Source organism: Nicotiana tomentosiformis, chromosome 7 (genome assembly GCF_000390325.3).
Source record: "Nicotiana tomentosiformis chromosome 7, ASM39032v3, whole genome shotgun sequence".
Taxonomy (NCBI): Eukaryota; Viridiplantae; Streptophyta; class Magnoliopsida; order Solanales; family Solanaceae; genus Nicotiana; species Nicotiana tomentosiformis.
The window spans coordinates 44,372,045-44,444,133 of record NC_090818.1 but is presented as its reverse complement, the minus strand read 5'-3'; the positions used below and the strand labels follow the sequence as shown (position 1 = coordinate 44,444,133).

The 72,089-nt window shown below is 37.9% G+C and overlaps 2 protein-coding genes and 1 non-coding gene across 3 annotated transcripts; 2 read left to right on the top strand and 1 right to left on the bottom strand.

The window, feature by feature from the left end:
• The first annotated feature begins 23,479 nt into the window (after window positions 1-23,479).
• Window positions 23,480-24,718, top strand: LOC138895543 (uncharacterized). Its single transcript, XM_070180243.1, has 2 exons — window positions 23,480-23,741; window positions 24,117-24,718. Exons 1-2 carry the CDS (start codon window positions 23,480-23,482, stop codon window positions 24,716-24,718), a joined length of 864 nt encoding a protein of 287 aa, XP_070036344.1.
• Window positions 24,719-28,087: 3,369 nt separating this feature from the next.
• Window positions 28,088-28,159, top strand: TRNAQ-CUG (transfer RNA glutamine (anticodon CUG)). The gene has a single exon. It is a non-coding gene; the product is annotated as a tRNA-Gln (tRNA).
• A 1,178-nt stretch (window positions 28,160-29,337) lies between these two features.
• Window positions 29,338-45,650, bottom strand: LOC104111308 (trafficking protein particle complex II-specific subunit 130 homolog). The gene is made up of 21 exons (XM_009620981.4): window positions 45,263-45,650; window positions 43,809-44,038; window positions 41,757-41,938; window positions 40,863-41,046; window positions 40,360-40,450; window positions 38,488-38,648; window positions 37,084-37,173; window positions 36,660-36,821; window positions 36,332-36,393; window positions 35,916-36,006; window positions 35,052-35,215; window positions 33,909-34,107; window positions 33,108-33,653; window positions 32,805-33,017; window positions 32,224-32,608; window positions 32,047-32,143; window positions 31,890-31,974; window positions 31,293-31,482; window positions 30,540-30,838; window positions 30,011-30,101; window positions 29,338-29,905 (listed from the first exon to the last, which is right to left on the bottom strand). Exons 1-21 carry the CDS (start codon window positions 45,324-45,326, stop codon window positions 29,730-29,732), a joined length of 3,762 nt encoding a protein of 1,253 aa, XP_009619276.1. The 5' UTR covers window positions 45,327-45,650; the 3' UTR covers window positions 29,338-29,729.
• Between the last annotated feature and the right edge of the window lie 26,439 nt (window positions 45,651-72,089).

Here is a 72,089-nt window from a genome sequence, read left to right as displayed (position 1 = left end):
TTTTAAATTTCTGTATAAAAGGAGAAATAATACTAAAACAAGAAATAGTTAATGGATTAATACATGAACGATATTCATGCTCCTCCGAGCTCTCTTTGTGTTTCTCATTCAATTTTTCTTGTTCCATGACCTCATCACATTGCAGCATATTATTATCATGATAAGAAGAATCAACAAGTTTAAACTCACTCATTAAGGAAGTTCTTTCAATAACACAATCGTTACTATGAAGTTGAAATAAATATCAACAAAGTTATGGCTATTAGTACTTTGAGTGATATCTCCACTTAAGGCATCAATCCCCTCAGAATAAGGTACACATTCAATTTTTCCTCCTTTTTCAAATAGATTATTTACAAGGCCACCCTACATAAGACCATCGGGTTCAGACTCATAGGAGTGATTGTTATCCCGACTATTGAGCTCAACTAGTGAATCATCATAACAAACTTTATGATTTGCAACAACAAGTAAAGATTTACTAGGCTCACAAGAATCACACATAACACAAAAACTTATACGAGAATCAAATTCTCTCAAAGAAAAGGAGTTATGATTAGTCATTATACCTCGAGTTATTCCCAGAAGTTCTTCATTACCTTTATTTCTTACGCTTAATAATGGATCATTATGCTTTAATGTTGTATCCTCTGGCTTTCCCTGACCACTTGAAATAGTGGCATCTTACATGGTTTTCTCTAATTTGCCAAAGGTATCCTTTAAGTCTTGAACATTAGAGAAATACACACTAAACAAAGAAGGTGTTAACAAGTCAGAATGAAGACAAGAAGTATTTTCACTCAAACTTTCTTTTGCAATACTTTTTTCTCCACTTTCACTCGAATTTTTCTCTTTGACATCTCTCTCACATTACTCCTCTCAACCTCTTATTTTGCCTCTATTAAATTGTGAATTGTCGCTCATTTACTCCACTCTTTCTTTTGTCTCGCTTGCTCACTTTTGTTTGTTGCAGATGGAGTTAAACATGAAGAAGAATCTTTCGTTAGAAGATATCCTTTTGGAAGGCTTCCATGCTTTGATGTTCTTGGGTAATCAAAAGAAATAGATTTTCCCTTCCTAGAAGTCTCATTCTTCTTGTGCCCCATATCTTTTAAACTCAAAGGTGCAAACTTGCTTCTCAAATGAAACTTAATTGTATCTCAAGTCTCAATGGATGGACAGGAGGTGCCTTTAAAGGTATTTTAAAAAAGTATTCCCATGAAGTGCTTGAGTAGCCAGCTCCAATCTTTTACTTTTCAAACATGGATAGGCTGCAAAGACATCATTCACCTTGCTTTCCTAATTAAGGTAGGCATTTGGACCATGAATTCCTTCAAAGAATGGTATCGATATCTTATAATTTCTAAGGATCAAACTTACCTCACTACCCTTGTAAATTATTTTTCCATATTTTTCTTTCATGTTCCTTGATTCAACTCCATATTTTCCATGACTAGCATGATGGTTATCATACTTGTTAGTAACATACTTGTATGAATCATAATCATATAAATCATGATAAGGAACATACCATGTTTCGTCATCACTTGAGTTTTCACCCGAATCATGACAAGGAATACACACGTCGTACTTCACATAAGAATTACATGAATTGCTTCCTCCATCATCTTCATCATAGGAATCCCAACAATCGTCATCACTATATTCAACCATTCTTTCACCCCTAAGCCTTTGAATCTTCAGAAGACATGCTTATAGGAGAAATAATTGATTAGTAATAAGAGGATCCCATAACAACACACCTCTTGTAGTTTGATTTAAACAAGCCCATTCAATCTCTTGTGTTTTATCTCACATTTATGAGTTTTTACTTTTCACTCGTGTATAATCTCTATCTCACTCCTTAAAAATTCTCAAAGTTAGAGCTCAACTCACAAATCACCTATCCAAGAATGAGTTTTCTTGAAAGTAATTTAAGAGTGGAGTTTATGTAATCAAGAACATACTTTTAAAAACTAAGGACGGGAGCCAAAAAATTTCTACAAAAATAACAAGAAAAGCCCGAACGAATTGGCACGAAAGAAATAGTCAGCTTAAAATATTAAGAACGATATAATGCTAACTTGCACTAGTTCTTCCTTAACAAGTATCCTCAGTGAATCTTTCTTACCCAAAGTAATCTTCCCCAATAATCAACAAGAACATTTCAATAACTTCTTTTTTGGTTTTTTTTTTTTAAATTCAAGAACAATTATTTATTTTTCCAGCAACTCGACTAGGGTTTAGTCGAAAATAAGAACTATACTTATTTTTTGCCTTTTTTCATTTTTTTTTTTTGCTAATTCAGATCTTGATTTCAAGATTGGAGAACGTGGGTTTGTTAGAACAATACCCGAGCCTTCGCTCCGTTACCAATTGATACGATCCGAGATAAACAAAATAGCAAAATATAAAAATAACCATAATTAAAGAAAAACTAATGATAGGTTTGATTAAGATAATCAAAGTAGTCTGAATAATGAAGTATAGAAGAAAATTTAGACCCTAAGTGAACGTCTCAATAAACAATCGACATACTATTTGATCGCCTCCCAAGAACGGCAAATTAGAAACCCTAGATATAAAGAAAGGAGAAGGAGATTACCCGCAAGAACCCAAGTCTTGAAAACATGTAATTCAAAGTCGAACTCGAACCAAGAGGTTCCAAATCTCTCTTAAGAGCTTTCTTATGTCAAAATATGCTAAGTTGCTAATGGAATAACCCTAGGTTATTATAAATACCTAATGGGTGAAATAGGAAAAGTTTCAAATTTAATTTTCCAAAAATGACTCGCCAGGCCAAACTATAACCTCAACCGTAACCCCAACTGTAACACACAATTGCACCATGTCGAATTCCAGAAGCTTGTTTACTTCAGCCCTTCATACTCCTCTTGAACCGAAACCAATGGTTGGTGAAATCGTGTCACATGGTTTATCTTGGGGTCTTAATTCTTATATTCTCAAGACTTTAAATATGGTATTCTTTGCATGATTCCTCAAAGTGATTCTCCAAACATCTTCTAGTCACTTGTTGAAGATCATGCAGCTCCTTAGCATGCATCCCTTGGATGTTCTTGGACTTGGAGCGGGTCAGCGGTCCACTATATAATTTGGGGTCATTCTCAATGTTCTTTGTTTTGCCCGAACTATCCATGATCATATCACCAGAGCTGCTACTCTCTATGTTAATCTTTGTACTTCCTTTTTACTAGTGAGGACATCTTGTATCTTCGATCTCTTTAATCTGAGTCGGATTTACTTCGATCCCCCCAACCCCTCCCCGAAATAATCTTCTGTTTGTGCCAATTTTACTAGCATGTCATCGATATAGACTTCCATGATTTCCCCCATATATTCTTGGAACATCTTGGTCATCAACCTTTAGTACGTAGCTCCAGTATTCTTCAAACCAAAAGGCATGACTATGTAGCAATAAATCCCTCTGTCTGTAATAAAAGAAGTTTTTTTCTCATCTAGGGCATCAATTTTTATTTGATTATATCCAGAATAAGAATCTAAAAAACTTAAAAGTTCATGACCAGCGGTAGAATCAATTAGTTGATCAATATTGCAGTAAAGGGAATGAATCTTTGGGGCATGCTTTATTTAGATCAGTATAATCTATACATACTCGCCATTTTTTTTTTTTTGCACTACAACAGTATTATCTACAAGTCTGGGTACTTGACCTCTCGAATTGAACCAATTTTCAGAAGTTTTTGCACCTCATCTTGAGTTACCCGATTTTTGAATGCTCCTTGATTTCGTTTCTTTTACTTCATCGGGGGTGTAATGAATATTCATTTAACTTATGATTCATTACCTCCGGTGGATACCTACCATATCTGAGTGTAACCAGGCAAAACAATCAGTATTAGTGCATAAAAATTCAATTAACTTACCTTTCAATTCTTGGCTTAGGTTTGTCCCAACATAGACTTTACTATCGGGCCACTGAACGAATAATACCACAGCTTTGAGTTCTTCCGTAGTTGTTTTAATAATCTTGTTCTCCTCCGATTCTTGGATTACATCGGGCCTCGTATCTATATCTACTTCATTCCTTGCACTCTCAGTTGAGGTAAAAAATAAATTTTCCTCAGATGGACACTGTAATTGCTATTTTTCATCTTTGTCTTTGGATGTTCTGCTTGCCACAGCAACTGTGTTGGTTTCTCGTGCCGCCTGTTGATCTGACGAATTTCTCATTGTGATGAAAATTTGATAACCTGATGTAATGTTAATGGCACCGCATCCATGTTATGGATCCACGACTTTCCTAAAATTATGTTGTAAGTCACGTCTTCATCTACCACTTGGAATTTGGTGTCTTTCATGACACCCTCGACAAATGTTGATAACATAATTTATCCCTTTGTTCTAACATTTAAATTATTGAACCCAGATAAAGATCGAGCCTTGGGGATCACACGATCAGTCGCTTGCATCTCATTGACCACTCTTAATAATATGATATTTACAGAGCTACCTGGATCAATTAAAAGTCGTTTGATATTAGTATCATGAACAAGTAAAGATATTACCAGCGCATCATTATAAGGGATGAGCAAGGCATCTACATCATCATCGTTAAATGTTATGTTGTTTCCTTCCAAGACTTATTGAATCCTCTTTCCGTGGGTCACTAAGATCTTGGTTGTTCTTTTTGCTGCCGTGTATGTAACACCATTAACCTCCTCACCCCCGGTTATTACATTCACCATCCTTTTTTGGCGATGGGGGCTTTGGTGGTTCTTGCATGTTTTTTCATATAAGACTGCTTTCCTTTCTCACTAAAATAGATTAGTGAGATAACCTTTTTTCAGTAAATAATTAACTTCTTCTTATAGGAGCCTGCAATCTAATGTTCTGTGACCATGATCATTATGGAATTCACACCAGAATTTTTGACTTCTTTTGCTGGGATCTGAACTTATCTCTTTAGGCCATCGTACCTTATCACCCATACCTCTTAACACATCTACTAACTCGGAAGTACGGATGTTGAAATTAAAATCTCCTATTTTTGATCGGGATTTTTGATCGTTGCTCCTTGTTATGTCCCGTTACTTTCCAAATCAAGAAGAAGAACTTGCCTCCTTCTGCCTTGATCTATGATCAAACCTTGCCTCTTCTGGTTTTGACCTAAGATATCATCCTGCAGGTCCCATGTAAGATTCGTACCTATTTTTTCCAGATCTTCTTTCTGATTCTGAGCGACTAGGTCTGAATCTATCATCCACCTTCGGTTGGGACAGCGTATCTTCTTCTATTCATAACTTTGTGATGTACCTATTATAAACATCATTCCAAGTAGTTGCAGGAAATTCCAGTAAGATTTTCTTTAATCTTCTCGTAGCTTCTAAACTTCTTTCATTCAAGTTTCTTGCAAATGTCATTGCTGCCCAATTATCAATTACACGAGGTAACATCATTCTTTCTCACATGAATCGATCCACGAATTCTCTGAGCAATTCTGTACTCTCTTGCTTTACCTTGAAGATATCTTTCATTCTTATTTCTACTTTTTGAGCTCCTGAATGTGCTTTAATGAATGAATCTTCAAGCTCAGCAAAAGAGTTAATTGAATTTTCAGGTAAGAGAGAATACCATGTTAATGCCCCTTTCGTAATGGTTTTACCAAATTCTTTCACTAACATTGATTCGATTTTCTGCTTGGTTAAATCGTTGCTCTTGACTCCTATAGTAAATGCAGTGACGTGATCTTGTGGGTCAGTAGTCCTATCATACTTGGGAATATCGGGCATCTTGAACTTTTTCGGTACTGGTCAAGGCGTTGCACTTACCTTTCATGCTTGTTGTGAATACTTGTCAATATCCACTCCTTTAATCACGAGCGGTACTTTCAATATTTGTTCTATCCGCTCGTTTTGTTCCTTTAGTTTTTTCTGTAAGGTCAGAACTAGATTTTATAAATTAGAATTATTTGGCTCACTTGACCCTCCAGCTCCATAATTATTTGATATTTCCCCACTACCTGAGTTTTCAAGTCCTGAATGAGAGTTTTCCACAGTTGTGTTAACTAGTGGTATTGTCACCTGAACAACACTCTGTAAACCACTTGCAAAAGCACGCAAAGCTTCACTAATTTGTTACGTGATAAATTGCTTCAAGTTATCTTACTTGATGAGCATACAAGATATGATAATTGGGGTTTATATAAGAGTGTAATATGTAACTGTTTTTCCCTACTTAATTCTCGTCCCTTACTAATATTTATTATATTAATTACCCGTTACATAGGTAATTTATAACGGATATGATAATAATAGCCAATCGCGCACAATCGGGATTATGTCGATTTCTTTTCATATTCATGGCTATTAATGAACATTCCTTCATCGTAGTCTTTAATTATCCATCTCGCGTCTATCTCTTCTTTTCCAGTTGTCAGGTGCGGTATCTTTGTAAGCAATTCCGTGGGTGTTTTTTCCATGCTTTTCCTAACCTTCATTCTTCTTTATCACTTTGACTTCTATCCCACCTGTCAGCATATCATTATTCATTAGTCCACGTGACGAGTCTATTTTTCTACCAATACACTTAGGATGATTAGCAACTAAATTGAGGTGAAAACAAATTCAGCCTCAATGTTTTGGGTCTCTGTGGCTCAATTTTTGTACATAAGTAGAATAATCGAAAATTGAAATGATGCTAAATCTAGTAAGTATTATCCATCTCCACTCCACAAGCATCATTGTGGAGTGGCGAGCATCATTTCAATTTTCAAAACTTCAAACAAGCTCTGCAATGATTCAACGAGTTGTCTCGCTTGTAGTTAGATTTAAAATTAGTCGTTTACTTTCAGAATATGCTTAAATGCTTGTGACAGAGAACAACTGTGTTGTTTCAATGCAATCTCTATCTAACTCGACAGGTACATTTTTGTCTAAACCCGTATATACCTACAGTAAAGATAGCATTTTCGATCGGTGGTGATTAATTGTACCATTGAGTTCAAGCATAGGCTAGTTTTGTTGTCAATTCTAAACGAAAGAAAAAAAAAACATTTGTCAACAGCATTTGATACAATTTCATTTACTAGGCTAACCATGTGAATGGTGAAAAATGAGCTTGAATAGCATAGTAGTTGGACAAGAGAATTGGGACCATTTTTAAAATATATGGTTAGGTACTTGAATAATTGGATTAAAGTTGAAATAGACGTGGAAGAAGCAATTGAGGTCCTTGTCAAGTCTCCATCCTTGACATATTGGACATTATAAGATACTCTTTTTTAGTTGAAAAGTCTTTTGTGCGTTTACTCCTTTTGTAGAATTGGAATCTGAATGGTAAAGACCATAGACGAACCATAATCGACCCTCAAATTTGGATTTACATAATTAACATCATTATGCAAATTCTTATAAGAAAAAGCTGCAAAGCTATGTAAGTACGATTGCCATTTTAATGTCAGCAAACTAACTAAGGTATAAGCCTCATTTAAGGTGTCTAAAAATTGTTGTCAAATTAAGAATGGTGCCTTCGTATTTTGCCAAATTAAAAGAAAATATTTTAATTGTTTCTACGTCTATAGGTATAAAGGCATGATTAGTTTAACAAATCTCATTATATTGTCCATAATAAACTCTCTCTTTGTATCAAAATAGAGATCTAATTTAAATAATCAGGTACAATATTATAATTATAATTTTATCCATCTTAGAATCACATACAAGGAAGACTAGATTTTCGTTTCGTCTTTATCCTCTATACAAAAATAAAAATAAACAAAAGAAGAAGAAGAAAATAAAACGAAATATCTACCTTTCAACTTCCCCACCTTAATAAATTAAACACGAAATAGAAAACAAAAGAAAGCTTTATAGCAAGTGGGAATTTAAGGCTTTCCCTTCACAAATTAAAAGGCAGAACCTTTAATTTTCTTTGTTTTTGATAAGTGAAGATTTTGACTACTTATTAGCGTCTTTTAACTTTTGTTTTAGTCTAAAAGCATTGAAGTGTGCTCCCGGAACTAATAAAATTGTACAAAATTGCAAGAATGCTGGAAGTTGGGCTCCCGAGATGAAATCCGACTCAAAAAGGAGCAGTCTAAACATAAGGTAATAAAGGGGCACAGAAGCATAAAATGTGCGGTCCGCAGAAGAAATAGCAGACCGCAGAATTCCATCTGCGGCCGCAACCAAAGAGGAAAAAATCTGAAGACAATTGTGCAAATTGCGGACCGCACATGAATTGTGCGGCCGCAAAAGCTGCGCTAGGATTCAAGATCAAAGAGAATGTAAATTTTCAAGTCTAGGACCTCAGTGAATTGCGAACCGCACAATATTTGTGCGGCCGTAACCCTAACATTGCGGACCGCAGAAGATTGTCTTTTGGCCGCAGTTCTAAATTTGCGGACCGCACAAAAGCTGCTTCGCGGCCGCAGTCCAGAATTGTACGGCCGCAGAACTCCTGCTCCTGTTAGATGAAGAAATCTACGAACCGCACATGGAATTGTGCGGCCGCAGAACCTCCCGAAAGGTATTTTTGTCCGAAATTTTTAGCCTTGTATAAATAGACGAGTTTCAGTAATTAGGTCAAGTTTTTTAACATCAGCAATTATTGTAGCCGTTTTTCTTTGCCATTTTTGGAAGTTTACTTTTCTTTGGTGTATTTTACAATAGATTTAATTATTTTAAGCTTTCATTATGAGTTTAATTAGTTTTTCTTCTCTATTTTCTTCAAACCCAAGTATGAGTAGCTAGATTTTTACTAGGATTGTGACCCAACCCTAGTATGTAAACCTCACAGGTATCTAATTTAGTGCTTGTTTATGATTGGGTATTTATTATTTAGATTAGTTCATGCCTAAATTGTTGAATTAATAGTTGAAAACAATAGTTCATGCCTATTTGACCTAGTCTCTTCTTGAGAAAGAGAGACCTAGTCTAGGATAACTTAGCTAACAAGGAATTGGGTCAATTAAGAGATTGATTAACCCAATTAAAGGGTTCAACCTAGAGATAGTAATAACTCGACTTGAGCTTTTATCAACTGTTTTGTGTGATACCCATTTGGTCTTGAGATAACCAAATTGGGCAAAATCACTCTATGACCGAGAGGTATTGAGTGGGTAATTTAGAGTTGATAGTTATAATACACCCTAGTCAACAGAACAAGGATTAAAGTCTTTATAATACACCCTAGGCTTTTTATCAATTTGGAAAAACCCCAAAAATAATTATCTCTAGTCTTTTTTCTTTATTTTGCAATCAATGGAGTAAAATTAGAAATAGAAACCCAATCTTTTGGTGGAAGTGCAATCTAGATAGTTCAATTACGTACATTGAAATATATACCCCTAACACCCATCTTAGCTCCATGTGGATTCGACCCCGACTCTTAGTTGGGTTTATATAATTGCAAACGACCGTTTCATACCTCTTTTGAGGTGTGCATTTGGACGCGATTAATTTTTGGCATTGTTGCCGAGAAGTTAAAAAATAGTGATAGCTATATATTTGGATGTGTTTTTGGAGTATCTTCTTTTTCTTCCGTGCTACTAAATCGTAGGTACAACCATGGCGAACAATGAGCTCAAAAATATTGCTTTAGGAGATGTGGATGTTGAGGATGACCAAGTGGATGAGCTTCCTCTTGAACCTCAAGCCAATAGAAGAGGCCGAGTGCCTAATGACAATGTGCCCGTTCCAACCCCACCTTTACCACGAGCGGCTCCACACCGGGTGTTACCCAATGAAGGATATGCAAGTGCAATAGTCCCTCCCCGTATTAGGGCGGGTAACTTTCAAATTACCAATGTGATGCTCACTTTGTTAGAGCAACGAGGTTTCTTCATCGGTGCTCCAAGTCAAAATGCATACAAACATTTGAAAGAGTTTGTGAACACTTGTTGGGGTAGAAAACAAACAAATGTCTCAGAGGATGCATTGAGGCTAAGGCATTCTCCCTTCTCTCTATGGGGAAAAGCTTTAGATTGGTTGGAACGTTTGCCAAACCATTCCATTCACACTTGGGATAAGCTGGCAGAAAAGTTTATTTCTTAGTTATTCTCTCCGGGGCACATGGCTACACTTCGGGATGAGATTTTGGCATTTAAGCAAGAGCCAAAAGAACCACTACATGAGATATGGGAACGCTATCGAACAATGGTTAAGGAATGTTCCAATAACGATATGACGGAGAACATGATTCAACAAACTTTCTATCGCGGGATCAACACAACCAACATAGTGAATCAATTTGCCGGTGGGAACTTCATGACTATGCCTTATGCAAAGGCGTGTGAGATTTCAGATAAAATGGCAAAAACATCATTGGCATGAAAATCCCGGGCTAATGTTCCGCAAGGTGATCCCAATGTGATCCACCTTCACAAAGAGTTGCATGACCATGGGTAAGCCATTGCCGAATTGACTACCACCATGAATGAACTAGTAAAGGCTCAACTTCAACAAGTGCAACATCCTAAGAAAGTCAATGCCATGGAGGGAGTGAACATGATGATGAACAAAAGAAGAATAAAGGGTCCACAAGTGCAACATCGAGTGGATAATTTTGTGCAAGTGGATAGTAGTTTTGATCAAGATGACTCTTATAATGACCAAGAAGAGGAAGTACAATATGTGAAAAACTTTTGGCACAAAATAATTTCCAAGGCCCAAACCAATAACAATGGCGACCTCAAAACAATCAAGGCAATTGGAATTCTAACAACCAAGAAAATTGGAATGGTGGAAACAACTAAGGAAATTGGCATAACAACAATCAAGGAAATTGGAGGGGGGGTAATAATCAAGGTGGATGGAACAATAATCAAGGCAATCGGGGGTCTTCAAAGTCCTTCGATGTATCAATAACCGAACAACCCGCCTCCTTATCCCTACCATGGTCCTAGTTCTTCAACCAATGAGATGGGGTGTATGTTCAAGTAAATGATGGAAAAGAATGCCGATTAGGATGCCCAACTTGCCTCACACAACACATCGATCCGCAACTTAGAAGTTCAAATGGGGAAAATATCTCAAGCTATAAATTCGCATCCCAAAGGGTGGGAACAACATGGGGTATGCCATAGTCGTTACTACAAGAAGTGGAAGAGGTGGGAACGCACCCACCTCAAGTCAAAGGCAACTTGTAGATGATGAGCAAGTGGTACAAGGAGAAGAGGTCCCGAACAATATGATGCAATCAAATGGTAAAGTTTCGATTGATATTGATGATAATGTAGAAGAGACTCAAGAGGATGTGAACCCGTCTAGGGATCACATTATTGACATACCGAAACCAGTAGTGCAAAAGGCTAAGGCACCATTTCCTAAATCTCTGCCTCTATATCCTCAAAGACTTGCCAAACAAAATGGCGAGAATCAATTCAAAAAGTTCATTCAAAAGGTGAAGAGTCTCTCAATCAATGTGCCATTAGTTTAAGCTTTGGAACAAATGACCGGTTATGCCAAGTTTATGAAGGATCTCGTGACGAAGAAGCGGTCAATGAATTTTGAAACTATCAAAGTCACTCATCAACTGAGTACAATTGTGCATTCAATGGCTCCTAATTTGGAAGATCCCGGTGCTTTCACAATTCCTTGTACAATTGGAAGTGCCGAGTTTTCTAAAGCTCTTTGCGATCTTAGGACAAGTATCAATTTAATGCCCTATTCAGTTTTCAAGACCTTGGGAATTGGGCAACCAGGACCCACCTCTATGAGATTGCAAATGGCTGATCGTACCATGAAGAGACCATTGGGAGTGATTGAAGATGTCTTGGTTCATGTTGATAAATTCATTCTTCTGGCGGATTTTGTAATTCCTGATTGTAAATTTGATTATGAGGTGATGATTATTCTTGGAAGACCTTTCCTTGCTACGGGGAAGGCTCTTTGTGATGTGAAAACCGGAGAACTCACCTTCCGGGTGGGTGATGAAAAAGTGGTATTCCATGTGTGCAAGTCCATGCGGTAACCAAATAGCAATAAGGTGTGCTCTTTTGTGGACTTGGTGACCTTTGTTGATGATACAAGTGCCACAATCAATGATGGTGATATGTTGGAGGTCGTCTTGCTCAACTTTGATGATGACAAGATGGATGGCTTTATGAAATGTGTGAATTCTTTGCAAGGAATGGGATCGTACAATTATGCAGCCCAGAAACTATCTTTGGATCTCGAAAATAGGAAAACTCCTCCCACAAAGCCTTCTATTAAAGATCCTCCTATATTGGAGTTGAATCCATTGCCTCCACATCTTCGGTATGAATTTCTTGGCCCTTGTTCTACTTTACCAGTTATTTTTTCCTCTTGTTTAACTAACGTGCAGGTAGATTCTACATTGGCGGTGCTACAAAAGAGGAAGCGGGCTATTGGGTGGACATTGTCGGATATTCGGGGGATAAGCCCCACATTTTGCATGCATAAGATCAACTTGGATGAAGGTGTTAAACCATCTATTGAACATCAAAGGAGACTCAATGAGGCTATGCAAGAAGTTATCAAAAAGGAGATTATTAAGTGGTTGGATGTCGGGGTTGACCCATTTCTGATAGTTCATGGACTTCTCCGATTCAATGTGTCTCAAAGAAGGGGGGCATGACAGTGGTTACCAATGACAAGAATGAGTTGATTCCTACAAGAACGGTGATCGGTTGGAGAGTGTGTATGGACTATCGCAAGCTCAACAAAGTCACTAGGAAGGATCATTTTCCACTTCCCTTCCTAGACCAAAGGCTTGATAGGTTGGCCGGACGTGATTTCTATTGCTTTCTTGATGGGTATTTGGGATACAACCAAATCCTTATTTCTCCGGAGGATCAAGAAAAAACAACATTTATATGTCCCTATGGTACCTTCGCCTTCAACGGATGTCATTTGGTTTGTGTAATGCACCGACAACTTTTCAAAGGTGTATGATAGATATCTTCATGGACATGGTGGAGGACTACCTTGAAGTTTTCATGGATGACTTCTCGGTAGTTGAGGATTCCTTTGATGATTGTCTTGCAAATCTAGATAAAGTGTTGGAAAGATGTGAATAAACGAATTTGGTGCTCAATTAGGAGAAGTGTCATTTCATGGTCGAGGAAGGCATTGTCCTTGGACATAAGATCTCAAAGAATGGAATTGAAGTTGACAAGGCAAAGATTGAGGTGATTTCTAAACTTCCACCTCCTACTTCGGTGAAAGGTGTGCGGAGTTTCTTAGGCCATACAGAGTTTTACCGGCGATTCATCCAAGATTTCTCTAAGGTGGTGAATCCGTTGTGCAAACTTCTTGAGAAATATGCTAAGTTTAATTTCAATGATGATTGCATAAGAGCTTTTGAATTGTTAAAGTTCAAGTTGACAACCACTCCCATCATCACCGCTCCAAATTGGAGTGTCTCCTTTGAACTCATGTGTGATGCTAGTGACGTTGCGGTTGGGGCTATTTTGGGGCAATGCATCAACAAGATTTTTCATCCGGTATACTATGATAGTAAGACCATGAATGGTGCCTAAGTCAACTATACTGTTACAGAGAAAGAGCTCCTTGCCATTGTGTTTGCAATTGAGAAGTTTCGCCCGTACTTGATGGGTAAGAAAGTCATTGTCCACACGGATCATGCGGCACTTCATTATCTTATGAGCAAGAAAGATTCCAAAGCTCGGTTGATGAGATGGGTTCTTTTGTTGCAAGAGTTTGATATTGACATCCAATATAGAATAGGGAGTAAAAATCAAGTGGCGGACCACTTGTCTTATTTGGAGGAGAAGGGGAGGCCGCATGATGGACGTGAAATTAATGACTCCTTCCCCGATGAGCAACTGGAGGTGCCATGGTTCGCGGATCTAGCAAATTTCCTTGTGTGTGAAATTATCCCGGATGAGTTCTCTTCAAACCAAAGAAAGAATCTCAAACGGTATTGTAAAGGTTATTATTAGGATGAACAATACCTTTTTCGGATTTGCACAGATGGGGTGATTAGAAGATGTGTACCGGAAGAAGAACAAGGTAAAATTATTGGGGCTTGTCATTCTTTGCCATATGGTGGTCACCATGGTGAAGAAAGAACGGCGGCCAAAGGGCTAAGTTACAGTTTTTATTGGCCTACTCTTTACAAGGATGCAAGTAATGTAGTGAAAAGATGTGATGAATGTCAACGGACCGGTGGAATCTCGAAGAACAATGAAATGCCTCTCACTATAATTTTGGAGATTGATATCTTTGATGTGTGGGGTATTGAATTCATGTGAGTTCTTGTGGAAACACCTACATCTTGGTCGCGGTTGATTATGTGTCTAAATGGGTTAAGGCTATTGCTCCACCTAACAATGAGGCGACAAGTGGGTGGAGTTCTTGAAGAAAAATATTTTCACAAGGTTTGGTACTCCACGGGCTATCATAAGTGATGGGGCTCTCATTTTTGCAATAAGATTTTTGACACTTTACTTAGCAAGTATGGTGTTACTCATAAAGTCAAGACTTCCTATCATCCACAAGCTAGCGAACAAGTGGAAGTCTCCAACCTGGAGATAAAGAGTATTTTGTCCAAAACAGCGAATGCTAACCGGACAGATTGGTCCAAGAAGCTTGATAATGTATTATGGGCTTATCGGACGGCTTAAAAAACACCTATCGGAATGTCGCCATACCGATTGGTGTTTGGCAAAGCTTGTCATCTTCTGGTGGAACATGAGCACAAAGACATGTGGGCTCTAAAGAAGTTGAATCTTGATTGGGATGTAGCCGCTAACTTGAGGGTTGTACATTTGAATGAATTGGATGAGTTCCGGTATCATGCTTATGCAAGTTCGTCCTTGTACAAAGAAAAGATGAAATATCTTCAAGAAAAATACATTTGGAACAAAGAGTTCAAGGTGGGCGATCTCGTATTGTTGTTCAACTCGAGGTTGAGGATGTTTCCCGGAAAGCTAAAGTCTAAATGGAGTGGTCCTTTTCAAATTGTGGGTGTGACGTCTTTTGGTGCATTGGACTTGAAGAACAAAAACAATGAGGTATTCCGAGTCAATGGTCGCCGGTTGAAGAACTATTTAGGAAAAGTTGGAGATGGCCACGTCGTGGCTGTGATTCATTTCAACTGATGGTATTCTGCGTCGTGCCCCGCGACGTTAAATCAGGCGCTTCTTGGGAGGCAGCCAATGTTTCTTTCTCTTTTCTTTTCTTCTTTTGTAGTTAGGTGTTATTTTTGTGCTAACTTGATTTGAAGTGCTACAGGGATGAGTGTGCCTTACAGAAATGGTGGATAGAAATCTAGCTAAGTGTGCAAAAATGTGCGGACCACAAATAAATTGTGCGGACCGTACATTTACAATTGCTGCAGCAAAACCAACTCTGTAGTCGTATAATTAACTTGCAGACCGCGGAAATAGAAGGTGGAAAATGCCAAATCTCTGAAGTTTGTCTGTTAGAAAAATGGCCGATCTGCGGCCGCAACAAGGAATCTGCAGCCGCAAACAACATTCTGCGGATCGCAGATGGAAACCTCAATGGAAGCACCAGGTAACAAAGTGCGGTCCACAATTGAGATTCTGCGGCCACACTCGCTCTTCTCTCCCTTCAGAACATGAAACGTATAAATAGAGGGCTAGGGCTACTGTTACCCTTTTCCCTCTCTAAGCATAAAAAAATTCATATCTTTTGAAGTTTCTTGTTGAGTTTACATGTGCATTCATACAACATCTTTGATCAATCAATCATCACACCCTTTCATTTGGTATTCTTCACAATATTGTTAATTTTTTTCTTCTTTAATTTTTAGATTGTTAGTCAAATTTTAAGCCATTTATTAGTAGAATTCAATTGTACAACCATGTGGGGGTAAATATATTGTGGGTTATCTAATACTTGCTTATTGGGGACTGGGCAAATGTGTTTTCATGCTTTTATGTTGTTGCCATGTCAAAAATTTCTAAATAATTTGCAAAACCTAGTTAGTCATACTGGCCTGTTCGTAATTGTTTGAATTTTGCGGCCGCAAGAAATTTGTGCGGTCTGCAAAAGTTGAGTCTAGGGAAACTTAAGTAACGATTGGTCTACGGCCGCAAGGAAAATTATGCGGACCGCAGAATTTCCATTGCGGCCACAAAACAGCTATTTCACCGTCTTCAGAGAAGTGTACATATTTGCGATTCAATGTGCGGCCGCAAGACAAAATGTGCGGACCGTAGAAATCAGATTGTGGTCGCACATCAGCCAATTCTCTGTCATCGGAGAGTTAGCATATTTTTGGTTTACAAGTTGCGGCCGCAATGAAAAATGTGCGGATCGCACTTCACATCTGCGGCCGCAAGAGAGAATTATATGGTCTGCAAGTCCCAATCTGCGACTGCAAGGAAAAATATACGGAATGCAGATACTTATCGTGCAAGCATGTTTCAACTGTGTTCCTCATTGTGTCTTCTGGTGTATCCGTACATATCTCATTGTATGTCTGAATTTGAATTGTACCTAATGATCGCCCTTGCTTGATACAGAAAATGGTTCGATCTAGAGGCAGAGGCGACACTTCGAAAGGAAGGGGTGAACCTTCTTGGGGACGAGGCAAGAGACCCTTACCTAGTGCCCAACAGCATAATATCAAAAAAAAGACAGCATCCTGGAGAGGGATAGGTGCAGATCTCTCCGAGACGAGTTCATACGCCCTATCTAGGGATGTATCAGAGGGCAACCCAACCTCTATTCAGGAACAACCAGCAGTACAGTCCAGGCCATCAGGGAGATTTCAACTGAGGGACGAGTCATCATCATGACACAGTACTTGCAAAGGTTCGAAAACTGCTAGTCAGGCTTCTGAGCCATCTACTACACATATCCCTGAGGCACCAGAGACATCAATTCAGTACATCCCCGATGATGGTAAAGGGGGAGATGCTACAGTTACCGGCCTTAAAAGGACAAAAAAGAAAGAGGTTTGAGAGGATCAGTTTGTCAGTTTGGCTGCCTTCACCAGCTTCCGTCAGTGGTGGCCAGTGAGGTCGCTTACTCTTGAGCGGCAGTTTTAGTTGAAAGATTTGGAGAAATATAACCCCGGCAGTGCTGAGATAGTTCAAGGAACGCAAGGGGTGGATGTGGTTCACCCAGAGTGTGGTGGATGCCAAGGAATATCTTGTCCGAGAATTTTTCGCCAATGTGAAAAGGGGACAAAGGTAACCAAAATGCGTATCCTGAATGTGAGATTTGATCAAGCTGCTCTGAACACGTACTTGGATTTCAAAGATGTTGAGCCGACGGAACATGTAGAGAAGTATGCAATGGGAGATGAGGCCCAACCTTGGTTAGCAGAGATTTTAGCAGCTCCTGGGCCACCACCGCCATGGATCACAGTAGGGGTTCCTATTCATAGGAGCACTTTGAGCTTTGAGGCAAAGGGGTGGCAAACCTTTGTCTGCATCAGACTGGACCCGAGCCAAAATGAGACCTATCTCCCGATCCCTCGCACAGTTCTAGTAACTTCGATCATGACCGGGTACCCTATCAATGTGGGTGTCATGATATCGGCCAACATCTCAGTCATTGCTCAGCAGGATGACTCGCCTTACCCGTATCCCAACACTATTACAGAGTATCTCACGGATGCGAGGGTAGAGCCGAGGGATTATGATACAAAGGTACAACCAAAAGAGCCTTTCTCATTGTACTCACTGATGGATGTAAACAACCCCAAGAGAAAATGTCAGTCGTCTACCACCACATGCTAGTTTGATGAGCCAGCGACGGTAGTTGCGGAGGCAGTTGATGTTCCATCTACTTCGGCTGAGCCTTCCTCTAGTACCGCAGTTATGCCTCCATCATTATCCACAGCCCCTTCTGCAACTCCTGCCACAGTCTCCACTTCGGCTTTGAATTCGGTGCCTATGCATATTGCTCCACTTTCTATGTTGCGAGTCTCCCAGACATTGGCGAGCCTCAACAACTAAATATAGACAGCCACTGTAAAGTTGTTTGACCTATCCAGTATTGTTGCAGCACAGTCTACAGTTCAGGCACCTCAGATTCCCCCGACAGTTGAGGAGACATTGAAGAAGCTCCTACAGAACCAGAACACCATCATGGCTACCTTGGTACAGCACGGGTCAGTGATCGACGAGTTGGGCAAAGAAGTAAAGAAGATGAGAAATTCCCAGGCCAGTAAGAAATCTGTGGACAAGCTCCGAAGGCAGGTTACCAAGCTTTCCGCAGCCGGAGATATTCCTTTTGACAAGCTGATTGACCCACGCCCTTCTGGCCCAGATCCTGCAACACCATCAGCACCGGTAGTACCAGTTGGCCAGTCTGAGGAGCCAGACTCTGCTGCCGACACTGCCAAAGCAGTGCGACAGATGTTCACCAACCCAGTCACACCCAGAGCTGAGGATGATGAGATCCAGTTAGATGATACTGAAGGTAGTGACCTTGCTGTGGACACAAAGATGTCCAAGGAGCCATAGGGAGTTTTCTTCACTCTTTTTCCTCTTTTACTCTTATTTTGTTAAGCATTGGGGACAATGCTTATTTTTTTTTAGATGGGCGGAGTTTATTTGATCTTATTTGGTACATTCTGAGACAATTGGCATGTAATAACTTGATATTATTTTCTTTCTCGTTCTAATTCTGTATATATTCTTTCTTTTTCTCTCATTATGTATATTCAGTAGCTTTTGTTTATTAGCTTCTTTTTTGTTCCATTATTAGTTTGTAGTTTCAATTAGTAGCTTCTTTGTTTGTTTTAGTAGCTTTCTTTTATGTTGTAGTAGATAATAAGCCTTTGGTTTTCTTAATACCACGGTTCTTTCCAAAGGTAGTTTTTGTGTGAACCGGGTGACTCGTCCCAACGATGGATGGCGTGACAACCTTCTTAAGGGAATGAGTCCGTTTTTGGTATTTAGGTAATAATAGTAGTAGTAATAAATAAAAAGACCTAATTAAGTCATGCTCGAAGAGTCAAACATGCTTCATTTGGTACCAACACACATAATTACGTTCTTATGGTTAGAAACAAGGTTTTTGAAAGAAATAGCTCTAGTTAGTGACTTTGTGACTCTTGTGTTGACTTTGGCAACCATAGAGTGGTTTAATTGAACCATAGTGATTTTCAATATTGAATGTGGTCATTGTGGGCCCTCGACTCTATCTTTTTTAACAATCCAGTTGTGTGAGGGGTGAGATACTTTGTTGCTAGTCCAAGTACACGCAAAAGGTCTAGAACTTGCCCTGAATGTATTTCAAGGCAAAATCCTAAGTTTTACTTGGCTTAAGAAGTGATTGTAGGCTTTTCTTGACCCGTTTGAATTTTCTATTGCCTACCAATATTTTTATCCCTAGTCAACCCATTTGAGCCTCGAGCCTTTCTCATTTGATAACCATGTTACAAGCCTTTACCTGTTTTGTCATGACCCTCTCTTGGAACCCAAGCTTTCTTTAACACTCTTGTGAAATAATTGGCTAAAAACGTAAGTTTGGGGGAGAGACGAGGAAATTAAAAAAGGTATCAAGGCACAAAAAGAGAAAAGAAATGATGAGAAGGAAAGGCAAGAAAAGAAAAAAACAAAAAGAAAAATGCAAGAAAAGTGAATAAGTGGAAGGTTTGAAAGAATTCAAAGAGAGGTAATGATCCCAAACATGGTGAAATCAAAGAGGAAGAAAATGAATGTAATGATCAAGAAAGAATGATGTTAAGTCTCTCTAGTTCCCCAAAGAAAAGAAAGTACCTCAAAGAATTGGCAAAGTGTGAGCCGAGAATTTTTTTTAAAAATGGAGTGCTTAAGGAAAGGTGTAACCACTCAACCATATTGTATCCAACCCTAATCCAAAAGCCTTCATTACATCCCTAAAGAAGTCCTATTTTATCTCAAGCCGAGTGAGCATACATTAGTGGCGATCTATATGAGGGGCAAGCCTATGGTACTTGAAATCGTACTTGCGACATTCTCTTGAGAGAGATGAGTGAACCTTTCATAAATCTTTGGATTGAGCGCTAAAATTTTGTAGTGAGCCAGGCAACCGGAAAGTAGAGGAGGAAGAGTTTGGAATCCACCATGACCTACATGATAGAGAAAGAGTCCTTGATGAGTAAAGTTAACTTTTGATGCTCAAATGTCACTCTAGAACTATATGTCCACAAATGATTAACTTGTCGCCTTATTGATAATACATAAGTAGCGTGGGTAATTGTTGGTCTCAACTGATGTGTGTATGGCTCACCTTCGACTCGCTGAAATGACCCTTAACTTTTGGAGGTGGGAACTACATTGTTTGCTTGAAGACAAGCAAAGACTTAAGTTTGGGGGAGTTGATAAGTAGGGATTTTGACTACTTATTAGCGCCTTTTAACTTTTGTTTTAGTCTAAAAGCATTGAATTGTGCTTCTGGAACTAATAAAATTGTACAAAATTGCAGAAATTCTGGAAGTTGGGCTCCCGAGATGAAATCCGACTCAAAAAGGAGCAGTCTAAGCACAAGGCAATAAAGGGGCATAGAAGCATAAAATGTGCGGTCCGCAGAAGGAATTCTGCAGCCGCAACCAAAGAGGGAAAAATCTGCAGACAATTGTGCAAATTGTGGATCGCACATGAATTGTGCGGCCACAAAATCTGGGCTAGGATTCAAGATCAGAGAGTATGCAAATTTTCAAGTCTAGGACCTCAGTGAATTGCGAACCGCACAATATTTGTGCGGCCGCAGAAGATAGCCTTGAGGCCGCAACCCTAACATTTCGGACCGTAGAAGATTGTCTTGCGGCAGCAGTTCTAAATCTGCGGACCGCAGAAAAGCTGCTTCGCAGTCGCAGTCCATAATTGTGTGGCCGCAGAACTTCTGCTTCTATCAGATGAAGAAATCTGCGACCGCACATGGAATTGTGCAGCCGCAGAACCTCTCGAAAGGTATTTTTGTCTGAGATTTTCAGCCTTGTATAAATAGACTAGTTTCACAAATTAGGTCAAGTTTTTGAACATCAACAATTACTATAGCCGTTTTTCTTTGCCATTTTTGGAAGTTTACTTTGCTTTGGTGTATTTTACAATAGATTTAATTATTTTAAGCTTTCATTATGAGTTTAATTAGTCTTTCTTCTCTATTTTTTTCAAACCCAAGTATGAGTAGCTAGATTTTTACTAGGGTTGTGACCCAACCCTAGTGCATAAACCTCATGGGTATCTAATTTAGTGCTTGTTTATGATTGGGTATTTATTATTTAGCTTATTTCATGCCTAAATTGTTGAATTAATGGTTGCAAACATTAGTTCATACCTATTTGACTTAGTCTCTTCTTGAGAAAGAGAGACCTAGTCTAGGATAACTTAGCTAACAAGGAATTGGGTCAATTAAGAGATTGATTAACTCAATTAAAGGGTTCAACCTAGAGATAGTAATAACCCGACTTGAGATTTTATCAATTGTTTTGTGTGATACCTATTTGGTCTTGAGAAAGCCAAATTGGGCAAAATCACTCTCTGACCGAGAGGTATTGAGTGGGTAATTTAGAATTGATAGCTATAATACACCTCAGTCAACAGAACAAACATTAAAATTTTTATCCCATTAGGCAAATACCTAGGCAATGGTCACAACCCTAGGCTTTTTATCAATTTGGAAAAAACCCAAAAACAATTATCTCTATTCTTCTTTCTTTATTTTGCAATCAATAGAGTAAAATTAGAAATAGAAACCCAATCTTTTGGTGGAAGTGCAATCTAGATAGTTCAATCATGTGCATTGAAATATAGACCCCTAACACCCATCTTAGCTCCCTGTGGATTTGACCCCCACTCTTAGCTGGGTTTCTATAATTGCAAACGGTCGTTTCATACCTCTTTTGAGGTGTGCATTTGGACGCGATCAGTTTTCTCCAATTTATAAATTGTAGTGTTATTTATCATGGATAAATTATGGCACAACTTTACTTTTTGAAATTTGGTCTAGAAATGAACGACTAACATGTGAAAGCAAGAGCAACGAATGACGAATTACAGATGCATACCGTTGAAAATTAAACCAAGATTAATTAGTATTCCTAAGTTGCCTAGGATTTGGTAGTTTATATAATTCGTGTCTAGTTAGATTTGTTTACCGAGTTCATATTGGAATAGGTTTTGTTAATTTAGTCAAATTTGGTTTGTAGTATTATAAATAGGGGTGTTGCTACATATTTTAAAGGAAAAATGGCCAAATATTCCCCCTTTACATTGATATATTATTCACATTTACGCTTTGTTATACTATCGGGTCAAATCTACCCTCATCATTAGCAAAGTTTTTAAATTTACCCTCTAATCTAACGGAAAGCCCCAAAATTCCAAATTCCTTCTATTTACTACAATTTTTTCTCACAAATTTATTTATCCCTACGTGTACTCTACCAGAGAAGAAAATATCCTCGACAAGTTGATTTCTTGTTCCACTTGATTATTTAGAGCAGGACGACTTAACAAACTCGGCACCTCCAGGCATGAGAATACTAGTAAATATTCCTTTGAAAGGATGTTCTGAAGCTGGACATAAACTTAAACAGATTATTTAATTTAGGATTTCTCAAACAATACTATAGAATCATATGTCGTAAATTTCATGCAGAAGTGCATGCGCAAGCAAAATTTGCACCAAATGACGTGCTAAATCCAAATCCAAAAGGAAATGCATTTACATTGATACTTACGGCCTTGTTATACCTGTAGTCCATAAAAAATAGTAAATATTAGTAACAACTTCATAAGCGAATGCATTTCGACCACCTGAAGAATCAAATAAATATCTTTTAAATTATCTACGGTATTTCACTCATCCTCATTCCGTTGGAGACATACCCATAAACTGTGAATTCTGCCTTTCATTTATGGTTTGAGCATAACCAAAGACAAGGGGAATAATTATGCTATAACTCCACACTCCTATTTTCTATAATATGGATATTTTTTCTTCTTTGGTGTATCACATGAAGGAGATGACGGATTTGTGAGGAAGAATTACGTTAAATAGAAGGGATTTGGGGATTTCCGTTAGGTTGGAGGGTAAATTTGAAAACTTTGCTAATGGTGAGGGTAGATTTGACCCGATAGTATAACAGAGGGTAAATATGAACAATATATCAAAGTATAGGGGTATATTTGATCATTTTCCCTATTTTTAATCATGGAGAGGTAGTTACGATGTAGAGAGATTCTAGAGTTTATGAGTTGTGAAAAAACCTCCTACCATATTCTCTCCCTAGTTTGATAAATTTCTTCCATATAGCCTTTGTTGAATTTTTTGCTTGTGCCTAAATTATTCTTCGGGATATTTCACTCCTTCAAATTGGTATCAGAGCCTATATGAGATCATGTTTAAGCCGGTAGGAGATCCAAAAAAAATATGGATATTCTATTACCTCATTGTCCCGTTTTTGTGTTTGATGGCAAAAATAATTCTGAAACTTGATATCAACATAAGAAGAATTTCTGTAAAGCTATTGGATTATGGTCCATCATTGACGAAGGATTCATGGAACCCCGGAAGGCACAATACTAACGGCTGAAGAAACTATGCAATTAGAGAAAAATAGACATTTAGATTATAAGGCACGTTACTATCTCGCCATCAAGATCGAATTGCATGTATCTAAAAAAGTTTTGCATGAAAAGTCATCAAAGGAGACTTGGACAATCTTGGTGAAGTCATATCAAAGAGTTGCTGACACGAAGACGGAGAAACTGCAAGAGTTTAAGAGTCAATTTGAGTTGGCTTATATGAGACTAACAGAGTCTGTCAAAGAATGTTTTACAAGAATTGAAGATATAGTCAATGGTCTAAGGATCAATAGAGAAGTATTGGAAGAAGTTAAAATTATTAAAAAAATATTACAGTCTCTCAGTTTAAAGTTTAACAACAAAAAAATTATTCTTCGGGCTATCAAAGATCTTAGCACTCTCAAACTTAATTATTTAGAAAGGAAACTGGTGACATATGAGGCATAGCAAGAAAATGATGATCAACCAAAAGAAAAAGAAAGCACACAAATAATGGCGAAAATAAATCAAGAAGGTCAAAATTCATAAATAGAGGAGAAAAGAAGAGAAAGTACATATAACTTTTTGTTGTAATAGATATTCCATTGAAAGCGAAGAGAAGTCAAATAATATTCAAATTGATCTGTCAAAAATTTCTGCGCTTGTTAAAAAGGACGATTTGGTTGCAAGGGATGCCCGTCCAAAAGTGGTTGGTGTTTCACAGAAAAATTATTTGATGGTATTGAAGATGAACCTAGTAATGAAAGAAGCAAGATAGTTCATCAAGAGAAAGTTTCTAACAATCTACCTAAGATTGAGGCAGAAATAGCTTGCGATCTAGAACCAGAACACATGATTATAGATATTGAAGATACAATCAATTTCGTGCCATTGTTCGAGATTGCATGTTTCAAGGAGCATGACGAAATGTCCATTGGTGGCATTACCCTACAACCTATAGAATGGCAAATTGGAGTTGAATGGTTGTACAAGTCCAACTGCAAGGCAACTGGAGAAGTAGATGATTTCAAAGTAAAGGAAAATTATATTGATGATATTTTGAAGGGATTTACCATGAGTAAAGACAAATTATATATGAGCAATATTCAAGATAAATTGAAGTTGACTAAAGATGGCACTCGTGATTTTGTTGATGCTACATATTTTAGGAAATTGATGAAGAGTCTAAGGTACTTGACTTCTATAAGGCTTGATGTTATTCATGGCACGCTCAAGTTTGAAGATCTTGGTTTAAGGGAGGCTGTTGAAAATTAAACCAAGATTAATTAGTATTCCTAAGTTATCTTGGATTTGGTAGTTTATATAATTTGTGTCTAGTTAGATTTGTTTACTAATTTTATATTGGAATAAGTTTTGTTAGTTTAGTCAAATTTGATTTGTAGTATTATAAATAGGGGTGTTGCTACATATTTTTAATCATGTAGAGAGATTCAAGAGTTTATGAGTTGTCAAAAAGCCTCCTACCACGTTCTCTCCCTAATTTGATAAATTTCTTCTATATAACCTTTGTTGAATTTTTTGCTTTGTGCCTAAATTATTCTTCGGGATATTTCAATCCTTCACATACACATAGGTCCTACAGCAATAAAAGAATAAAACTGACCCTATATCTTTTCCTCCAAAAAAAAAAAATAACAAAGTAATGATTTTGAATAGGGGATATTTGGGCATAAAAGATAAGTTCAATACTTATTACTCCTATTGCTTTCTTTAGTAGCCTCTTTTCATTTGTACGTATGTGTCTTGTGTTGGTTATCCTTATCCATCAAAGAAAATAAGCAGCTTGTTATATCCAATTAAATTGTAATTAGTGATAGAAAAAAATAGATATAAAGTAAATCTGTTTATTTTTACAATATGAATAAACTGATTGGTGTGTTAGAAAACAAATCATTAATCATGAAGCTTTCCTTTTCTTCGAGGTACTCCTGGAAGGTGATATATTAAAATCGTGAGTTTTCGTTTGTGACAAACTAAAACAACACTGATGTTGATTGTAATTGTAGGTTTGGTAGGGTGAAAAGGATTTACTAACAAATATTCTCATGAATTTAAAGGCGGATCCAGCAACTTGAATTTCTGAGTTTTAGTGTGAATTTAGGTGAATCCCACGTCGACAAAACACGGAAAAAATATTAGGTATATAAGTAAACAGATCTTAGACTCTAGCGACGCATTTTAAACCCGTGAAGGCCTAAGCCCAGAACACACAATATTACTAACGAGTTGGACTGTTACATTTAAATTCTAGAAAAGATAACTTTTCTAGAATAAGAGCATTTTGGCCAAAGTTATTGAATTATGCCAGCCCGTAATTAAAGCTCTAGCTGCATTTCAGAGCATGACAACTTTTGTGCTTGTCAAATTAATGATGTTTCAGCTATCATATATAAACAGCAATGGTTTATATAACCTGGGAATTTTTTCGTTCCTATACATTAATTGAAATTTTATTATTAAAAATGTCCATGTTTAGTTAATTATCTGACCTAAACAAGTTTTATCTACAAAATATATACATTCTACCTTAAAAGGCTCTCAATCCATTATTAGTGCCTTCAATCAAGGGATTTAGTTACACCATTTTCCTTTTTTTCTCCTCTTCTCTTTCTTCTCTCCGGAATATTGGTACGGGATCCCTCCTGCGACTGCTTTGAACCCTTGGGATCCATGAACAAATGTGTCTACTCAATAAACTATTCAAAGTTATTTTCTTGTTACAAATTAATATTAGAAAAAGTGAACAAATATTTATTTATTATAGAAGAAGATGACCTCACAAACATGAAAAAAAATCAAAGAATAATCACAAGAGGTTTCAGTGTTTGGTCAATTGCTCTGAACTTGTTACATTTACTGTAGTAGTATTCTTTACCTGTGAAAACCGTTTGAAATTTTGGCAAAAGTTCTGATGTTGATAGTCCTGCTCCTTCGCCTTTTGAGGCAGAGAAAAAGGTTCACATTGAAACAAGGACGAAATTGAAAACCAAACGGTCAAATCCCGTGACTGAGCTTAGTGTAGGTAATAGAAAGTCATTAATCGAACAACTCAAAGTTAGAAAATTTATTTTAGTTTAACTCAAATTTATTTTTCTAATATCAATGTGAACCTTTTTCATACAACTAATTATATATTATACAACTTATCTACAATTTATTTACAACTTTCGCACATTATTTCTACCCCGTTATATACAACTACAATATCATACCACTTAAATATAATTTTTATACAAATTTTATACAATATGTCTTTTGTATATTTTGTATCTGATTTATACATAGTAAAAACAAAATTTTATATAACTAATTATATATTATACAACTTATCTACAACTTTCATACATTATTTCTACCCAATTATATACAACTACAATATCATACAACTTAAATATAAATTTTATGCAATATTGTTCAACTTTCATACAATATTTAAATTATATATATATAAACAACAGAATATAATTTACCTACAACTTTACTACAATTTCGTAAGTATAATATATATCATGTCTTCTTCTTCTTCTTCTAGTTTCAATCTGAAATTCAATCAAAATCAAGTCTAATCTTCACCAAAACACCCTCAAAATTGAGATATAAACTCTAAACAATATTTCAATTGTTTGCAACAACACCCAATCCAAACAAATAATGATTTTTGAAAATTCAAATTCGAATTCAAAGCTTCAAAACTTTTTAATGACTGTCAATGGTGGAATTGTTGCTCTCTTTTTCTTTGCTCTATATTATTGGAATTAGGGATTGAGAGATAGAGAGAGACGTAGAGAGAATTTCCAATTGTTTGCAACAATACTCAATAGAGAGAGAGAGAGAGAGAGAGAGAGAGAGAGCACGCAGGAGGGAGAGAGAATAAGGATGAAAAATAATTGATTCCTAATTAAAGGGATGCTCATTTAATTCCTAAAGTGTATATAATTGGTAAATTTGTATATAGGATGTAATTAAATTGAAACTTGAATTGGGAGGGTAATAAAGTTTCAAATAGTATATAGGAATGTAAAAATTCCATTTAGGGATTCATTACAATAAATACAACAAAAGGAAGGAAAAAAATAGGAGGGATTCAAATGTCATTTTTTAAATCCAAAAGTTTAAACACTCTAATCTTGCAATTGAATAGGCATAACTCCAAAATAACCTTTATCATCCTCATATTCTTATGTGATTAGTAACGCAGTAGGAGCGTGGGCTTTTCTGGAATCCCATAACAAAAAAAGTTATTACATATATATATATATGTATATGTATGTATGTATGTATCACGACGTTTCAACTATCAATATAGGCTCATCAATAACTTTAACACGTGGAAATTAGAGTGTTAGAGGCCACAAAGAGTTGATAGAGACCAAACAACTACATTCCTTCTCTCCTGATTTTGTGTTTTACATTACAACCTACCGGAATATTCGGGTCCTCAAAATAGGCCCTAATCCAAAGGGTAATGTTGAATTGATAAACCTCCCTCCTTTTTATCTTTCCCTTGTTTCCTTCAAGAAGAAAATAATGAACTATTACGATATCATCGATTTAAGATATTTTATAACTTCTTGGTAATAAATTACCTGTGAAATTAGTTTTATTTAAGGGAAAGATCAGCAAGGTCCCATGGTCTAGTGGTCAGGACATTGGACTCTGAATCCAGTAACCCGAGTTCAAATCTCGGTGGGACCTTTCCGTTTTGCTTCTTTTTACCTTTTTGAAGCCTCATTCCGTTATCCTCTATTTCCTGCTACTCCATTCCTCCTTTCTGGTATATGTAGTTCTTTATTACTGATAACAAAAGTAAAAAAAGGATAGCTCGTTCATGATATTTGACATTCCGTGGCACTCAGTTGATAACCTAATAGTCAACTACTCATAAGTAATTCTTGAACATATATGCTTCAGTATAATAATAGTCAACTCTTGTAGTTTCTTATGAACTCCTACCTATAGAAAACCAACTAGACGTCAATTGATAAAGTAATGTTAGAACGCTAATGGAAGTCATCTTCAGATTCGGGAGAAACGATCAGAAAATACATTGTGCTCAATGATGACTCCTAAAAGTAGTTTTTAGTTCGTTACCTCATATGTTTAAACTTCATTCTATAAACACAAACAATGGTAGTATTACTGAGATGTTCGCAATCTACTCCCTCTATAAGTGTTTCACTTATCATTTCTTCATATTGAAACTTAACTTGCCTTAGCTAGGACCTCAAAGTCTATTCCATCACTTTCTCGCATTGCTTCTGACTTTTGAAACTTCAACTTAAAATTAATATCGAATGATTTAGTTGTGAAATTAGTTTAATAACTTTAATTTATCTTCCATAAGCGATAAGTGTCAAAATAAAGGAAAGAGAGGAGTGTACACACATGACGAAGACTGAAAGATGATATAGCTCAACCAAAAAGTTCGATGACAGAACACCTTGAAAACGGCAGCTAAGTGAATCACCGGAAATAAGAAATGAGCAATAGAAGTAAACTGATTGTATTGATTACTCAATATGTTAACAAGATTGCAGTACATTAATTCACATGCACCCCATACAAAGCCTCGCATACCCATGGAGAAATGATATCACTGCTAATTACATTTAACTGGATCGCCTTAATAAATGATATATGTTTGAGTCTGAGTTATGTGCACTAATGGTCAGATCAAAAGGTAATTGCAGGTAACTTTATTTAAGAGACTTAGCATTGGTTGATAATCTTTATCTTTATAACAGGTCAAATAACATTATCACTGTTAATGCATATAACTTAAATGCAATGTATATAATCCATACGAGCTCCAATGACGTCTGGTCAACGTCCATTTCCAACAGCAACCAAAAGTGCAAGGCATACAACGCATATTACTATATCACATCGAACATTTTCATAAGAACAAGAGCAGTTTGTCAGAGCATGCACATTGTATTGTAGAAAACCAATCTCTTTACCTATTAATTTCATCCTTCTCCTGACAACTGTTCCGTGTACAAGGAAATCATCTCTCAGCATCTCCTCTATTGTACAAGCAAAAATGTTCTCTGTACATGAGTATATGATACAGCAGTAAGTCTACACCTTTAACGTGCAAAAGCTCACATTCTCTATTGTTGCAACTTGGAAAAAGAATACATATTGTACAAACACTGGCAGACTTGAAGTTTTCCAGTTAAATCGTCCACTTGATGCTCATGTCTTTTTAAATGAGAAAGGACGATCAATCCAATTGTAAAGGTCAGAATGATGACCAAAGTCTTCAGGCCGGTATGCAGAAAGAAGAACTCAAAGCTGGAGGGAAGACGCACACCAAATGTGGACTAGGAGGATTGCAACAAATATTTGCCTTGTCAACATTTGGCAAGCCCAACTGAGGAGGACGAACATATCCAGCAACCAGTGGCAAGCATAATATTGAAATAGTTATTCTCGATCCTGTCAGAGTACAAAACAAGCATGAGTACACCAGAGTACAGAAGCACTTGAGATACAAGTTGAAAGTCAAAAATCATAAGAAAAAAATTAACATCTTGAAGAAACCTTGTTTTGTGGACAGACAGACATGTCCCCTTTTCCTCCCAGCAATCATCCAGTGATCTGAATTTGTGTGGACCTCGTATAGGACATCATCCTTGCATGAGCATATAAAAAACATGCACTTGTCATCTAGAGGAAGCTTCTTGAATGTTTCCATTATGATATTTACAGAATTACAAGTTAATTTTTACAAGATGCAAGAAATTTACAAGACTAACTAGATTAAAAAGATATACATGTGCATCAGCAGCCAGGGCTCCATTTTGAATTTTACATCACTTTCTATTATTTCAAAAATTTGGTAGAAAAAGAATAAGCTTTCTCGTAAATTCAAAGTAGATGTCAGGAAAACACAACAGAGTTATCCAGTAAATCACCCAAATGATTGATTAAAAGGAGAAAGGAAAAATTACAACAGTAAAACAGCTTAACATTACTGAAAGGTTGAGCAATTTGTATGGACAGGCAGGATTAACATTGAAATTGCCAATCTCCCCAAAGAGGATAGCAGATTATCAGGTGAAATACTTACATTGTTTTCAGAAGCTGCACATTTCTCCAGACTCTTTAACCTTTCAACTCTCCATCTCATGCTAACAAGCTGTCCAACCTGAAGACCAGTTGAAGAAAGAGGCAGAAAACCGACTGCAAAGCAAGGGTCAAGCACGGGTCTCTGTAAAAGAAGGGAGCTCTTGAAAATCAGACTCTGAGTCGATCCATCAGGTCCTATAGGTTCCTCAGCATTGAGGTCATGCGCGCCAGCAGCTCTATTTCCCAAAATACCAAATCTAATATTTAAAATGCTCTCAGGATACAGGATCTCAGCTCCTTCTAAACAAACCAAAAAAAAAGAAAAGGTGAAGAGTGAAAACTAAGATCATAAAGGATCATTAGATGCTTCTTAAAATGGTTCATATGTGTTTCAAAAATTGGAAAAAAACTTGCATGCACTTTCCTCCTTCACACAATTCAAATTAACCCCTATCAACTGTCCATAAAGGAATAATCCCTAGTAGACTCCAGTAGATATTTTATCTTCTTTTCTGCTTTTGGTCTATGGCTAATCAGAAGCTTGCAGGGAAAAATGCCGTCCAAGATTTCCCCAGTATTGCAGAAACTGTAGTGGATGATATGCCATAATTAGGTGCTTAGTGGATGATATGCCATAATTAGGTGCTTAGTGGATGATATGCCATAATTAGGTGCTTTAGTATCAGCCTCAGACCCTCCATACATAAAGGACAAACAATAATGACTGTGAAAGTGAAAAAATAACAGAGCATGCCTTCTACTGGTGCAGTCCCCAGGCATATACTGAAGAGAATTCCAGCTCTAGATTTGGGAGAGATCACTAGGGGGAAGAAGCCGGAGATTGGCCTTTTATCACCATTTCCAGTGTGAGCAAAGCCTTCTTGAAGATCAAGCCAAGAGTCGTAGATGGTCAATGTAGCTTGTACTTGTGATTGCAGTATCACCTAGACAAAAGCAGGAAAAAATAACAACCATGAGTAAGTTGGCATTCATGCAGGTCATGCAATTTCCTGAATCTGAAATGACAATTCCGTAAAACACAACTGCAGACAACAGAGACAAGCACCTGCATTTCCAGGTAGTGTAACCCAAGGGAAAACTGACTATAAAAACTGGAAATATTCCTCCTAACACAAAGGATGCAAACTCAGAGGGCTTCTTGCATCCTCTACGTCTTTTCTTCTCTTGAAGCCCATTATTTTTATTCTCTATTTCTATTACATAATTCAGGCGTCCAAAATAATTATAAAGAAACACCGTTTGACAGAAAGAATGACTACTCTAGCCTGAAACTGAAACACCCCCCCCCCCCCCCAAAACTCCGCGAAACAAAGGAGACATGAAAGATTACCTGCAAAAGCAGTTTACCATCAGTGCTTTTGTCCGTAACTCGTGTACTTACAGAGAAGGGGTCAGTGAAGTGCACCGCAATTGTCCTGCAAAGAGATAGATTCCAGATTAGTTTCACTAACAAGAATACACATATGAAATGAAAAAGTGAAGCTAACCTTTCAAATATTTGGTTCCGCGACACCCCAAATTCAAGTTTCAAAGCTATTGTTCTTAATCCCTCCACTAGGTTCTGTCTCTGGGGAACAACTGCACCTGATAGGTAAAGCAGGTGTTTAGGCAGTGGGAAAAAACAGATTTATGGAGCCATGATTATGCTGGCTATTAATCATCACCTGCAGGAGCGCCTTTAGGAAGTCCCTCACTGGTAGCACATACAGGGATCCACAAAACAGAAGTTATGTTGCTTGCCCAATCAGGCAGCTGAATAATTCCATCGTGAAGAGACATTTGCTTTACTTCTGGAGCAGCTGGAGAACTGTCATCTTTAGAACCTTCAGAATGATCTGAATCATCTGTGTGCCCATTCGTGTGACCCTCAATTTCAATCTTATGCGAATTTTCAATAGTCAACCCAGGACCAGTGTCTATGTGCAGAATTGCACCCTTAAGAGAGTAACTAATTGGCTTCACAATTATTCCAACCCACTGAGGTTCATTCATCAATAAAGCAGATGAAATAGCAGCAGTAAGATCGACCAGAGACCTCGGCTTGAATACCTTTCAAAAAAGTTCAAGAAATATTGAAGGCCTTTCAGATGATCATTCTGTATAATTGTAGATCATTTGCATACAAAAGAATCACTAAGAATATTTGAGGATAGAAGCGAAGGATGATTCTCTATCCTGTTGGAATACACATCACAACCTTCAGAATTCATTTTTTTCTCTCCCATTTATATGGCAGATAAATTACCTTTAAGATTGGCCTTGTTGGCTTCTCATAACTCATAAAATCATCACTGTCTGCAGGAGCACCCTTTGAAAAGCTGTGAGATCTAAAACTGAGTAGGCCGATTTTCCCTGTAAGAACCCCCAAAACATAAGAACCGGGTCTTTGCGGAGGTAAATTGACCATGATTATATTCCTTCCCGGCTTTAATATCGTAGCACCGGATCTTTTTATTGCCTGAGGATAAAAATTCAGAGACTTATTACACTAGAATACCACTTTCTAAGAACTACTAGAGAAAAAGCAACAGTGAGTTGAACAGATTACCTTAACACCCTCATCGGTATTAGTTGTGGCTGTGAGAGTGAGACTAAGTGATTCAAGAGTAATGTCATCAGGAAATCCACTCCATACAGTGACAGAGAGGGTACCAGGATCGCCATCACAAAGCTGCAGTGCTGGTCCAGGATTGCCAGAAAATGTTATCAGTGAGGACACATCTAGAGGCACAGTATGCTCCATCTCACTATGAGCAAGACGAACAACTTCAGACTGAAATGCTTGACGTTCCTTGCTGGAGAACAATCCTTTATCCAATGAGAGCAATCTCACACATGAAGATAGATAGCCAGCTTGATCACCGAGTTCCTTTTGGCAGTCAGCTAAATTGGGAAGGACCTCAGCCAAAAGATTTTGCCATCCTTCACCAGAATAAAGAGCACAAACCTTTTCATACAATTTTGCAGCAAGATCATAATTTCCGTTCTTATGGAAGACAGCTGCAATTTCACCATCAAGTACAACTCCATGCCTCTTCCACCATGAACGATGATAATTGTTGGCAGCACCTTTTGACAGCTCCAGGTATTTTTCCTAAGATTAAAACTGATTAGAATTGCAATAAGGAATGAGGAAGATTTAAAAAAATATGATGCTACATTAGACGCGAAATCAATTTGCTGCTGAATAACGCATGTCAAGGTCTCCAATTTACGCGCAATCAAAAAAGATTTATGCAGAACTCAAACTTGAAGCATCATACCTGCTAACAAGTAGTATACATAACTCTATTTCAAAGTACCATTCCTATTCACAGGTACATATATAGTCCTTAGAGAAGATAGGTACCTCAAATTCCTGGACAGAAGACAATGATTTCCACAGTTCTGTGTCAGAAATTGTACTCCGCAAAGCATGCTCAGCAGCAACACAAATTTCTGAAAGCCTCAAAGGTCGGCCGATTGAGCTCTCAAAGTTTCCAGGCGAAGAATTAGTTCTTGACATTGATATCAACTGTGCTTTTGCTGGTGAGGACATTGAACCTGAGCTGTCGGCAGATGACGACAAGGTTAGAGCTCAGCCTTTGAGGTTCAGAATAAAACATCTCCCTCCATTTCAAAAAGGAAACCTAGTTGACCGGGCACAGAGTTTAAGAAAGAATGGAAGACTTTTGAAACTTGTGGTCAAACAATCCATAGATATTTATGTGGAGATAGATCATCTCATTATGGGTAAAATGGAAAGTTTGAAGTTACATTGTTTCCAAATTTAGAAAGGGGTCATTCTTCTTAAACGGACTAAAAATGAAATAAGTTCGTTCTTTTTTAATGGAGGGAGTATGAAAATTTGAAGCCTCTGAGAGAAACTAACACCAATGTTCTAATTTAATTTTCGTTTTTTTACGATACGGTCTCAGGAAAACATCCTTAGTTAAAAGACCAGAAAAGAAATCCATGAAAACGATATAGGCCAGTCATCCCTTTCTATGTGCCCTGCTGTCTGTTAATGATGTTCTCACGAAATAATTCTTGGATTAATCAAACATACTTACACTCTTACATAAACCATAATCTTTGTCCATGCATCCATATAATTACACCCAAAAATCAGCTAAAATAGTCTACTTAAGTTTTATATCCTCCATTAGTACTTAGTGATTCCCTCAAAATCAGCACATGTGGTTGATAGCAGTGTTTATTCACCTTACTGATTGTTCAATATGTTGCTGTTTTTTAAAAGGTTTCAACTGCACAACAGTGATGAGTAAAAGCAGAAATGCATTAAGAGTCAAGAAGTCAAAGTGGTTCCATAAGCTTGTTGCTTCCTAAGCAAGCAATATAGCAAAAGTATCAAACTTCTAAAGTTTTCAAATCATGGGAACTGATAATCTCAAAACAGCCTATCACCCACCAACATTTACCTTGTTAAGTATACAAATGCACTTGAACAAAAAGTACACATAAAGAATTCATCTTAATCAATCTCCATTACCCATCAATTGCATTTGGATGTCCATCAAACATTTCAAACACATTCCCAGCAGAAAGAGAAGCTCTTCTGCGATTTGCTTCCCGCAAAAGTACGGATGGTTCTAGAGGCAAAGGCTTCCTCTGAATACCAAAATGCTTAACCCGCTGACTTTCTTGAAATATCATCTGCAAAGAAATAGTGGCCAAGGGTATCAGAAGGCATCTCAACTGAAAACATAAATGCAAATGATCAAAAAGTGATATTGGACCCATTATTGCTGGCTAAGCAGACCTTTGAAAATTTGAAATGCGCCACGGAACAATATGATTACCAGGGGAATGCAGGTACCCCAGAGAAAACTCAAATATTCATGTCAGTCTATTATAAAAGTGTTCACCCTGCCAATGGCACCATGAACTTAGATCGAAGGTCAGAACATGAAAATTTTATCTCATCTACTTACAACTCAAGTAATATTAGCTATAAATTTTATCTCATCTACTTACAACTCAAGTAATATTAGCTATTTGTGTACAACAATGATTCGGCAAACCTCTAGCTTTTTTAGTTGCTTATTTTTTAGTTCATATATGTCAGTAGGTTGCCTATATGCAACATATTCATTCCTAAGCTTATCTTTAACCCTACAGGATGAGTCCTAACTGCTCTTTCAACGTCTGACAGTTGATGAGAAGGGAGGATTTTAACTTTACAAGCCAGACACCTTTTTCTGCATATCACTATTCTAAAATTTTCTTGTAGGCAATAGCTATAGAAGAAAACCAGTTCTCCTCATGCATTCTCCACACACCAAAAGAATGGTATGCTTTCAAATGGGCATGCCGTTTTGACTTCTCTTCCATAATACCGTGAGTAAAAACGCACCTTTTCTTTCACAAGAACCTCGGATGAAGCATCGGGTGGAAGAGAAGGCCAAACTGCTGGCTTAGGCCAAGGCAGCATGCTAAGTGAAGCACTGCTCAAAAGAATGAAAATATACATAAGCTATCATCAAAAAAAATGATAAGGTAAAGTACTATTAATGAAAAGTGTATCAAGAGGGTACACAAGAGTACAAAACAGAGCAGACAGCACCTACAAAGAGCACCTTATTACATCTTTACCAACAGATCCAAAAATTCCAGATACTGATCCAAAAATTCCAGATAATGACAAAAGTTTTTCATTAAATTAATCAGCCTTTATTGTATGACTAGGATTATCCTCCTGTAGGATGGTTGGTTCAAAAAACTGCACCAATACAAGAAAAAGGTGCTGTCTAGAGCAAACAGCATGATTACCTGTTCACAGGACTTCTTTCAATATGTAATCCATAACCAATTAAATATGCCAGCCGCATGAACTGCCACAACCATTACAAGCTTTCAGTGGAAGGCAGATAGTAATCTGTTATATGTAAAGCTAAAGGAACAGCAACTGAATCAAGAATCAAAATTATTGGAAAATTTGAGCAAAATGGCAGCCCTACAAAGCTGCATACACGTGACGAGCATTTCAAAAATCATCAGACAATAACTTGCATAGGATGGTCAGGATTAAAGTTAGTCTTCAGTAGATACATTTGACCTCAACAGATGATACCTCTCTCTTAGGCATAGCTTAGTTTACCTTAGTACGGCATAAAGAATAAAGGTCCCCCTGAACACGGTAAAACTCTTTCTCAATGTCAGCCGCCACTTGTCCATCTTTGTATTCAGAAGCAGTTGCAGTGATTAAAGCCAAGGAACCGGTTATAACCCACACCTCGCGCATGCAGAAGGGCAATATACTCTGGAACAAAGAGAAGCGCATATGAAATATCAATTAATCAGCTACACCTCAATCCCGATATAAATGGAGCTATATGAATCATTTATATATGTTCCACTCTATTCAGACCCATTTCATTATAATACTGGTAATTAAGTTGTCTTTTAACGCAAAAGGATTGAAATGAAAAATAAAAAGAGGATTTGAAGTTTTAAAAAAAAAAGAATTCAATCCTCTCAGGTAATAGAAATGATGAAGCAGGTAGAAGAGAATGTCTCATTACCTCATGAAGGGCCAACGCCTTTGAGAAGCTAATAATAAATGAATGCCCCCTCGATGCTACTTCAAATGGTCGACTCAGCTTAAAGAGAAGCTGCAGGTATTAATGGAAAAATAAATCTTGATTAAACATCATCAGACAGATGCTTAAGATAATACAGGCGCTAGGAAAAGTGATGTCAGCTCCTTCTATCTTCTTACTTCTTTTTTTCTTTAATCGTTTATTGGGTTCCAGGGGGTTGAACTTATGAGCATGATACAATCTTTCATATTGCAGTATCTTTCTATCCCAATTAGTGTTTTGAACATATAAACGGCAGAACAGTAGTAGCCAAAAAGGTATTTCAATAGCTGCAAAGAATAAATAATAAATGTGACACGCGAAACCCAACCAAACAATTAAACTGGAGAGAATTCATACCTTTAAATGCTAATCGCTTCCTAAAACTAACAAACACATTTCTCAAAGTTGAGCACCGGTGAGAATTATTTAGCACTAAATGCTCTTCATAAAGGTGCAGATGAAAAATGAGGAACATATTCAGAACTTATCCTCCCTCAGTAGATATCTGATAAGTTTTATATTTTTTCGAGCTACAAGAATTTACTAGAGTATTATCAGGATCATGGAATTATGCTAAACATGAAAGTAGAACGAGGCAACTACTGCAATTGGAAACAACCCGTATACTACAAAATGAGAAAGTATGGTTCACATAGAATTTCCATTATCTTTTTCAACCACAAAGAATCTGAATCTCTTCAGCTATAGCAAGTTAGCAACAACATACACGTAGACTCTAGAAAACACAAATTTCTAGAAATTTGGGGGAAAAAACTGTTGTACTCATCCAGTTAAAGCCATGAGGAATCCTCATCATTGTGAGAGTGCTCATACATGAGGGCATCCATCATATGGCTAATACAATATTGTTGCGTCGCTGATCCATTGACAGCTTTATCATGTTGCGGGACCATGGAGAAGTACAAGGAAGACTGAAGAAATGTCAAAAGATCTTGTAACAGATACTAATCCACCCAAAATTGAAGTCATAAAAATCCCTAGCAGGTTAATCAGCTGAACTTCCTCTTCTAATTTTTATAATCCTCTTTCAAAATGCACGTGATGGATTAGGAATGACCAAATTGATTTCACTTGCTAGGGTTGCAAGTCTTGGAGCAACTATGTCAGTGCCAAAAATTTACATATTGGAGCATTACTAGAAATTGTACTTGAGTTCCTTTCATCTTTTTGTTGGGGCAACATTTTTGGCATGTCCCAACAGAGAGAAGGACGATGAAAGCAAGAGAACAGTGCAGTATGTATCTTTCCTCCAACTGAATAATAAAAGACATTTACCTTGTGCAGAAACTAGCCCATTTTAATCATAGGTCTTTCCATACTCACCTTTGATTGGCAGGCAAATAGATACTGCCTGAAGTCAAATTCCCTAAAAGAATCATCCTGAACAATCTGGTTAAGTGCTTTTTTTCCTGGGTTGAGCAATGCAGCCTGATCATCTTTGCTGTCCATTCCTCCAAAGTCCCTCTGTTTCCCAGTCATATTCACTATTCAATATGAGAGATGAAGATCGGGTCAGTTATCAGCTTTACCAATTTTCATAACCAGAAACCATCGGATTATTAGAGCAAATCAAGTTAGCCTAAATAGTACACTGCAAAGCATAACAGAAATCAGCAGACTATCACAGTGGTTTCTCATTGTACAGACCTCAGGGATGAGAAAGAAAGGACACTGATGATCTTATGTCATCAAATTAAATTGATTTAGTAGGCGTTTGGACATAAGAATTGTAAAATTCGAAAAAATGGTGAAAACTTTTTTCAAGTGAAAATGGTATTTGAAATTTAGAGTTGTGTTTGGACATAAATTTCAGTTTGGGTTGTTTTTGAAGTTTTGTGAGTGATTTGAGCGAAAATTTTGAAAAACAGTTTTTTGCAGTTTTTCAAATTTTCGAAAATTTCCAAAATGCATCTTCAAGTGAAAATTGGAAATTTTATGAACAAACGCTGATTTCGAAAAAAAGTGACATTTTTTTGGAAAAATCTTCCATCAAATTTTATGTCCAAACGGGCTCTTAGCATTTCTTTCACGCCAACCTTCATTGTTACGAAATACTAGTATAAATCAGAATGCTCATGAACTAAAAAAGCATCTACTGTCAAAAGAACTACTGGACTGGAACCGATCGTAATATAGTAAGGATTGTCTGCAAGCATCTTTGGTTCTATAACTTATGAAGAGCACTGACATTGTAGGACATAATGCAAATTCACATATACATAGGTTTGACAAACTCCGTAGAGAAACATAGAGAACCTTTTAGGGTCAACAGAGATGAGGATTTCTCAATTAGGATATTTCTTAAGGAAAAAGAATCTTTTGATCGAGGCAATCTATTTCAGACTTTGCTTGACAGACAGACACTATACAGACTATGCACATGGTGGAGATAAGCTTCTCTGTTGATAAAGTTGTATTTCATTGAGAACTAAGGTCACCTACTAAAAAGTAGGAACAAAATTAGCAATTAAGCACAAAAGCTCTTCAATTACACCAATCACTAGACACTCCTCGGCTACAGAATAGAACAATGTCAACTAACGAACAATCATCAAATGGAAAAAAGTAAAACTTGCCAGCAATCCTTGTAACCTGTGCCAAAAGGACCTCTTTCTTCTAGATAACATTGAGATGTTTTAAAGCTACACATGGAAACAAGTAGACTATGCTTTTTGACAAGGTAATGGATTTCAATAAAAAGGCATCAAGAAGATGCAAAATTTACAGAGCAAGGAAAAGAAAAAAGACAATGTTATCTCTATTACTAAAGGCCTAGTCTAAAGTCAAGGAGCTAACAAAGTCCAAAAGAGTTTCAGGGGAACTGACAGTAGAAAGATATGTTTATGCTAACGCAAATATATTTTCACACGGCCCATCCTTTTGTCTTGGACAAGTAATTGAAATTGTCAGTCAGAATTCCTCAATCTACTCAATTTTGAACAACAAAAAAAATAACTAATAGAGGAAGAAAGTTAGTTGAAATAGAAATGCTCTTACCTGATTAAAAAAAGAGAAATTGAAACAGAAATGCTGCTTCCTTTAAAATCCGATGGCATAATAAGAAAGGAGGTAGACTTGTAAAGATGGCTAAGTAAAGAGGTTAAAATCAAACGAGAAGGAGGACTATGTTTTAGCAGTGAATTTAAACAATTAGCATTGATCCATCTTGAAGATTAAGAGTCAACCATTAAGCACCTGTTTCCAAGTAGCAGAGTTCTAGTTCATCATATTCACGTAATGCATCTTCATGGAGATGAGCAATCTCAAACATAAAAGCCAGGCTTTCCTGTTAAATGAGAGAAAATTGTTACTGAAAAATCTAGAACATGGATCCTCCCGACACAAATCTAATGCTGAGCAAACAATGCAATAGTTTGAGGCAACTCCACATAAGCATAATATAATCACTTACTATCCAAAGCTAACCTACTAAACTTAGATTATCTAGACCTAACCTACTAACTGTTATAAAGCATAAAACTAACTCATTACTAACTGTTATAATCAGCAACAGAAGATATATTGCACTAAAATGCTTTCCAAACAGGCCATCTTTGAAATCATGTATAGATTGCTAAAAGATGAAACTTCTCTATATTTGTAAAACCAGGTACTAACATATGACAATCCTACTAAAGATGAAGAACAATTTTAACCATTTCGTTAAGGAAGGAAGGTATATTTTTCAACATTATTACCTTCAAAATGAAGAAGTTACAGAAGTTCCACACAGGCATGAAGCGCTGTTCACTGAGCTTCCTTATTTCCTCTTCATAAAACTGAACGCGTCTATCAAGTGTATTTCTGATGCATTCCATTATCTTAGCTTCCAAGTCATCCCAGAAATTTGTATCAGGTCCATGAAAATCTAGTTTGCAACATCTATACAACATATCCAAATAGGTTTGAGAGAGAATTTATTTTGGCTGTTGAAAAATTATTCAAAAAGAAACAAAAATAATAGTTGGGTAAACTTCGGTCTACATCTTTCTGATTTCACGTAATTTCAATATGTCATTTAACTCGATGCTTTAACTGGATGAGTATCATAGAGATCTGAAGAAAATAGTATTAACTCAAGGCAGATAATGGAATAGACCACATGCAGTGAAAGTTAGCAGTATGACAACCTGTCAAATGAAAAGGTAGCTTAATGCCAAAATCCATAAGAGGAAGAATGATAACTATTCAAATTAGCCTTCTTATTAGAACCGCAACGTAACCTTCCTTGGTGATGATATCCAGAAAGAAGATGCACTAATGGTTTCTATTGACAGGAAGAAGTAAGAATTAAGATGGAGATCAGGGGTACGATCCCTGTACCTCTTGCAAGTTGCTCTAATGGTCAATTTTGCTGGTTTTTATTATTAATATAAAGCTTTACCGATAAAAAATTGCTCCAATGCTCAATAAAATATTCTTTAAAATTTCCCATTCAGTCGATTTCTTCTGGAAAGAGAGAGAAGTCGGGACATTGAATAACAACCCAACAGACTATCCTTTGTAAAACAATTTGAGATGCATGAGTGGCAATCAATCAGCACACTTATTAATTGCAAAATCAGTACTCATATAATTAGCAGCAGAGGCACCTTTCTCTCTTCTTGGAGCTAAAATCAACTTCAAGTTTTGCATATACTTTTTTCGCCATCTTGGTAGCCTGATCATTGTGAGATGGCGCTTTAGATACGAAGATGATGAACCACTCCCTTTCATCATTTTGAACTATTAACTTTAGGCGTGGCTTGAGAATAGTCTTAAACTCATCAAGATCCTAGCAAGGGAAAAAAGAAGCTGTCAATCTTTACTGTATACAAACAAGAAACTATCTTCACAACAAAAGAAGCAGAAGTAGAGTAAACGCCGGGTGTTAAGTAAGCAGTTTAAGCTAGAAAATGCTGTCAAGAAAACTAAACAACTTGACTGATTAAAAAAAACAACTCAAAGGACCATCACAACTTAGAAACTCAAAGGTGAAAGAACTTCAGGGTTTTCCTTAACTGCCAATTTTATCCCTCACTAAGAGGGCAATGATTTTTTTGTGCATAACTAGAACTTCTTGTCCAATTCAATTCCTTCTAAGAAGGATGAATGCTAATTTATAAGCAGTTTTCTTAATAAAAGATCATGCAGTCCGCCACTAGGAAAAACCAACTTCCAACATGAAAATCCAAGAAAATGAGTTTGAGTGGGCCATTTCGCTGAATCAATCATGCGTATAACCAGCTACTTTTCTCAATCTTATAAACTAGGCATATAACTTGCCCTATTCTACAATTACCCACCTTCAAAAAATTCTCACCCGCTTTGCCCATCCACCTTTTTTTCTCTATACAGACACTACTTGGAATAAGATTCCTCCATGTCTCGTGTGTGATGCCAGAAACCGTGAAAGATGTCATGTTCAGCTGGAATCGTGGTAGAAAGAAGAGCAGATATAGGGCTTGAAAAGTGGCTCCTTTGGCACTTAAGCGGGATACTTGGAGAGAAAAAATAGGAGAGCTTTTGAAGGGATAGAAATGAATTTTATACAATTGAAAAGTAGTCTTTTATCTCTTATTTCTTTTTGGTGCACCCATGAAGTTCCTCTTCGTAAAGAAGATTGGGTGTAATTCATAGAGATTAGAGAATCATATTTTTATGTAGGACTCTACTTTTTTTGGTGTACCTCTTGTATGCGGGTTTTACGCCCAAAATTTGTCAATAAAATTTATTACCTTATAAAAAAAAGGATTTCTCCATTTCAGCCACCAATCATTATGAGCTTAGTGCCTTAGTCCTATCCAAACAGGAATATAAGCTAATAACGCTGGCTCCACTTACCTTCTCTTTTATTTTTAACCATAATATTCCTCGACTCAACCACCAGCACTATATTAGCATAGTCCTCCCAAGACAGGAGCTGAATTTATAAGCTAACAAGTCTAAATCTGTTCTCCCCCTACCCCATTCCTTCTCTATAACCCTGAACCACCACTAACTTCTTGCGACATGAACGTTTATGTGAATGGTCCATATACTTGAGCTACCTCAACACGGCCAGGTCATTGCCCTCTAATCCAGGGGCGGGTGTATGTGGAGGGGGGTGGGGTACATGCACCCATGCTCCCCTCCCTCTTATGTATAAACAGTACTAATTTTTCAGATTATGTACCTAAATATATTTGTGGCCACCCATGCTCAAGTGACTACTCTAGTGCACTAGTGACTAAGTGCCCCTTTTGTCCCTCAAGTCAGGGAGTTCGGTCCCTATAGTTCTTTTTAATTAATTCTTTCTATAACTTATAAATAAACAAATTCCTAATTCCCCATGCCCTTTTTAATTAACATAATGGTGCACCCTATTATTAAAATACTAGATACGCCTCTGCTCTAATCATCTAAAGTTTTGAAGAGTGAACCATCAGCTTATGACATTGGGACAAATAAGGAAAAACATGCTCCATAAATTACTTAGAGCTAGAACAAAAAGATGAAGAAAGAAATTTTCTTCGTTACAGTCCCTTATTTAATGGTTCATTCCCGCGATACTCTATCACTACCTCCTTCAAACGCTTTTACAAACTCATTCAAAGCCTCTATGTCTATTGAATAATGAACCAAGATAGAATAGTCAAATTTAAGAAGTTAAATATGCTTCCTACCTCACAAGAGACAAGAACCACAGTGGCGTACGGCTCTCGGAACCAAAATAAGGATTGCTCTTGAGGAAATCGGCTACGAAGTCTTGAGTCTGTTGTCAATATGTATTCAGCTGGCAGTTCATCCACAAGCACAGGATTACGGGTCTTGTTATTCAGAAAAGCTCTCTTGAATGGCAAATGGTCTTCAAACCCCTTCTTTACAAGGGGCCATAAATCACTTACATCTTCAACTGCAGAGTAATTTATTGGAAAATGAAGTTGAGCTACTGGCCCGTACAAGATAATGTACAAAAGTAAAAAGTTACAAGAAGAACTAATCATTCTACAGCTCTCAGTTTATGTGTTTATATGTCTGATGCCGGCACTGTGCAGCTCATAAAGCTCCAGATTAAGGTTTCTAAACTAGAAGTATTAGTAGAGCCAGAAATGGGAACAGGAAACTAGTAGTAGTATATCTTCCCTTCAAAAGAAAAGGAGGGAGGTTACTTGTTCAAGTACATTTACCAAAAATTGGAGAGAGTACATAGGAGTAGCACATTTATAGATTACGCTCCAGGCAGGATGCCCACACATGAGCCTGAAGTATAGAAGCCAAGAAAATGCACTAACTACCAAAAGCTTCCCCCTAGTAAACAAACATGTTTTACCTTTCCAATATTCAAGGTGAGCATAACTTCAGTAATGCGGCAAATATACTGGACACACAACAGACTTACGAGCCACAGTTGTACAACGTAATTCACACGTATATCGAAGTTACAGTAAAATAATGTATATACCAACCAACTACTACTGAATCACAAACTTGGTTCTGCTATATAATTTCTCTAAATCCACTTAGCCATTTTCCTTTCAATACTAAATAATTTGTTGTTTAAAGTAAACTAGGAGTTCTCTAAAACTACATAGTCCCAAAATTTCATTCATCTCTATATAAGATACAAGTCACCTGACAAATACTGGACGTAATAATAAGTGCAACAACAACAACAACTGAGCCTTAATCCAACTAGTCAATATCACCTATATGCATCCCTCTTCTTTTTTCTTTTTTTTGAGAAGGTATAACCTATATGCATCCTTTGCATCCATTATGTTCTGCTATTAGGTAACTGTATATTGATTCCGACAGATTACAATGAAATCGTTAATTTTTAAGAAAAAATAGCATAGTTTTAATCAAGTTCTGCATTTTCGTCTTAAATTGCCTCTCTATATCTGAAGTAGTCCTCGTAACATTTCTAAGTGATCTAAACTAGGAGACATTGATCCATCACGTTGCTAATATAGTTGAAGCGGCAGTGGCCGGCGTTAACGCTAGACATTGGAACTATAACTCAATTTAAACTACTAACAACTAAACACATGAAAAAAGTAATTGAGAAGAGCGCAAATGAAGCTAGGGTTTGTATAAAATGAGTAGAGAAATTGAAGTGAGAGGTGAGATTTGTTACCGGCAATGACGACGTGATCGCAAGTATTTTTAATACTTTGAAACTGAGCTAAGAAGTTCGCCATTACCGATCTGCACAAACCATATGTGTGTTGTACTAAGATCGGCAATTTTCCATAGACGAACTAAGAAGCGGACGAAGATCCTTTTTACGATTCGCGTCTGATATGTCCTTTTAAGTAATCTTTATTTAGTGATTGATTCAGACGGACTTTGGGAGGATGTGCCGCTGAAGTTTTTTTACCTGCTCACTGAACACTGATTTCCGCTACTCAGTAGATTTGCTCCTCCTTTCCGTTTCTGTTTTTACCCTCTTTGGTTAATTTGGCCGTTGTTTCTTTTTTTTTCCTTTCTTTTTTTTTTTTTTTTTTACAGAGAATTAAAGTTCACACACATACATTTTTTTAAGGAGGTGACCTATATATAACTTTGCAAAGCTATAACCAAACAATAATAGGCCAAAATTTAATATCCAACTCAAAATATGTTTTTGATATCATTATTCAATTTTTTTTAAAAAAATCTCAAGCTTCTAACCCACTCTTTGCATCAATAAATGTGACTCAAACACTAGTGCAACAAAGCAAATCTATTTGGGTGGAGAAAATTAAACTTTTAAGGTAATCCATCATTGTTGAACAAGTTTAGATAAGTGGACTTAGATTTAGAATTCGATTTTGTGAGAATTTTAGAGTGGGTATTGTTTAGACTTGTTAGAAATAGTTTAAGAAGGTTGTTTATGAAATTTGAAGTCATTTAATGAAGATTTGGACCGGTTTTTAATAAGAATTACACTTTTATACAAGGTAGATACATTATGTGTATATGTGTATAATAGTATATAAGAGGTGTTTGTACACTCATGTACACTTATTATACATTAGTATACAAAAAAATTAGTTTCGTCTTCTTCCTTGAGTCTCTTTTGAAATTTAATTCAAATTTAGCTCAAATTACTTCAAATTTAAGTTTTAAACTGCTCTTAATATTTTCAATCGATTAGAACAACACCTAATCCAAATTACTAATAAAGTCGAAAACTCAATTTCTAAAATTGAAGCTTCGAACGACCTTCAATGGTAGAGTAAAATTGAAGTAACTATGGCATATTTGATTTTTTTTTGGGGTTGATTACGGTCGTTAATGGCAACAATGCATGGTGTAAATGTCACCCAACATTATATATCATGAATCACCATATTAAGCAATTTGTTTTCCTTTTCACTCTCCATCTCTCTATACATAGAGAATGTGTGTTTTTAATGTGAGAAATATGTGTTAGAACGATAAAACTGTAACGATTTATTTTAGTGAATGGTTATTTATAAGGAGAAGTAAATTTTTTCGATGGGAGCGAGGCTGCCCAGCATAATGGCACTTGCTTTTTTGAAAATTTACAAGAAATTTGGGAAGGAAAAGAAAGAAAGAAGAAAAGCAAAAAAATAAATAAAGACAGAATGGCTTTCTAGCCATTTAAACTTGACGGGGTTTTAAAAGCCGATATATAAACTTTCAACTTTTTCATTTGAACACTCGAACTCATTTTTCCGTAACTAATAAACACATTTGGCCCTTGACCATGCCCATGTGGCGTCAGTTGGTCCTAATCAGCAGGCCGTGTGAGGAACACGACGCACAGGAGCGTGAAAGCCCCCTTCCCAGTGCCCAACAGTACAAAATGGGTTGTATTTAATTGTCTTCTTATTCATTCCTTCTAAAATACCCTCTTCCTCCATTTTTTAAAATCTGAAGCTCCATTCCTCCTTCTTGTAAAATCTGAAGCTCCATTTTTAATTTATTTTTCTTTTTTTCAGACCGTAAAAATGATGGAAAGTCGTATATTTTGTCATTGTGCAGTTGAAGTTAAGTTTTGCATCACTTGGACCAAACGAAGCCCGATCAGAACAAGATTAACAGATAATAAACGAAAACAAAAAAATGGGTGAGTGATTATGATGGATTTTGGAAGGGGTGAGTGATTATGATCAATTTTGGAAGTTCATCCAGTACCGCTGACCTCATGCCATATCCACCACCATAATTTGAACAGATTTATAGGATCTTTTTTCTTTTTTTCCTTTTTTTTTTTTGTGAATTACACTAGGCTATGGCATTTGGAGCTATAGTTTAGGTCGGATAATTTGCAGAGCTTGCGTGAACAAAGGAACATGGAGAACCGGGAATGAACAGGGGAGAGGGTTTGGTCAGAGAGATTAAAATGAGGGGAGGGGGCGGTTTATGGAATGAAAGAGGGGACCTTGATATGTTGGGTTAAGGTTTTCACGCCCTTTACGTGTAAGACATCCATTGGTCATTTGCTGATTGGATGGGCAAGTATGTGTATGTGTAATACACGCACGCATGATCTCTTGTTAGATGTGTTTATTAGTTACGGGAAAAATGAGTTCTAGTGTTCAAATGAGAAAGTAGAAAGCTTATGTATCAGCCTTTAAAAATCCGATAAGTTTAAGTGGCCAGGAAATCATTATGCCTAAAATAATAGAAGCGAATCTTTAATATTGGCTAAGGGATAGGAAAAAATCAAAATCTATATAAAGCGAACCAAACTAGGTAAGAATATGAAATATGAGCCAATTTTGGTAGCATTGTTGTCCCAACAAATAAAGTGAGTGACTTTTCTTTTTCTTTTTTTCTTCGATTGGGGGCTCCCAGTGAAGGGTTCGTCGTTCCAAATTTTAGTATTTTAATTTGAATTAGAAAATTTATTCCAAAGTCGGTTGAATGAACTATTTAATTCTTTTAGTATCCATGCGATTTGTCAAAGTATAGTCAAATCTCTCTATAATAATCTCGTTTATTTCGATATTTTTCGGCTGCTATAATGAAGTGTTGTTGTAGAGGATATATATTATAACATAATATAAAAATTGGTTCCGAGAAAAACTTGGCTTCTATAATGAATAGATGTTATATAGAGATGTTGTTATAGATAAATCTGACTGTAACTCTTTTGTATTACCAAAAAAAAAAATTCTTTTGTTTTTATTTTCTTGCAGAACCATTGCAAAAGAAACACCACAAAATTATACTTGTGAATAAGTATAACTATTTGTAAGTCACATATACAATTTAATATTCATTATGTTGGTATACACGATAAATTTGGATATTATAATACAATGAAGGATTATAGAGAGGGTTATTATACATTATTAATATATGCTTCATTTGAGGAAAATTAAACTCCCGTGTGGATATGGATTTTGGTTACTTTTTTAAAAAAAAATATTTATTTGTTTATGGAATTTGATCAGTTTTGAAAAAAAAAATTCAAGTTCCAAAAACTAGGTTGGGCTAGTTTTTGGGTGAAAATTTTTTCCACTCACAAAATTTTAATATTTTTGCAAATAAAATACATGTCCAAACACAACTTCAATTTTCAAAAACTAATTTTCAACACAACTTCAAAAATTTTTGTCAAGTTTCAATCAAATCTATGCCCAAACGTTAGCTAAAGGTGGCACTAGATTTGTAACAAAAACAACTTTTGCATAAATGTATAATATAATCTATAATAATTACTTACATGAATATAAGATACTAAATAAATTAATGAGTATGTGCAAAAACAATAAGATAAATTCATATAAAGGTCTGATATACAAGTAAATAGCTGTAAATATTTTTTAAAAATATTGTTTAAGCAAATTATAAATAATTAAGGTATAATAGCCTAATAAATACCTCTACTTGTCCTGATTTATCATCTCGGCCCCTATACTCCACAAGATTTCATCAAGACACTCGTATTTGTTAAAAACACACTACTTTAAACCCCTCCGTGTTCTTTAAATGCACAATGTGGATGACACGTCGTCCTCCACATCATATTTTTTATGACACGTTATTTATTTTTTTATTTTAATTTCAAAAATAATAATTTCCTTTTTCTTTTTCACTCGACTTCTTCCCACGCTTGACCATCTCTTTTCATTTTTCATAGCAGAAAGTAAGAAACAACACTCCGACTTTCTGGCTTTACCAGCAACCACATCTCCCTTACAAAGATTGTTGTCCAACGCCGCCACTCACTACTTCAATCCACCCATGTGAACTACCTTGAACTCCTTCCTCCATTGACGCCAATGCACCACCAGTAAAATTTTCAATATACTTATATGTTCACATAATTTTACGATGTACATCCCACTTAATTCTGCAAAGATTTTCGTCAACCACACCCTCCAAAATCACCGCATCTCCGGCATCTCACCATAAACTGTAAAAAAAAAAATCAGCTTCTCTCCATCAAATAAATTCACCATTAAATATCAACTCCGCAACCTGAAAATCATAGTCCAAAAATGATCCTTATCATTCAACACTGTAATAGCCATAAATCTAATTCATCTCAAAAACACTAATGATGATTGCTCTTCAGAAAAGGATTTTTAATAAATTTTTCTCAAAATATTCAAGATTCGTGAAAATGGGAAGGATGAAGAACGGGAAAGGAAAAAGGGAGAAAGAGAAAAGAAATGGAGGGGGGTGGCAGGGAAAAGGGATAGGGGAACTGTAGAAAGAGAAAAAGTAATGGGGGAGCCGTGGGGGAAGGAGGATATTTTGTTTTGTTTTTTAAATTTTTTATCTTTTACTTTTTGTTTTTATTTATTCTTCTTATTTTAATTATTTTAGTCTAACTTTTTATATTCACGCTCCTTATATGTGTGAAATTTACGTATTTTGTCTAACTCGGTTATCAAATTACCACATATGCTTTATCAACGGTAAGAGAAATTTAAAATAGTGCGTTTTAATAATTACGGGTGTTTGGATGAAACCTTGGGATAAGTAAAAATATGTATTACGCTATTCTGCCAATAATCAATAATAGTAAGAGATATGAGTAAAAATGAGTGAACATATAAAGGGAGACCGTAAACAAAATAACCTTTATGTTGTTAGATGATTCATGATTGTATATTTGTTTCTATTGATTCGTTTTTCTTTTCCCTAACTCCATTCTAGATCTCATAAACCAGACAACTCCGAATGTTAAACTATTGCTTCATTTGTCTTTTGTTTTTTCTATCACTTGTTTCATATACAACAACAATAATAACATATTCAATATTATCTCACATTGTAAGATCTGAGAAAGGTAGTGTGTACGCAAACTTTACCCTTATCTTGTGAGGATAGAGAAGTTGTTTTCAATAAACCCTCGGCTCAGGAAAGTATAAGCACCACATTAATAAAAATATAGACAAGAAGGGACAATACCAAAAACCATATAAAAACATAATAAAAACAACAAGATAGTAAGGTGATCAACAATGTAAGAAAACAACAGTTAGTCATAAAAACCTGCTACCAACAGAAAGCGAAAATGCGTGCCAATACTGCTGTTATGAGCACTCTAGACTACCTACTCTACTATCTTAATCCTCGACCTCCATACCTTCCTATCAAGGGTCATGTCCCCGGTTAGCTGAAGTTGCGCCATGTCTTGCCTAAAAACCTCTCCTCACCTCTTCTTTGGCCTACCTCTACCTCTCTGTATGCCCTCCACTGTCAACCTCTCACACCTCCTCACAGGAGCGTCTGTGCTCCTCCTCCTCACATGACCAAACCACTTAAGCCCTGCTTTTCGCATCTTATCCTTAATAGGGGTCATACCCACCTTGTCGCGAATAACCTCATTTCTAATCTTATCTAACCTGATAAATTAGAACTTTTAATTTATAGTCAGTGAAAATAAATTAGAACTTTTAATTCATTATGATCCGTCTGTAAGTTGAAAGAACACTTGTTTCTTCCATTTAGAATTTTTTTTTTTTCGAACTATATTGCTAAAGTTACAAGTACAATTGAGAGAAAAAAAAAAACTAAACATGAATATTTCATTTTAAGAATATTTATACTCACTGCAATAGAGTTTTCATTGATCCAGCAATAACTTATGAATTAATAGAGGTAGAGACTCTTTATCCAGTAGTAATTATTGAACATCGGTGAAATATCATGTTGTAGTGCCTTAAACTTTACGATAATTTTGTTATTATATTGTTGATATTACAATTGGAAAGCCACCGTGAAATTGCAATTGATGTAATTATTAAGGTAATAATTACACAACCTAGTAATAATATAGTATTATAATTAGGACGACATGTTTGTTTGTCATAATATAATTACATGTGTACTGTATAGTTACACAAGTATAATTACACAGTTTGATTAAATTTTTAATATAAAATTAATTATCAAAAATTAAAAGTTAAAATTTAACAAATATATGCTTTTATAATTTATAGTATTAAATTTGACATTTAAGACGCATATTGTTTCTTAAAAATATATTAATTACGAATCATATACCTGCAACTAATATTATAAAAATAATTGACATATATTTTACAAATTAATAATCTTTTACTTTAATTAATTATTAAAACTAAAACTACATATTTTGTAAGAACAATATGGACTACATGCTTGATAAAAAGATTAATATTTATAATATTTGCCATAACATTGCTCAAATATTTTATGAAAAAATAATCTATCAATTCTAACGTAAAAATAAACGGTATGCAATCTAAATTAATAAGTCAATACTACTAAAGCAAAGAAAAATAACATAAATTCAAAATTCAAGAAAATAAATAACATAATACTCTTATGTAAAATTACAACATAATATAAAATAAGTTTCAAGATAATATAAGTAAATGTAATTCAAAATAAATGGAAAACATAAGTCTATAACTTCATTCAACAATGATGTAACGACTCGGCCGGTCGTTTTGAGAGTTAGAGCCCCGATCCCCTAATAACTATTTTTTTCACGTTTGTTTCCGCTATTGGGACTTGACAGAGTGATTGGTTATGGAATTCAAAGAGTTTTGGGATACTTAGTCCCTAGTTGTGAGTTTAAGCCTTAGAGTTTGAACTGTAGTCGAAACTGTATGAAGACGGATCCGGAATGGAATTCCGTCGACTCTGTTAGCTTTGTTGAGTGATTTTGGAGTTAGGAGCGTGTCCGAAATATGTTTTGGAGTTCTGTAGTAGATTTAGGCTTGAATTGGAGAAAGTTAGTTTTTCGGCGATTTCGGTCGATAGTGAAAATTTTGATATCAAGCTCAGAATGGAATTCCAAAAGTAGTTGTAGGTTCGTAGTGTCATTTGTGATCTATGTGTAAAATTTGAGGTCATTCGGACTAGATTTGATGTGGTTCGGCGTCGTTTGTAGAATTTAGAAAATTTTAAATTCTTAGGCTTGAATCCGTGCTTAATTCATGATTTTGGTGTTGTTTGAAGGCTCGACTAAGTTCGTATGGTGTTATAGGATTGTTTGGTAGGTTTGGTTGAGGTCCCGGGAGCCTCAGGTGTGTTTCGTATGCTTAACGGAATGAAATTAGACATGGAAAAAATCTGGTGCCTTTGCTGGTTCTGGTGTTTCGCACCTGCGGAAGGGAGGCTGCAGGTGCGGAAGGAGTGCGCAAATACGGAACTGGTGGGGCTGGTGATGGAGCGCATGTGCGCATGGGAAGCTCACAGATGCGGAAATGGGATTGTCAAGCTAGGCTCCCAGGTGCAGCTGGTTGTCCGCAGATGCGGCCTAGGGGTCGCAGGTGCGGACCCAGCCCAAGTAAGTGAACTTCGCACCTGTGATGGATTTATCCGCAGTTGCGTGACCGCAGGTGCAGGCCTAGGTCCGCAGGTGTGGAAATCGCTGGGTTGAAGAGGCAGATTCGAGGGTTCATTCCTTATTTTCACCAATTCGAATTTTAGCTCGGGAGAAGGCAATTTTGCAAGGGTTTTGAAGAGGAAATCAGTGGGTAACAATTCTTAACTCTAATTCGTGTATATTTCATTAATCTATTATTGTTTTCCCTCATCTAATTAAGGAATTTGAGGGTAGAAGTTTGAAAATGGGGGAAAAGGTTCCCCAATTGAAAATCTGAGATTTGAATGGGAATTTGATGTCGGATTTAGATGATTTTGTTCGAGTGAACTCGTGAGTGAATGGGTGTTCATAATTGGTAATTTTTACCCGATTTCGAGACGTGAGCCCGGGGAGACTTTTAGGCGTTTTTTTCTAATTTCACGCTTTAGCTTCGAATTAATTAGTTAAATTAGTTACTTGTAGTTATATTTATATTATGCAATTAATTTGAATAGATTCGGGCCATTTGGAGGCAGATACTAGTGGCAAGAACGTGATATCAAGTTGATTTTAGCGGTCAAGGTAAGTGGCTTGCCTAACCTTGTGTTGGGGACTTTTCCCTTAGGATGTTTGATATTAATTGATGTGTGGACGCCGTGTACGTGAGGTGACGAGTACGTACACGGGCTATTATTGCAAAAATCCCGTTTTTCCTTTCTAAATCATAAATTGTTTTTTCTTTATTAAATTGCACTAATACGTTTAATTGTTTAACTTAGATTAGAGAAGCATGCTTACGTATTTTAACTGCCTATTTGACATTTTGTGCACCATGCTTAGTTAAGTCCCTACCTTCCTTATCTGTGTTCAGTGTAAACTGTATAACTCGATACTATACCTGTCATTTTATCTTGCGTTGCATATTTAAATTGGGACTACAGACGGATTCTGGGAGATCCCCCTGTCTTGCATATTTAAATTGGGACTACGGACGTATTTCGGGAGATCCCCCTATATTGCATATTTAAATTGGGACTACAGACGTATTCCGGGAGATCCCCATGTCTTTCATATTTATTTTGGGACTACAGACGTATTTCGGGAGATCCCCCTATACTGCATATTCATTCAGAACTATGGGATGGTATCCCGGGAGTTTTCACATTGTGTTTACCTTGTTCTGAGCCGAGGGTTCCCTTAACTATTAAATTTTCGAGAATTTCCTTAACTGTGTTACCATAAACTTTACTTATATCTTTTACTGTTTAATTTATTATGTTTACTCCGGTAGGGCCTTGACCTGACCTCGTCACTACTCGACTGAGGTTAGGCTTGGCACTTACTAGGTACCATTGTGGTGTACTCATGCTACTCTCTGCACATGTTTTTCGTGTGCAGATCCAGGTGCACCTTAACAGCCGTACTATTAGTGAATCGGGACAGCTTTGGAGACTTTAAGGTATATATGTCGCGTCCGCAGACCTCGAAGTCCCCTTCTACTCTTTCTCATGTCCATTATCTTTTGTATTTTTCCTTGTTAGACTCTGATGTATAGAGATACTAGATCTTTCCTTCCACAGTTTGTGATTCACGATGTTTCGGGTTTTGGGATTTGTTGTGTATTTTTTAATAGTCGATTAAATTTATATTTATATTTTATTATTCCGTAAAATATTAGGCTTATCTAGTTGTAGAGACTAGGTGCTGTCACGACGTCACACGGAGGGGAAATTGGGTCGTGATAAGTTGGTATCAGAGATCTAGGTTCATAGGTGTCGTGAGTCACAAACCGGTTTAGTAGAGTCTCGCGGATCGGTACGAAGACGTCTGTACTTATCTTCGGGAGGCTATGTAACTGTTAGGAACAACCATATTCCTTTGATTTCCTTGTCGTGCGAGTTATTGACATCAAAATTCTAAAACTCTATTATATTCTTTCTCACAGATGGTGAGGACCCGTACCGGGAGGACCGATGATCAGGAACCCAAGCCCCCCTGTCAGAGCCGCCAGAGGCCGAGGTCGGGGTAGAGGATGACCACGCGGTGCAGCCCGAGTACCTGCGAGAGCTGCGTCAGAGAAGCCCCCAGTAGCTCCAACTGGAGAGCTAGCACCGAAGATCCCTATTGCTACTCTAGCCCTCCAGGAGACTTTAGCTCAGTTCATGAGCATGTTCAGCACTCTGGCTCAGGCTGGACTATTTCCGATAGCTCCCGCTACATCTCAGGCCGGGGGAGGGGCACAGACTCCCGCAGCCCGCAGTCATGAGCAGAGGGTCCTGGTTGATCAGGCCCCAGAGTATACTCCTATTCCCCCAGTGGCTCTGGTTCAACATGATACCAGGGTAGCTACTTCTGAGGCAGAGCAACTCAGACTTGAGAGTTACAAGAAGTACCACCCACCTACTTTCAGGGGACTAGCTTCAGATGATGCTCTGGATTTTCTTGAGGAGTGTCATCGTATTCTCCACACTATGGGCATTGTGGAGACGAGTGGGGTTTCTTTCACCGCTTTCCAGCTGAGAGGAGCGGCATATCAGTGGTGGCGTGCCTATGAGCTGAGTAGTCCGGACGAGGCTGCCTCACTCACTTGGGCTCAATTTTCAGAGATGTTCTTGCGGGAGTGTGTTCCTCAGAGCCTCAGGGATGCTAGGCGTGCAGAGTTTGAGCAGCTGCGTCAGGGTGCTATGACTGTGTCGGAGTATGTAATCCATTTCAGTGAGTTAGCTCGCCATGCACCAGATCTGGTTACTACAGTCAGAGAGAGAGTTCGTAGCTTCATTGAGGGACTCTACCCCATTATTCGGACCAGTATGGCCAGGGAGTTGGAGATGGACATCACTTATCAGCATGCAGTGAGCATTGCCAGGAGAGTGGAGGGCATGTTCGCCCGGGATAGAGAGGAGAGAGAGGCCAAGAGGTCTCGAGAGACCGATCATTATTCAGGAGCTCGTGTACCAGCAGCACGCTATGGTAGGGGGTTTGTGAGTCGCCTTGTTCATTCAGCTCTTCCTGCAGCCAGCGGTGTTCCAGCTCCTCCTAGACCTCAGGATCCCTATTATGCACCGCCATCCAGTATGCCTCCTGTTCGAGGTGCTATTACCGGCCAGTCCAGCAGGCCAGGTCCGAGTTAGTCTCAGCCGCCGTGTCCTCCGAGGGGTTGTTTTGAGTGTGATGACACTCGTCACATGGTTAGATTTTGCCCAGAGCTAGGAGGGGTGCACCTTCACAGACTTATCATCCTCCACGTGCTCCACCGGGTCCTCCGACCATTCTTCCAGCCCCAGCTGCCACCCCACCTCCTCAGCCAGCTCGAGGTGGAGGTCGGAGAGGTCGAGGTCGCCCTAGAGGGGGAGGCCAGGCCAGGTACTATGCCCTTCCAGTCCGTTCAAAGTTCATTGCTTCAGATTCAGTCATCACAGGTATCGTCCATGTCTGTCATAGGGATACATCAGTATTATTTGACCCAGGCTCTACGTATTCATATATGTCTTCTCATTTTGCTCCATATTTGGGGATATCTCAGGATTCTTTGAGTTCCCCTGTTTATGTATCTACTCCCGTGGGAGATTCTCTCGTTGTGGACCGCGTATATTGGTCGTGTTTGATTGATCTTAGTGGTTTTGAGACCAGAGCTGATTTGTTATTACTCAGTATGGTAGATTTTGATATTATCTTGGGCATGGACTGGTTTTCGCCCCATTATGCTATTCTTGATTGTCACGCTAAGACCGTGACGCTGGCTATGCCAGGCTTGCCGAGATTAGAGTGGAGAGGTACCTTAGAGAATACTCCCCGCAGGGTCATTTTGTTTCTTAAGGCTCAGCGAATGGTTGATAAGGGGTGTGATGCGTATTTGGCCTATGTGAGAGATGTCAGTATTGATACCCCTACAGTTGAGTCAGTTCCAGTAGTGAGGGATTTCCCTGATGTGTTTCCAGATGATCTTCCTGGTATGCCGCTCGATAGAGATATTGATTTCGGCATTGATTTATTACCGGGCACTCGGCCCATTTCTATTCCTCCCTACCGTATGGCTCCTCCTGAGTTGAAGGAGCAGTAGCAGGAATTGCTTGATAAGGGTTTTATCAGGCCCAATGTATCACCTTGGGGTGCTCTGGTCTTATTTGTGAAGAAGAAGGATAGTTCTATGCGTATGTGTATTGATTATCGGCAGTTAAACAAGGTTACAGGGAAGAACATGTATCCTTTGCCTCGCATCGATGATTTATTTGATTAGTCACAGGGTGCCAGGGTATTTTCCAAGATTGACTTGCGTTCTGGCTATCATTAGTTGAAGATTCGGAAGCCAGATATCACGAAGACTGCTTTCAGGACCAGATATGGTCACTATGAGTTTCTTGTCATGTCATTTGGGCTGACCAATGCCCCAACAGCCTGTATGCATTTGATGCATAGTGTGTTCCAGCTATACCTATTAATCGGGCCGGGTTGACCCATTTACAACTCGGTTCAGCCTGGGTCAGCCCGGTACTGTAGCATCGGGGGCGGGCTGGGACGGGTTGGGCGGGGAGCGGGTTTCAAACAAATAATTTTTTCATACCGGTGCACCGGAACCTGCTAAGCCCGCTAACCCGTTAACGGTTTTTTAACGAGCTACAATCCGGTATCAAGGAGATAATAGAAGTGCTAGATTAAATGCATTTAAATAAAAACATGTACACTATGGACTAATACCAAGACTCATGCCTGAAGAAATAGTTATTAGGTGGAATTATACTTATTTATTCTTAAAATGTTGTTATAAATATAGAATGCCTATAACTGAAGTTGCTAATTCTCATTATACCGATCCTAGCTGTTTGTTAACATCTAGAACTTGGGATGTCATTGAAGATGTTGTAAAATTTTTACAAAAAATTTATGTGGCTACACTTGAGTTTTCTGGAGCTTATTATCCTACTATTGCAAATGGTTTAGTTCATATTGCTGAAATTTCTCTTTTACTATATAATTTGAATAAGAAAGAAGGATATACTTCTGTTGTTGAATCTATGCTAGATAAGTTTAAAAAATATTTCTACCCAATTCCCCTATTTACCTAATTGGTACTATTTTAAACCCTTCTATCAAAATGGCCACTTGTCGCCAATTAATCAGTGCTTTATATTCTTATATGGATATTGGACCAACTGAAACTCCTAATATTGACACTTGTATTTCTAATCTACACAAACATTTAGAAACATTATATAATTATTATGCTAACATTGTTGATGCTTCTTCTGTTGTAGATGCAAATATTCCTTTAAGTTTAGTTTCTGATGTACTATTTCTTATTTTTTATAATTGTTGTAAACTTTTAATTTGCAAGTTCAAAAATAAAAAAATAAAAAAAGAACTTGCAACTTAATTTGAAGTATTATATATTATTCAATAAAAATATTAAATGAAAGCCTTCGGAGCTTGATCCTTACATATTGCCTATTGGTCTTATTAAATAATTTTTTGTAGCTACTTACTTTCAAATTTCAATTTTAAAATTTTAAAATTCAAATTTTAAATTTAAAACTTTAAACTTCAAAATTTAATTCTAAGCCTTAAAAGTTTGCAAACACTTAAGTATCAATAACATTGAATAAGAAAAACAAAATTTACTTTTTAAAAAAAATAGCCCGGCCCGGTCCAGCCCGCTAAGCCCGAACCCGGACGGACAAAAAAAACCCGAAAAAGTACAACCCGCTAACAGCTCGGAACGTTAAACGGATGGGCTGGTTTTTTTGTGTACAGTCCATCCCAACCTTCCCGTTAAACACCTCTAGTTCTGGCCTTATCTTGATTCCTTCGTCATTGTGTTTATTAACGACATCCTGGTATATTCCCGGTCTCGGGAAGATCATGAGCAGCACCTGAGGACCGTGCTTCAGATTTTGAGGGAGAAGAGGTTGTATGCAAAATTTTCTAAGTGTGAATTCTAGCTTGATTCAATAGCATTCTTGGGCCACATAGTGTCTTGTGATGGGATCAAGGTAGATCCGAAGAAGGTGGAGGCAGTGCAGAGTTGGCCTAGACCGTCATCAGCTACGGAGATCAGCAGTTTTCTTGGTTTGGCGGGGTATTACCGTCGCTTTGTGGAGGAATTTTCATCCATTGCAGCACCTATGACCAGGCTGACCCAGAAAGGTGCTCCGTTCAGGTGGACCGAGGAGTGTGAGGAGAGCTTTCAGAAGCTCAAGACAGCTTTGACCACAGCCCTAGTATTAGTATTGCCTACAGGTTCGGGGTCCTACGCTGTCTATTGTGATGCCTTAAGGATTAGCCTTGGAGCGGTATTGATGCAGGACGGTAGGGTGATTGCCTACGCGTCTTGACAATTGAAGGTGCATGAGGAGAATTATCCGGTCCATGATCTCGAGTTAGCAGCTATTGTTCATGCCCTGAAGATCTTGCATCATTATTTGTATGGTGTTCCTTGTGATATCTACACTGATCACCGGAGTTTTCAGCACTTGTTCATGCAGAAGGACCTTAATTTTCGTCAGCGGAGTGATTAGAGCTACTTAAAGACTATGATATCACTATATTGTACCACCCGGGGAAGGCCAATGTAGTGGCCGACGCCTTGAGTCGCCGGGCAGAGAATTTGGGGAGTTTGGCATATCTTCCGGCAGCTGAGAGGCCCTTAGCCTTGGATGTTCAGGCCTTAGCCAGCCAGTTCGTGAGATTGGATATTTCAGAGCCTAGACGGGTATTAGTTTGTGTGGTTGCTCGGTCTTCTCTTTATGACTATATTAGGGAGCGCCAGTATGATGATCCTCATCTTTTAGTTCTTCAGGACAGGGTTCGGTGAGGTGATGCTAGAGATGTGACTATCGGTGATGATGGTGTGATGAGGATGATGGGCCGGATCTGTGTGCCCAATATAGATGGGCTTCGGGAGTTGATTCTCGAGGAGGCCCATAGCTCGCGATACTCCATTCATCCTGGTGCCGCGAAGATGTACCAGGATTTAAGACAGCACTACTGGTGGAGGAGGATAAAGAAGGATATAGTTGGGTTTGTGGCCAAGTGTCTCAACTGTCAGCAGGTCAAATATGAGCACCAGAAGACGGGTGGATTACTTCAGAGGTTAGAGATCCCAGAGTGGAAGTGGGAGCGGATCACCATGGACTTTGTAATTGGACTTCCACGGACTTTGAGAAAGTTCGATGCTATTTGGGTGATCGTGGATCGGCTGACTAAGTCAGCTTATTTTATTCTAGTGTTGACCACTTATTCTTCTGAGAGGTTGGCTGAGATTTATATCAGGGAGATTGTCCGCCTTCATGGTATTCTAGTATCCATCATTTCAGACAGAGGTACACAGTTCACATCATGGTTTTGGAGAGCCGTACAACAGGAGTTGGGTACTAGGGTGGAGCTGAGCACAACCTTTCACCCTCAAATGGACGGGCAGTCCGAGCGCACGATTCAGATTCTTGAGGATATGCTCTGTGCATGTGTGATGGAGTTCGGAGGGTCATGGGACCAATACTTGCCACTTGCAGAGTTTGCTTACAACAATAGTTACCAGTCCAACATTCAAATGGCACCGTATGAGGCTTTGTATGGTAGGCGGTGCCGATCCCCAGTGGGATGATTTGAGCCGGCCGAGGCCCGATTGTTGGGTACAGATTTGGTCCAGGATGCCCTGGATAAGGTGAAGTTGATTCAGGAGAGACTTCGCACAGTCCAGTCTAGGTAGAAGAGTTATGCGGACCGGAAGGTTCGTGATTTGGCGTTTATGGTTGCTGAGCGGGTCTTGCTGCAGGTATCGCCTATGAAGGGCGTCATGAGGTTCAGGAAGAAGGGTAAGCTGAGCCCGAGGTTCATTGGCCCTTTTGAGATATTGCGGCGAGTTGGGGAGGTTGCTTATGAGCTTGCCTTGCCTCCCAGCCTAGCAGGAGTTCACCCAGTATTCCACGTGTCTATGCTCCAGAAGTATCACGGTGATCCAACTCATGTATTGCATTTCAGCTCAGTCCAATTGGACAAGGATCTATCTTATGTTGAGGATCCAGTAGCCATTTTGGACAGGCATGTCAGAAAGCTCAGGTCAAAGAATATTGCTTCAGTAAAGGTCTAGTGGAGGGTTCAGCCGGTCGAGGAGGCGACTTGGGAGACCGAGCAGGTAATGCGCAACCAGTACCCTCATCTTTTCACAATTTCAGGTATGTATTTATACTCGTTCGAGGACGAACGATTGTTTTAAGAGGGGGAGGATATAACGACCCGGCCGGCCGTTTTAAGAGTTAGAGCCCCGATCCCCTAGTAACTATTTTTCCCATGTTTGTTTCCGTTATTGGGACTTTCCGGAGTGATTAGTTATGGAATTCGGAGAGTTTTGGGACACTTAGTCCCTAGTTGTGAGTTTAAGCCTTAGAATTTGGACAGTAGTCAGAACTGTATGAAGACAGATCCGGAATGGAATTCTGTCGACTCCGTTAGCTCCGTTGAGTGATTTTGGGGTTAGGAGCATGTCCGGAATGTGGTTTGGAAGTCTGTAGTAGATTTAGGCTTGAATTGGCGAAAGTTAGTTTTTCGGCGATTTCGGCCGATGGTGGAAATTTTGATATCAAGTTCGGAATGGAATTCCGAAAGTGGGTGTAGGTTCGTAATGTCATTTGTGACATGTGTGTAAAATTTGAGGTCATTCGGACTAGATTTGATGTAGTTCGGCGTCGTTTGTAAAATTTGGAAAATTCTAAATTCTTAGGCTTGAATCCGTGCTTAATTCATGATTTTGGTGTTGTTCGATGTGGTTTGAAGGCTCGACTAAGTTTGTATAGTGTTATAGGATTGGTTGGTAGGTTTGGTTGAGGTACCGGGGGGCCTCGGGTATGTTTCGGATGCTTAATAGAATGGAATTGGACTTGGGAAAAATATGGTGCCTTTGCTGGCTTGGTGTTTCACACCTGCGAAAGGGAGGACGGAGGTGCGAGAGCCGCATGTGCGGAGGGAGTGCGCAGATGTGGAATTGGTGGGGCTGGTTGTCCGCAGAAGCGGAACCGCAGATGCGGCCCAGGGGTCCTAGCCCAAGTAAGTGGACTTCGCACCTGCGATGGATTTGTCCGCAGGTGCGTGACCGCAGGTGCGGAAATCGCTGGGTTGAAGAGGCAAATTTGAGGGTTCATTCCTCATTTTCACCAATTCGAATTTTAGCTCAGGAGAAGGCGATTTTGCAAGGGTTTTGAAGAGGAAATCAATGGGTAGCAATTCTTAACTCTAATTCGTGTATATTTCATTAATCTATTGTTGTTTTCCCTTGTCTAATTAAGGAATTTGAGGGTAGAAGTTTGAAAATGGGGGAAAAGGTTCCCCAATTGAAAATCTGAGATTTGAATGGGAATTTGACGTCGGATTTAGATGATTTTGTTCGAGTGAACTCCTGAGTGAATGGGTGTTCATAATTTGTAATTTTTACCCAATTTTGAGACATGGGCCCGGGGAGACTTTTTGGACGTTTTTTTCTAATTTCACGCTTTAGCTTCTAATTAATTAGTTAAATTAGTTACATATAGTTATATTTACATTATGCAATTAATTTGAATAGATTCGGGCCATTTGGAGGCGGATACTCGTGGAAAGAACGTGATATCAAGCTGATTTGAGCGGTCAAGGTAAATGGCTTGCCCAACCTTGTATTGGGAATTTTTTCCTTAGGATGTTTGATATTAATTGATGTGTGGGTGCCGTGTACATGAGGTGACGAGTACATACACGGGCTATTATTGCAAAAATCCCGTTTTTCCTTTCTAAATCATAAACTGTTTTTTCTTTATTAAATTGCACTAATACGTTTAATTGTTTAGCTTAGATTAGAGAAGCATGCTTACATGTTTTAATTGCCTATTTGACATTTTGTGCGTCATGCTTAGTTAAGTCCATACCTTCCTTATCTGTGTTCAATGTAAATTGTATAACTCGATGCCATACCTGTCATTTCATCTTGCGTTGCATATTTAAATTGGGATTACGGACGTATTCCGGGAGATCCCCCTGTCTTGCATATTTAAATTGGGACTACGAACGTATTCTGGGAGATTCCCCTGTATTGCATATTTAAATTGGGACTACGGACATATTCCGGGAGATCCCTTGTCTTGCATATTTATTTTGGGACTACGGACGTATTCCGGGAGATCCTCTAGTATTGTATATTTACTTTGGGACTACGAACATATTCCGGAGATCCCCCTGTACTGCATATTCATTCAGAACTACGGGACGGTATCCCGGGAGTTTTCACATTGTGTTTACCTTGTTCTGAGCCGAGGGCTCCCTTAACTGTTAAATTTTTGAGAATTTCTTTAATTGTGTTACTGTAAACTTTACTTATATCTTTTACTGTTTAATTTATTATGTTTACTCCGGTAGGGCCTTGACCTGACTCCGTCACTACTCGACCGAGATTAGACTTGGCACTTACTGGGTACCATTGTGGTGTACTCATGCTACTCTCTACACATGTTTTTCGTGTGCAGATCCAGGTGCACCTTATCAGCCACACTATCAGTGAGTCGGGACAGCTTTGGAGACTTCAAGGTATATCTGTCGCGTCCGCAGACCTCTGAGTCCCCTTCTACTCTTTCTCATGTCACAAGTGCACGAGCATTTACTAGGAGATAAAATGAAATACAATAACTGTCTAGAATACAAATTTGGACAGAAAAGAAAATACAAATACTCTGAAGAAGACTTTGCTGGCTGCGAATCATCTCACAAAATACAGCTCACCTAAGTCCCTATATCAGCCACGCTGCTGCGCCCATAAGGCCAGTAATATATATGTGCCTGCACAACAAAATATGCAGCAAGTATAGTATGAGTGCGTAATTCAACGCGTACCCAGTAAGTATCCCGCCTAACCCCGAAGAAGTAATGACGAGGGGTCGACTTCGATACTTACTAGTGGTCCAATAATATATAATACAGTAAAGAAGTGAATGAATACGAGACAGAGTAAATATATGAAACAAACAAGTATAAAATACGTGGTACAATTTTTCTCTTTACGATTTACTCAAGCTTTCAACTAGCAAGTTCCCTCCGTAACTGGAGCATATATATAGGTATAGTGGATTTCATCAAAGAGGTTGTCATAATCCAAATCAGGAAAAAACCTCAGATACACCGACTTCTTGCAAAATGTTACGCATGATTCCATGAGGATAATATATATATATAAGAAATTGTCGAGGTGTACGACCCGATCCAACATAAAAGTAAATTGTGCACTGCCGAGGGTCGAACGGCACAAACCATAGATGCATCTATTAACTTGCCGAGGCGAACGACCCGCTCCCATGAGAGTGTGGTACATAAATCTTGCCGAGGCGAACGACCCTATCCCATAAGAGTAGTAGAAGGAAATACCCCGCTCGCGAATCATACGTGCGGCGTGGTTAAATATAAATTTAAGGAATCTCCCCGCTCGTGGATCATACTTGCGACACGGTCAAATATAAATTTAACATTTAAAAATCATGTCTCTTTCTTGATTCTTTTCAAAATAAGGGAAATTCAGCTTGTAGCTTTTTAAGGAAATTACCCCGCTCGCAAAACATACATGCGACGCAGTTACACATAGATTTCCTAAGTTATTATAGCATTTCTCAATCCTTTTAGAAGTTTCGAAGTTCAAATGAAATCTTTTAAATCTCAAGTTCTTCAATTTCAACTCCTTTCAAAATATTTAATAAGCAAACTCAATCTCGCTCCCTCTCGAGTCAAACAATAAACATAAATCAATAACAATATCAACAAGGCAAGATGTGAGCCTAAAACTATCCGAACATAGGCATAGCCAGCAGCTACGTACGGACTCTCATCACCTCGTGCATACGTAGCCCCCCACAAATAGAAGCACACAATAACTTGGTTCACCTATGGGGTTAATTCTCTCCTACAAGGTTAGAAAGGAGACTTACCTCGCTCCGAAATTCTATAACCAGCTCCAAATCCGCTCCAACAATTCAAATTGAAGTCCGTTGCTCCAAAACTAGCCAAATATGATGCAACCAAATCAAAATATACTCTAATACTCATAATTAATCATTTTATAACAATTTCCAACTCCGTTTGAAAAGTTGATGAAATCACCCTCGGGCCCACGTGCCCGGATTCCGAAAATGTTCGAAGATAAACTTTGCCCATGACATCACGGACTCAAATATATAATTTATTCTCAATTCCATGCCCAAATTCGTGGTAAAAATCCAAAATACTAAATTCTAAGTTTTCTACCAAAACCCCACAATTTTTACTAATTTCCATGTTCCAATTCATGTATAATTCATGTATTTAACTCACAAATGGAAGGAAATCACTTACCTAGTGATGGGTAACGAAGAAGCTCCTCCAAAATCGCCCTAAGCTCGGCTCCCATGAAAGATTTTGAGGTAAAATGAGCCAAAACTCGTTTTTAAAACAACCCACTGCCCAGCACTGCCTTTCTTCGCGAACGCAGCAACCCCTTCGCATTCGCGAAGCTCAGCCAACCCAGTCCCAGAAAACCTCCTTCGCGTTCGCGTTCCTCGTGACACGTTCGCGAAGATTTCCGCCCTCACTGCTTCACGTTCGCATACCCAGCCTCGCGTTCGCGTAGGCCAAACATCCTCAGGCCCAGTCCTCATTTCCTTCTACGCGTTCGCGACTCCACCCTCGCGTTCGCGTAGTTTTCTCAAGTTCTTCACCGCGTTCGCGTCTTACCCTTCGCGTTCACGAAGGCCAATCTCAACAGCCCCACAATTTTCTTCTTCGCGAACGCGGGACTTCCTTCGCGTTCGCGAAGAAGGACACCAGACACCAGCAACAACAGTTCCAAAACAACCCGAAATGATCCAAAATCACCCCGAAACACACCCGAGGCACCGTCCAATCATACCAACCGGTCCCATAACATAACACAAACTTGCTCGAGACCTCAAATCATATCAAACAATATCAAAATCATGAATCACACCCCCATTTCAAACTTAATGAACTTTGAAACTTCAACTTCTACAATCGATGTCAAAACCTATCAAATCACGTCCGATTGTCCTTAAATTTTGCATATAAGTTATATTTGACATTACGGACCTACTCCAACTTCCAGAATCGGATTCCGACCCCGATATCAAAAAGTCCACTTCCGGTCAAACTTCTCAAAAATTTCCAAATTTCTAGCTTTAGCCAAATGACTTCAAAATAACATACGGAAATCCGATTCCACTTCCGGACGCGCTCCCAATACCAGAATTACCATACAGAGCTATTCCCAGACTCGGGATCCCAAATAGACATTGATAACATTGAAATACACTTCGACCCAAATTTTTGAAATTCTTCCAAAATGCCAACTTCCACAATAGGCACCGGAACGCTCCCGGGTCACCCACAACTCGATCCAGACATACGCCCAAGTTCAAATTCATCATACGAACCTTTTGGAACCTTCAAATCCCAATTCTGAGATCGTTTACTCAAAAATCCAACCTTAGTCAATCCTTCCAACTTAAAGCTTCCGAAATGAGAATTTGCTTTCCAAATCAACTCTAAACTTCCGAAACTTCAATTCCGACCACGCGTACAAGTCATAATACCTGAAGTGAAGTTGCTCATGACCTCAAGATGCTGAACGATGCGCTAGAGCTCAAAACAACCGTTCGGGTCGTTACAGTTATGATAAGAACAAACTCTTTCTGACCAATCAAATTGAAGTGTGACAAGGCCGCATTTGATTGGCTAGAACATGTCACCTACACACGTGGCACGATTTCATTGGCCTTTTGATGTGACTTGGCATGCCTTGTCATTTTGACACGTGGCATGATCCTATTGGCTCTTCCGTTTGACTTGGCGTGCCACGTCGTTTGACATGTGGCACCAAACTAGCCTCCAGGAAGACAACATATTGTGCCTAATGAAGTGGGTTCATCACTTGTAGTCCAACTAAATAGGCTAGCCCAATCAATATTTAATAGACTTAAGTAATTAATCCAATTATATTAGCCCATAATATTTACTTGGACCAAAATATATTTAGTTAAGATTAAATCCAAATTTCTTATGAATTTAAATTCAATAAAATTTTAATTGCCTACAAATGCTCCTACTTCAAGACTTGCCGTTCGCAGATATGTCGAACTTAAGACAAGGATTGAACTATTATGAAGACATCAAATGTGATGGTTTTGAACCCCTAATTTACTACCCTAGGCAATTTGTTTGTAATGAAAATCTTGTCAGTTGCTTCAAATTTGCTTATAATAGAGATTCGTCTTTTACGAAGACAATGGAAAGCCACCTAAGCTTCAAACTTTTGGCATTCGAACTCCAACTTTGCCAATGTTCTTCACTTTTTCTTACTGAAACATTGATGGCACGTGACCACCTTTTTGCATTTGAAATCCTTACTCATAAATCCTTTGAAGAGTCATAAGTAAGCATTATTTCTAATGAATATGTACATATACTATTTTACCACAACGCTTGATGTCGAATGTTTCCAAATCCGTCTCTAAACCAAATAACTTTGCTTGACTTCTATTTAGATACGGAAGAGTCCCCTACCAAGTCCATGTTGGAAACAGATAGTAGTCACCGCCTTTTACATGATCCCACATTGTAAAAAACTACTTTGGACAGCCAATACATGCTACTATATATAGCACCGTGCTCTTCAACTATATATATCGTCTCAAGTCTGTTTCAGTCCCTCCCTGACAGGTATCTTTCTTCTGCGATTTCTGTCCCTTATTTTTGTTCCTTTTTTTTTTAGGCTAAGAAGATAAAAGTCGCAGAGTGCCAAGTTGACAGGTAACTCTATGACGCCCCATAGAAGGATAAATCCATGGCATATAAATGATCAAATCCACAACAACATATAAGAAGATAGATCCCTCGCAACATATAGACGGACAAATCCACATTGCCATATAGACGGATAAATCCATACCAACATATAGACGGACAAATCCACATCACTATATAGACGGACAAATCTTCATCACCATATAGATGGATAAACCTCCATCACCATATAGACGGACGAATCCATATCACTATATAAACGGATAAATCCACCTCACTATATAGACGGATAAATCCATACCAACATATAGACATACAAATCCACATCACCATATAGACGGATAAATCCATATCAACATATAGACGGACAAATCCTCATCACTATATAGACGGACAAATCTACATTACCATATAGATGGACAAATCTATATCACTATATAGACGGACAAATCTCCTTCATATAGACGGATAAATCCATATCACTATATAGGCGGCCAAATCCATAGACGGATAAATCCTTATCAACATATAGAAGATTAAACCCATGACAACGCATAGAAGGAAAAATTCTTAATCGCATATAGAAATCTGCCTAAAGCACAGAGGACTAGAATCTTCTCCTCCTTTTGTCAATTGTCGTTGACTTAATATTTACTAATCTCTTTTTTTTTCTTTCGCTTATGCAGTTTTGAAGAGATGGTTCACTTCAGAGACTACATATCTCCATCCTCTAAGCGCAAGTATCTCATAATTGACGCTAAGAAACTTTATTCGTCGATCGAGTAGTTTAAACCTATTGATTTTTGATATCATTTATCTACTTTGAAACCATTACTATTATTATAACTATAATATAGAAATCCGATTAATATTTAGGTATCGATATTACCTCTTTTTTTTCTCCTTTCAAAAAAATAAAAATGATTGAAGTTTTTCTATTTGGAATCGTGTTAGGTCTAATTCCTATTACTTTGGCTGAATTATTCATAACTGCATATTTACAATATAGGTGTGGTGATCAGTTGGACAATGGAGGGGTTATAACCAAGCTGTTGACTTACCCTGCACTAGTTGGTCGATATGCAAATTTGTTGCCACCTCTGCAGAATTCCCTCCATATGGTAGATTGGACTTTAGAGCACCACCAAAACCCAAGCAAAATGTGGTCCCTTCAGACTCCTTACCAACGAAAACTCAATATCACGAGTACCCTTCCTTGCCTAGGACGGCGTATCATTCAAAGGGAGATATATTAGGGAGATACTTTGAGAATTGACGGTGAATATCATCATATCCCGGGATATTGGGAATGGGCTGAGGACATACTTGGCAGAAGTCAACGGGCTTTGGAGACAACAAGAATTTATGATGCCGTCTATGTTTCTTTATTTACATATGATCGAAACTCAAACATCTTGCAAGCGTTTCTTGAAGCTTGGTGTCCCACAATAAATACCTTACTTACATCAGCCGGAGAATTATCAATATCTCTTTGGGATTTACATACCATTGGCGGTTTATCTATTGGAGGTTCTCCCTACGAAGAAGTTGTGCCCGAAACTATCGAACTCACAGGTGTTAATGAGAAGAATGAAAGATTTACTCCTCGAGCTTGTGGATACCTGTTTACCACCTTTAACCATCTTCAAGAAGGGGAGAGTCATGATCCAAAGGTCTCATTTAGCAAGTGGATTGAATTTTGATGCAAGAGAGACTTGAGATATAAACCTGCTCCAGCAAGGAGGGAGAAAAAATCTACCCGTTTGAAGTCAACGCACAATCCTACTGGAGCTATGCCAGAAGTAGTTGCATGGTCTAGCACGGACGAGACGATATTTTCTAACCTTAGGGTTCGACATGAAAGGAGAGAAGGCACGTATCTGGCGGCATTATTATCTTGTTGGTTGTGTGCATTTATATTTTTCTCTCAAGATGGTGATTTCATTCGACCCGAGACCTTTAAAACAGCAAGCATGATGGCATATGGATAGAAATTCAGCCTTGCAATCCCAGCTCTGGCGATCTACTATGGTTTGAACAAGATCTCTAAGTCCTCGCAGCTCGAGCATATCAAGATCTCTTTTCCCATTCATTATGTATACGGTTGGCTTGCTCGCTACTTCAGGACGCACTATGGGCTTCCAAAAGGACCATATGTTCCATTGATGGTGGCATATTCCGGAGAAGGCGCTGCAAGGTATTTGGATGATACAAATGCAAGAAAATGCATCCATCAAGCGGATAATGCATCTTGGACTTCTACCATGCCGGAGGGTCCGAACCTTGCTATTTTGAGGATAATGATAAAGCATTGGAACCGAAAGTCAATTATTTTATGAGTATCTATTTTAATTATCTCCCTTTGAGGTGTGGGAACTCTTTCATTCTTGAACTATATAGTCTACATCGATTCAGCCTTCAATTTGGGTTTTATAAGACTAGTCCTGGTATTTTGGAAAATAACCTTCATAGCGCCTTATTAGAAGAAGGACTCAAATTTTGGCGAATTTGTGTGTCACATAATTCCAGCAATGCGAGGGCGACCTTTCCCCCCAACTATATCTACGACAAAAAGCTATTTTCGTCAAAGTACAGATCCTGGTGGACAAGAGTGCATGGGAGCTTTCTTGAAGATCATTTAGTATCTTTGGTGACTTTTTCTAGGCCAATCACTGTTGCACCTTTAGAGATCACGCCTCAAGAGAATAACTAGGAGGACAAACCAACTTACTTTGAAATCCAAAGTGGTTGCACCATGCGACATCAAAGGACCTCCATATAAAGAAGCTCAAAAACAGAAGGGACCTTCTTAGGCTCATCAAGTCAATGAGGGTTCCTTTCCATTAGGCACCATTGTTCCTACCTCCAACAAGCGATCATCCCAAAATGAGAGTGATAGTAGTCATGGTGATCAAAACTTCAGCGGGTGAAGACATATTCAAACAAACAAGGAGACACTAACTTGGGTGTAGTCGAGATTACTGACAATATTGGCAGTGCTTCAAGGACTTTGACGGTCATTAAAGAGGTAATACTTAAAATTTTCATATTGTCTTATAACATATAGGTAACTTCACTAACCGCCTATTTTTTTTATGCAGCCAAACCGTGATTATATTTCGATAGCGCCACACCAAAGCAAGCCAGAGGGTACTAGTGAATCTGTGGCAGATCCGGACTTGAGGAAATCACTTCCAATATCTAAGTCGTCCCTAGAGGCAACTTCCATTCCTAATCTTGGAGCAAAACTGGGGCCTAATTTTCACCAACGATATCTATCTTTGACGGTAGAAAGGTTGTCTTGACGCTTCGCAAGAATTTCATCTTGAATGCCTGGGCTAAAATTCATGCTAAACTTTCCGACCTTACTGTAGACAATACTTCTTCTCTTCATTTCAATATCCAAGTGATTCTCGAGAAGATGGATGGAAAGGGTGTGTATATTTCCCCTCTATAAGACATGCTGGCATCTTTCTTTAAGCTTGCCACTTCATATAGCCAAGCACGATCAACTCTTTCTAATAAGGTTGTGGACATTGAAAAATTAGAGCCATTTTTAAAAGCTAAGGAACATCTTGATCTTGTCTTGACTGAAAAAGGGGAGAAGGTCGAGGAACTATCCATCACCAGTCTATCTCTCAAAGAGGCCCAGGAGAAGGTGAAACAGTTAAGAGCTCTGCCAAGAAAGAGGCTGAAGAGATTGAATCTAGAGTCTCATCTGCTGAAGAGGAGTACCGTAGATGTTCTGATGTTTCATTGGCGACTGCTGATGACTTGGCCAACGTGGAGACGAAGAAACAACACTTAGAAGCCACCCTTAAAGACTTGGTCAATTACAAGTTGTTTTTAGATTAGCCTATAAAGTATTTTATTTGCCTTTTTTTTCTTGCATTTAGTTAATTAGCGACTATCCTTGAAAATGCAAACTCCATCTGTTTTACTTTATATTGCATTTTCATTGATGTCCCCCCCCCCCCAATTTTATTTGGATCAGTATCAATAGTTGCTTGCTTAGCATGATGCATTAACGTCTACGTAATAGAACTTGGCTTTCTTTTAAACAACGTTTTCGGAATCAAACACTTTCAGAGTTGTACCGGATATTATTTTGAAACTGACTTTAAATTCCGACACGTTGATAGTTTTAGATTTACGCAGCTTCAACAAAAAATTTGTATCTTGATATAGGAATGTTGAAATCACGAACCGTTTGATTTCTTGGAAACAAGACTTCAAAATAGTTCCACCAAAACTTTTATGTTTTGGTATGGAATCTTCAGGATCACAAGACTTTTTTTCTTGCTATCAATAGAAATTCAGGAGCTCTATTCTCACAAATATCTTGGGTTCAAGTCACAATGAATTTGAAATGTTGTGCCAAGCAATCTTTCTTCTTATACTT

What these genes read in the sequence shown, in the direction of transcription:
- LOC138895543 (XM_070180243.1), top strand. Translation starts at nt 23,480, where the DNA reads ATGCAATTAGAGAAAAATAGACATTTAGATTATAAGGCACGTTACTAT. An exon ending in AATTGAAGATATAGTCAATG is followed by an intron (nt 23,742 to 24,116) that starts GTCTAAGGATCA and finishes CTTGTTAAAAAG; the next exon opens with GACGATTTGGTTGCAAGGGA.
- LOC104111308 (XM_009620981.4), bottom strand. Translation starts at nt 45,326, where the DNA reads ATGGCGAACTTCTTAGCTCAGTTTCAAAGTATTAAAAATACTTGCGAT. An exon ending in AGCTCCAAGAAGAGAGAAAG is followed by an intron (nt 41,047 to 41,756) that starts GTGCCTCTGCTG and finishes TATGTTGTATAG; the next exon opens with ATGTTGCAAACTAGATTTTC. An exon ending in CATCCAAATGCAATTGATGG is followed by an intron (nt 34,108 to 35,051) that starts GTAATGGAGATT and finishes ATCTGCCGACAG; the next exon opens with CTCAGGTTCAATGTCCTCAC.